This window comes from Lactuca sativa, chromosome 4 (assembly GCF_002870075.4).
Source record: "Lactuca sativa cultivar Salinas chromosome 4, Lsat_Salinas_v11, whole genome shotgun sequence".
Lineage (NCBI taxonomy): Eukaryota > Viridiplantae > Streptophyta > Magnoliopsida > Asterales > Asteraceae > Lactuca > Lactuca sativa.
Window position 1 is genome coordinate 41,062,842 of NC_056626.2, and position 72,089 is coordinate 41,134,930.

Below are 72,089 nucleotides of genomic sequence, written 5' to 3' on the forward strand. Positions count from 1 at the left end.
CCAATCACTATCACAAGTGTAAGAATATCAAATTCTTGCCACTTATAGAATATGCTAGATTCTAACATTTTATGCAATGATCCTTTCGTAAAGTCATAGCTCACAATCATCAAGACTTGGCCAATCTCTATCAGAAACAATTCTATAGATATGATGTCTCTCACTCAAAGTACTTTCCTTTGAACATCCTTTTGCATAAAATTTTCTAATCTAGACATAGACTCTCAATATCCAACTCCCAATATGGAAACATTTCCATATTTTCCATACGACAACTCATTCGTAATAGAATCTTATCTATTCATAATAATGTCGATATGGTCCATCCAATACTATACTTCCAACTACTCACAAGCGACCAATCCTCGGCGAACTTTGGATCGCCCTTTGATAGTTGTTTAATTATCTTAGTCAAAACCGATTCTTGTCCTTTTTCCCTCTAAATGCACTAGACATTTGGAAAATTTTAGAATGGTCAAATATAATAGCATTGGCAATCAATCCTATACCCGAAGTGTATAGGACTCGATGCATAATGTCTTACATAAAGATATGATACTTTATCAATCTTCTGCCATAATATTTTATGTGTCTCGTTCTTACAATTCGAACTATGAAGAGGGATACCATAATCATAATCGAAATTTAAGAACACACTATGTATCTTCGACAAAATTTGTTAACATTCCACAACCTAAGCCTTTAGATTTGAAATGAAGCATAATATTCTCTCCCTTAATTATAGCAAAACAACTTTTTAACGCTTATGACTTTGCAAAGTGTAACTCTTGTTTTCTATAATTAATATTGCTAACTTGCAATACTTGCTTTAATAATCATACAAGCACAACATTTATGCTCCCACTATCATGATGATTATTATTATATAAGCATAACATTAATGCTCCCACTAGCTTTGACATGATAATCCTTTATCTAAGCTTCTTAAACTTATACACCTTTGCCTTTAGATAGCTCATATGTGTGTCTAAACAATTCAGATTAATTGCCAAATCTCACAATTCGAAGCATGGAAAGGGATATCGTAACCATAATCGAATTCGAGAATGCAATTTTCACAATCACTATCTTCTTAAAATCTCTCTTAGTGAAAGCATTTCCTCACAGTCATTTTCATGAAGGAGGGAATCTTATGACACTTAGATTTTAATGGTGTATGTGTTCCTATCCATGCGAATTTGTCAAAACCAATGTTTGCGACAAATCCAAACTCATATGGACCGAACCTTCTCAATCTTGATTTCTTGCCTTATGGTAACGCGACTGCCCACCATGTCTTCCAAGTAGTTAAGCAGCTCATCCTTTCTTATCAATGTACTTTTCATTGATCAAATTGCTTGCCTTTTATGCGTTTAAATGAGAACTCATAGAACTTACATGCATAATTAAATTAATTGGAACGGCACAGAAACAAGATAGTGTCAACACGATAGGTTGTAAACCTCAAGTCGTGTGCTAGTGATGATCGATAAGGTTTATTCTTGAATAGTTCTTGAAACTTTTCAAGACCATTAAGACTCCCACTGACTCCTTCACATATAAGATTCTCTTGTCAATAAACATTTCTTGACTAACAAATATTCAAGAGTTAGTGTAGCTTTTATCAAAACAAAACACTTCATAAAATTGGTCCTAGTTGGTCTTTGTCTTATCCAAGACATCACAACTTTATACATTTGATGAATGTTATAAACCTTCTTAAGATTTGTCACTCAATGTCACAATCTTAACTTTAAGACTTGTTTTGGAACGAAGTATGATTGGCCTTTTAATTTAACCATTTCTTCAATTCTTGATTCCTCTTCTCAGACACACAATTGTACCAAGACTTACTTAGAGGATCAATTGATATATGGTTCTTAATCATTAAGACCTATCATAAAACATGATAAAAGGTACTCTCCCTTCTTCTTAGAATAGAGAAACTTTTATCTTTCTGCCTACTTGATTCTTCTTATTCATTCTGCCATTGATTTAAACTCTTTCAATCAATTCAAAATTATACTTAATCTTATAAGTATAATCATATTCACTAAGCCTTTAGTAAATCATGACGAATATCTTTATTACTCTTGCGGTGGACTTGATCAACACACAACTTTGTGTATTCGATCTCCTAGTCCTTCACTTGACACTTTGTCAACGAATTAGTCCAATTTCTAAATATGAAATTTCTCATTCATCATGCAACCAAATTGCATGATTCCAAGTTTCTGTCCAATTGAAACTTGGGCGATGAGAAACTCTCCCTATTTGGTAAATTCTTGACATTTCTACAAATAACATAATTAAGAATCAAATCCATTATTACTAATAATAGAAACATTCAATCATCAATTTTTCATACACACCAATGCAAGGATAAATAAATAAACAAAATCAAATTTTATTCTATTGCGGAAAAATTTGTCCTTACAATGCAATTCATTGAAAAACTATGTTAATACATATTTCTATTCTAACTCTAAGTAGTAGCTCAAGATTCTAATCTTCAAGTAATGCGATCGAAATCCATTTCTTCACGATTAGATTCCGCTCACTTCTTCCCTTAAGCTTCCTCTCTTATCTTCGATCCTACAAGACATCGAAATGTAATCTTATCACATCATGTATTAAGAATCTAGAATAGGAACTTAAAAGAGTTAGTTAATGGATTTTACCTAAAGCAGAGCCATACGTTTTGACTCTCCCATCACTTAGATCTCTTAGGTAAATAGGGCAGCTTCGTCTCCAAGGCCCCTTCTCCTGGCAATAAAAGTAAATTGACTTCTTTGGAACAGCACACGGAACTACTTCTGACTTTGCCTCTCTCTTATGATCAAACTTTTCGATCATAGCATGCCTTTCGTTGCCATTGCCTATATCCATAGAGGTCTAGAAGACAGATCCACCAATCAACTTTGCTTTTCCAGTGCGCCAAATCATTGCTGATTCAGCATCAATAAGCATATAGGTGAGATCAATGAGGGTTACGTCGTGGTTCATCATATAATACTCTCTTACGAACTCACTATATGAGTCAGGAAGTGACTGAAGAACCCAGTCAACAGCCAGCTCCTCACAGACAACGGATCCCAACATTCTTAACCTATCAATGTGTGACTTCATCTCTAGGACGTGTGCACACACCGACTTTCCTTCTTCATGTTTACTTGCCAAAAGGGCTTGAGTGAATTTGAACTTTTCAAGCCTTCGCACTTGTGGGTTAGGGAGAATAATTGGAGGAGGTGGAGGAAGTGAAGCATGATCTCTTGTTCCTCGATCGAATCGTGGAATATCATCTTCATGTGGAAAGCTTGTTCCACGGGATTTGGGAATACCATAGTTGTCATACTTTGACATCTACAAAACGGGAGAAAACAAATTCAAGTTAGTTGATTGATTGAGTCCTTAATAAATCACCCAAATGAGATACTAAGGCTAGCACCCAACACAATATTCCACAACTTGGGAGAGGGATGCTGTAACCCAAATTGTAGAACATTTGAAGGTAAGTGAATGACGATTCACTAATTTTCCACCATGAAAAACGAAAAACAGATTAAGTTTTAAATGCTTTGAAAACTCCTAGATCCTTTGAGATTCATTGAACTTTTCAATGGCATGTTTAAATCGCGATATGCCCCTCGATTTGTGACTGGGATGCCGAGGATCACAAAACAGGGTGTGAATAACCATGCAAACTTACATGGTGCCCCCACATGTTACAGTCACCTATTCGATGTGCCGGTTAACCACACACGCTCCACCGAACTATGACAAACATTGAGTCACCCTTTGCTTAGACCCATTTAGTGTGCCGGTTCACCACACATGCTCCACTAACGTCTTTGCAAGGGTACAAAGTGTAATTTCATGGAATTGCATCAATTCACTTTTGCCTAGAGTAACTAAGATTGGGAATTTTATAAAAGCATTTAGTTACTTTTGTATTATACTTATAATGGAAGGTTTTTGTCCTATCCTACCCGTTCGGCTAACGACCCTCCACTAGTCAAGAGTGCGGTGGGTAAGAGTGGATACCCATTTAATCGCCACTTTATAGGCAATTTCCTTAAACACCCCTAATAGACCAGCTTCGTGAATGAGGCCTACTAACGGTAAGACTGACTGTTTACTCAAACATATATATATAATATTAGACTTTTAATGTTATATATAGTATGGGGTGTATTTTACACTTTTAAAAATATTAGTTGGTCAAATTTAACAATTATACTTTTAATTTAATTAAATTTTGAACCAAAACTTTATGGATTTATTAAACCTCCTTTAATTATACACTTTAATTAATAAATAAAAACATAAGGGTGTGATTTGAACTTTTCAAAACAATACTAGGGTTTTAGAATTTAACATTTCTAAATTAAACTTTTAATCAACTTTTAAATTCCAAAACTTGAGGGCAAGTTTTGAAACATTTCAAAACATTAGGGTTTTAACTATTTAAATTTCAAAACCAAAACTTTTAAGTTCTAATTTAAACTATAAAACTTACACGGGCATAATTAAAACTTTTTCACAACACAAGGATCAAATAACAAATAATAGAAATCAAACAATTAATTTTGTCATTATCTATATTTGACCTAATCCCATAAGATAATTACCAAATAATTTAAATAATCCATGTTTATCATATAAGGAAACTATTATTCAAAAGATTTGAAATTATCTTTTGTTTTATGAAGGATAATCATCCAAATATAATAAAAATCGGATATTATCATAAAAATACGTTTTTGGTATTAATCCTTCAGCAAAACAGCAAGAAATCCCGATATTCCCTCTGTCTGACCCCTGGACTCGCCGAGTCAGGTCGGGCAGAGGCCAAAAAATCAATTTTCAGTGAATAATACAACATAGCATCACATACAACAGAAACCAATCAAGGCTCTGATACCACTGATTGGTTTTAGCCATAAGAACAATCCTATGTGCTCATACAAACCCCAATGCTTGGATCTAGGTTTCTCTATTATACATGCAATGTATCCAAGACTTACAATCTTAGATCTAACATATTATAAACTGAAATTAGGGTTTAGAGAATTACCTTTGATTGTTATGTAGCAATAGCAATCTCAATTCCTCCTTGTAATAACTTTAGAAAGCTTAGAGTCACAATTGTCACTCCTCTAATGGCTCACATACACCAATAGCAAGAGGATGAAGAACAAGGAGAGAGGAGGCTGCCCAAAAATGTCTAGAAACCCTAGAGGAACTCTTAGCCACATTTTTAGGGCTTAAGGGTACTATATATACATGTAGGCTATTAGGGTTTTCAACTAGGAAACCCTAAACTGACTGCTTAAGCCCTAAGCAGTCCATGGATTCTTTTAGTATATCCCTTGGACGATTTCTAATGGGCTTCCCCATAGAATTCGTCCAACCTATATATTATTAAGTAATCCATAGCCCAATTGCAACTATCTTATAATTACAGTTCCAGTCCCTTAAGTTTAATTAATCTCTTTTAGCCACAAAATCAATTATCAATTAATTCTTGACAAATATTAATTAAACAATATGATTTCTCCTTTAATATATTATTCTCATCATATATTAATAAATCATAATTAATCCATTTTCTCCATAATTCATCCTATCAAGTTGCTTTGGTGAAGGCAACCCAAAAGGACCATGCACCATCGGGTCAAGTACATACCAAAACAGTTATGGACTTAGACACTAATCCAACAGGTTCAACCTAGAATGTTGACTTTGACCAGGACTTTGACTTTGACTAAATTTGACTTAGTTTGAATTCTAGAGTTCAGTTTGGGATTAACTGTTATATTGATATTAGTAGCTCAGGGAGCTAGAGGAGCAGCGGTTCGGGGAGGTTGTTAGTTAGCAGCCATAATTGTAGCAGTCAAAAGGGCATCAGTCAGAACTTCAGCAGTGTGAGGTGAGTTTCCCTTTATGTGAATGGGTCTAAGGCCAGAATGTCGGCCCATGTAGTTATGAGTAGGAAGACCCGGGAGTTAGCCCTAGGCACGGTATGCTAGTATGATAATCCGGACGGAGGTTCGATGTGGGGCGGGAGCCCTAGAATGTTTGCATGATCGATTATACATGTTGTTAATGTGATACTTGTATATGCCTGGTAGGGGGTGAGTGTGGGCGAGGTCCCGTATCTCACCACTAGCAGAGTATGGACAGAGTTCCGTATCTCATTAGTAGCAGAGTAGAGGCGAGGCCCGAGATAGGAATGGAGTGAGTGTGGGCGGGGGCCCGTATCTCACTTACAGCAGGAGCTTGGACGGGGTTCCATGACTCACTAGTAACAGGATATGGGAGAGGCCCAAGACAGGCGAGGCCTTAGAACAGGAATACAGTAGGGTATGTTCAGTTATATGTTATATGCTAGTTTGTATTATGTGATTAGCGGGCGGGGCCCAGAGACAGGCGAGGCCTAAGAGAAACAGATATGTATCCAAGCGGAGATCGAAGCCAGGCGGGCCTCGAGTGGCAGGGTCGTTGTAGCGGGCTAGGCCCGAAGTAGCTAGTGTGGCCTAGTATATATGCAGTATGTGATTATGTAGGGTATGTGGTAGGTTGGGGAACTCACTAAGCTTCATGCGTACGGTTTTCAGTTTTGGTTTCAGGTACTTCTTGTAGCGGAGGGAAGAGCTCGGAATGATCGCATCGCACACACCATTGTTAACTTAGACTGGGACGTTATACTCTGATAATAATGTTTTAGAACAATGAGACTTATGTGTTTGAAATAATGATTTAATGACTTGTAGTTTTATTACTTAAATTAAAAAGAAATTTTTTTGATTGTATTTTTGGGATGTTAAAAGTTGGTATCAGAGCAAATTGCAGGGCAGTTCGCCGTAGTAGACTTCGAGGACGAAGTCTAGTTTAAGTGGGGGAGAGTTGTAACATCCCTAAATTAGCAACATCAAGAAAGGAAAGGAAACCATTAGTCAAAGGGGTCAAGTCGTCGAGTGCATGGATGAACTCGACGAGTCGGAGCGGGTCCCGTGTCGAGGATTTAATGACCGACCCGACGAGTCTGGTCTGGGTTGGGAAGCCCTAATTTCGGGAACCAACTCCCAACCAAAACCCTAGGGGTTGTGACTTCCTTGATCCGCATATGGGTCCTATGCTTTCAGTAGTACGGGCCCATACTACCTTCCACACCTACCCATATTTGTCTCAAGTATCACCACAACACCCCGACAATACAAATATACAGGCATAACGAGTGCTCAATCCTCACTCCTAGAGGGGTACAAAATATCTCATAACTGACCTACCGGTCTCACCCAACCCATTCACCTATGAAACTTCGACAAACCCTGCAACACTAGTGTATGCTAGTCATACATAACGCTGGACCTAATAGATTTTCGAATATCCAATGCTACCCTAAGCTCCAAATCAAACAAGAACAAACCATAAGGCAAAATCAAACATTCTCAGGCTATAAGATCTTAGTTATGTATAACTGCGATGCATACATTAAATAACTACCGTAATGATGTCAATTCCATATAAAGAGAACCCTAGGCTAGCAGGCATCATGTAATCGGGAAATTCTATCATGCAATTCCTGAAGATCCCTAGCCTAGTACTAGCATGATGTTCTAACATATCACATAATCAATTACTTGTATGGTATTTTGGGGTTTACTTACTGGCTCCGGCTAATCGTACCCTCTGCATCCTCCTTCACTTATTTTGAAAACCATTTGAAAGTATTTCCTTGATTTGAGACTGGATTCACATGAATGTTCCTCCAATTCACTCGAACCAAGGCTATGATACCAACTTGTAACACCCATAAAATTTGCGCCAATTTAAAATATTTTAATCCATTCAAAAACCATTAAGTTATTACAACTTGTTTTCAAAACAGTTTAAACATCAGAGTATCCCTAGAACCAAATCACAAAATCATGAAATATGAGGAGCGGTATGATTATGTCTTTGCCTTGCCACAATCTCCTGATGTACCTAAAACAATAAACTGAAACTGTAAGCCCGAAAGCTTAGTGAGTTCCCCCAAAATACTCGTATACACATAACCATACACATACAACAATGAACAGCATACTATGGGCCCAATCAACCATCTGGTTGGAATACCCATGTCCCTCAACCTTCGGTTTGGAATGCCAACATACCATGAGTCCAATCATCCTACCAGGATGGAATACTATCGGCCCACAACCATCGGGTTGGAATGCCCGGACACCTACACATACAACGACAACTACTATGGGTCCAATCATCCCTCAGGATGGAATACCCCAGGCCCTCAACCATCGGGTTGGAATACCAACCTACTATGAGTCCAATCATCCTATCGGGATGGAATACTCCTGGACCACAACCATCAGGTTGGAATGCCCTACTTACTACCAGTCCACTCATCCTACCGGGATGGAATACTCCTGGCCCACAACCATCGGGTTGGAATGCCCACACTCCTACATCTATTCTAACTACTATGGGTCCAATCATCCATCAGGATGGAATACCCTGGGCCCTCAACCATCGGGTTGGAATACGCATCTACTATGAGTCGAATCATCCTACCGAGATGGAATACTCCTGGCCCACAACCATCAGGTTGGATTGCCCACATACTATCAATCAGACATGTGTACCAATATCAGATAACCATATAACAGTCTAAACCAACATACTAGGCTCCTATCATCCTCAAGATGGAATACCCCACAACTAGCAAACAATCATGTGCCCATATAATAGGTAATCTCCTACTAGCATACAGACAGTCAGACCTACTATATGTCACGAAGCATAGCCACTTCCACTCTACCAAAATACTGATCTAACTAATCATACCAGCATAACAACCATCCTATCTACTAGGATACAAAACAACCAAATCACAATGTTACTATCTCAAATACAAATCAAAGGGTCGACCTTGCGCTTGCCGAGCTGGAGAGATAGAATCAAAACTCCCGATCACCACCACGAACAGCAAGACCTATTACTCCAATGAAACCATAACCATCAGAACCCATATTACCAACATACCCTCGAAAGTCAACTGGTCAACTCTTGGTTAAAGTCTCAGTCCTGGTCAAAGTCAACCTCCCTGGTTGACCCTACTCGCCGAGTCAACCTAGTGACTCGCCGAGTTCACTTAACTCAGAAACCCACCATACACGACTCTACTCGCCGAGTTCCTAACCGACTCGCCGAGTCACTACGCGACTCAGTGCCTGAAACCCCAGACCAACTCGCCGAGTCATCTCCCAGACTCACCGAGTTCACTCGAAACTTAATCGAACCAAACCCCGACCCGACTCGTCGAGTCATCTCCCAGACTCGCCGAGTTCATTCGGGTATTCCCATAATCGAAAGATACAAAGATACTCCTTTGCTCCAAACAATAGATCTGGGTCCCTAGAGTGCATTAGCAACATAAAGTTGCTACCTGTACGTGCTTTCATGTCCCATAATTCAAAAACCAAGCTAGAAAGGAACTTAACTCATGGGGGATGACTTTTGCATAGAAATTCAAAGGGCTTTCTGCATATTGGATCTAAATAGAACTCAGATATGGAGTTTCAACTCCAGATCTAACTCATGCACCAAAATCTCATCATGGTATCCCCAAATAAACCCTAAAACTCCATCGATCTAGAAAGGAGAAGGCCAAGATAAGGATTCATTACCTCCAAAACGACCTCCTACTGAAGAATAATTTGAATCTCCACAAATCCCCTTGATCCAAGCTTCTTGATCTTCACGATCTATTCACAAAATCACTTATCTAAGCTCTAAATTGCTTCCAAGGACTCTCACTCACGATTTAGGGTTTCTGGATCTCAAAAGGGTAGTAAGGGGCGGAGGGGTGAACAATAGATCCTTTAAATAGGGTGAAAACCCTAAATCTTAGGTTTTTCTCTTCCCATCACTGACTCGTCGAGTCCAACCGCCGACTCGGCGATTCAGACCACTTAATCACATGCTCTTCAGACGCTCCGACTCGACGAGTAATAGCTCCAACTCGCCGATTCCACCCTCCTACTAACACTTTACACCCCTGAACTCTTGCTTCTGAAATTGGGATGTTACAATTCTCCCTACTTAAATTAGGCTTCGTCCTCGAAGCCGGCTGCAACACATGATTCCAAATATCATTGCTACAATGCAATCTCCCGCCTTGAACCGACCCCCGGTCTCTATAGACATTACTTATAGCATCTCTTATGAAACAACTTCTTCCAATGCCGAACCTTGTCAATTGATCCAAGCCGGCCACCAGCTTCTTTCTCCTGATAACTACTCCTATCAACCAAGTATCACATGATGATGCTACCATATTCCCGTCTTGTACCTACTTCTGCAGCTTACGAAAACTAGATACCATAATAAACCACTAGACTCTACCATAGCATTAAGCTATCTTTCTCTTGCCAAAACTGACGACAATCCGGGTACTCGCAATATTGGAAACTCATCCAGTTCTCCTCCTGAATCTAATCCCTTTTTTGTGCTAAGATAACACATCCTTCAGCATCCAAACAACTCTGATGGAAAACTAGCTAAATCGCATAACACTCATACCTGGCCCAATTAGCCTCGGGCTGGAATTCCAGGTACCTCTATGACGGGTCCAATCATCCCTTGGATGGTATACCCTTGTATCCTCACACATGTTTGGCCCAATCAACCCTTAGATTGGAATACCAAACATATCCGGTCCAATCAATCATAGGGTCCAGTCATCCTCATGATGGAATACCCTAGATTGGAATACCACTACAACATAACCCATATCTTCCAACCATACTTGAAACCCAAGGAACTATCCTTGTATCCCCCCTCAAACTCCTCTAGTTCGAACAACTCATCCAAACCTCAACATTACGTCTATCCCAAACATGCTATAGCAGGGAACATAACTATCATAATCTCTACGTCCACGACCTATGGCTGGAATACCCTTACGTGGTTCTTAGCATAGATCTAGGTTGCTTCCAAATCTGTCGACCCTGCTACTTCTACTTCCGCTGATCAAAACTGTATCCTGGAGATACCCATCTCCGCCACCTCCAATGAGGCTTGACCACAACCTTGCAACATCAAACATTGCCACAACATCAAGACTTCTCTCTTTACTAACTACTGAAGGAACATGCTACTATTCTGGCACACATATACTCAGGTCCAGAACACACAACTGAATAACCTATAAGGAGTCCTCATTACACGTGCTCAACATATTCATCACTTGAAGACAGACCCACTGATCGTTGTTTGGAATGGCAGAATACTCCACACCCGCACATAGATCTACCATCCATACTAGGTCTTCAGCAATTGGTCGCTACAACGCGTCCCTCTAGAAACCGACATCCAACTGCATAAGGCAGCAACTTATCAATACAATACCTCATCTGAGAATTTCCAATTCTCCCCCACTTAGAACATTAACCACTGATGACTTCTGAATCCTTGAATCACAGCTGCTCATCCTGATATGGCGATTTTCTATCCTATATCTTTCTCTTGAAAGCACCACAGGATCCTACCATCTATGATTCCTTAACCAGAATCACTTATGCACAAAGAAAAGAAACCAACAATGCAATCATAAACAGAAGATAGGGAAAATACATACTGGCTGATACCTCTGGCGCTGATCCGGCCTCCCCGGTCATAAGCTGATAAGCACGCCCTGGAGCCTTCGGAGGCTCTGCCCAACCCTGACTCCCGTTAGTGAGCCTCAAAGTGGCTGGTGATGGGGCCTGCACTGGCCTGGCAGCCGAGAGGGGACAGTGGGCCTTCATATGGCCCACCTGATCACAATGATAACAAAGTCAGACTCTAGCAGCTGGAGCCTGCTGCCTGCAGTCCCTGGCTATGTGGCCTTCCTTGCCACACTTGTGGAACCCAAAAGAAGACCAAAAAAATCCATCATGTACCTTGCCGCACTTCCTACAAGTGCGACTCCTCTGACTCCCCTGTCGATAATCAGCGGCCCTCATCCGTTTCGGCGCAGGCTGCGACTGCACCGGGGCCTGCCTCTGCTCCCTCAGCTGGAGCTAAATCTCTAACTCACGTCGCCTGGCGGCCTCCTGCAACTCCAACAAGGTACTACATCTCTGCGTAGATACTAACTATCTGATATCCGTCTTGAGCATACTCAGATACAAGGACATCTGAGCCTGCTCTGAAGCAAAATCAGGGCAAAACATCGCCCTCTCTGTGAACATCCTGGTGATCTCCGTCACCGACTCTGAATCCTGCTTCAGCTCCATTAACTCCTGAGCCAACCTCTCTCTCTCTCTCTCTCTCTCTCTCTCTCTCAACCCATGGAACATAAGAATACTGAACATCTCCCGGAACTGATCCCAAGTAACCACATCCCGCTGCGCGTCCGAATAAGATCCCGTAGTCAACCTCCACCAATCCTTCGCCCCGATCCTCAAAAGGTTTAGAGCACACCTCACCCTCTGATTCGCAGGGCATGAACACGTGAAGAAACAACCCTCCACATCCAACAACCATCTCATAGCAATGATCGGATCCTCAACTCCATCGAAAGTAGGGGGCTTCGTATTATCGAAGTCCCAATACTGAAAACCCCGACCGGCTCCTCCTCATTCCGTTGCTACAGCCGTTGCAGCTGTCGTGGAAGTCGTCTCTGCAAGAGCTGCATAGCGCTCATCAAAGTAATTATCCATGGCGGTTTTGATCGACCCAAACATCTCCGACAACTTAGCCCAGATCATAGCAGCAACCTCATCATACAGGATCTCACGAATCCTGGCATCCAACTCATCCGTACTCATCTGACCAATGACCTCGGATGGTACTGTCCCATCCAGACCACCCTCTCCGATCCTGATCCTGAACCGGATCCTGCCCCGAAACGCCTCGTAACCACCATACTGAAAATACACCACAAGAGTATCAGATGCTCCTCATAACAACTCGGGAACCAACTCCCAACCAAAACCCTAGGGGTTGTGACTTCCTTGATCCGTGTATGGGTCCTGTGCTTTCAGTAGTATGGGACCATACTACCTTCCACACCTACCCATATTTGTCTCAAGTATTGCCACAACATCCCGACAATAGAAATATACAGGCATAATGAGCGCTCAATCCTCACTCCTAGAGGGGTACAAAATATCTCATAACTGACCTACCGATCTCACCCAACCCATTCACCTATGAAACTTCCACCAACCCTGCAACACTAGTGTATGCTAGTCATACATAACGCTGGACCTTATAGACTTTCGAATATCCAATGCTACCCTAAGCTCCCAATCAAACAAGAACAAAACATAAGGCTAAATCAAACATTCTCAAGCTATAAGATCTTAGTTATGTATAACTGCGATGCATACACTAAATAACTACCGTAATGATGTCAATTCCATATAAAGAGAACCCTAGGCTAGCAGGCATCATGTAATCGGGCAATTCTATCATGCATTTCCTGAAGATCCCTAGCCTAGTACTAGCATGTTGTTCTAACATATCACATAATCACTTGTATGGTATTTTGGGGTCTACTTACTGGCTTCGGCTGATCGTACCCTCTGCATCCTCCTTCACTTATTTTGAAAACCATTTGAAAGTCCTTACTTGATTTGAGATTGGATTCACACGAATGTTCCTCCAATTCACTCAAACCAAGGCTATGATACCAACTTGTAGCACCCATAAAATTTGCGCCAATTTAAAATATTTTAATCCATTATAAAACCATTAAGTTATTACAACTTGATTTCAAAACAGTTTAAACATCAGAGTATCCCTAGAACCAAATCACAAAATCATGAAATATGAGGAGCGGTACGATCCTGTCTTTGCCTTGCCACGATCTCCTGATGTACCTAAAACAATAAACTGAAACTGTAAGCTTGAAAGCTTAGTGAGTTCCCCCAAAATACTCGTATACACATAACCATATACATACAACAATGAACAGCATACTATGGACCTAATCAACCATCCGGTTGGAATACCCATGTCCCTCAACCTTAGGGTTGGAATGCCAACATACCATGAGTCCAATCATCCTACCAGTATGGAATACTCTCGGCCCACAACCATCGGGTTGGAATGCCCGGACACCTACACATACAACGACAACTACTATGGGTCCAATCATCCCTCAGGATGGAATACCCCAGGTCCTTAACCATCGGGTGGGAAGACCAACCTACTATGAGTCCAATCATCCTATCGGGATGGAATACTCCCGGCCCACAACCATCGGGTTGGAATACCCTACCTACTATGAGTCCAATCATCCTACCGGGAGGGAATACTTCTGGCCCACAACCATCGGGTTGGAATGCCCACACTCCTACATCTATTCTAACTACTATGGGTCCAATCATCCATCAGGATGGAATACCCCGGGCCCTCAACCATCGGGTTGGAATACGCATCTACTATGAGTCGAATCATCCTACCGAGATGGAATACTCCTGGCCCACAACCATCAGGTTGGATTGCCCACATACTATCAATCAGACATGTGTACCAATATCAGATAACCATATAACAGTCTAAACCGACATACTAGGGTCCTATCATCCTCAAGATGGAATACCCCACAACTAGCAAACAATCATGTGCTCATATAATAGGTAATCTCCTACCAGCATACAGACAATCAGACCTACTTGATATGGACATATTTAGTTATAAAATTCATGCATTATCTTAATACTATATGTTTTTTTTGTCTCATTTAATGAACAAAAGGTGCTTAATTACTTTAGAATTTCATTTTTCAATAGCAATGACATGCTCGGGTGGAAAATGAAGCGGAACTAGCGATTGGAAGCTTGGATCTTGGATTTTGAAGAAAGAAGGATGTTGCTAGACAGCTTGAACCATCGTTAGTGTTTAGGCCATATCTCATGAACCGTAACTCCGATTGACGAGATTCAAATGTTCTGAAAGCTAGACACAATTTCGGACGACTTTCGTGTTTTGAGAAAATGTTGATTCCAAACGGACTCGACGAGTAGGCCATAAACTCGACGAGTCACATCGAACTTTCATGATTCTGGACGTGCTGACTTGCCATGCACGAGTTTTAAGTGACGGACTCACCAAGTCGGTCACTGGACTCGACGAGTCACCTTTGTTTTGTTAAAATCTATATAAAGGGGCTTTCAGATCGATACCCTGGCATGGAGAGAAACCCTTGGGGGTAAAGCTGCGATTAAAATACCTGCTATGGTGCTGGAAGCCATAAAATCAACCCTAGATCCAATTTTGAGAAGAATCAAGGCAAATTCAAGTCCATTCTTACTTATTCTTTAAGTTGAACTATGTTTGAGTTGTTTGATTTCATTTTTGATCTTAGTTTTACTGTAATCATGAGTTAAAACTATTATCTTCTGTTTAGGATAGATGACTTCATGATTATGGTATGATTTTATGGTTAGGATTAATTTTATTTGGTAATATTTTTTTGTTAAGCTTGTTAAAGAACCTTATATGTTAACAATAACTATTTTCTGTTAATAAATTAATAATTAAGTTGTATGAACATCTCTTAATTGCTAATCTCATATGATTTATGTGAACACATAGTTATATGCCTAGGAATAACGAACGTGAAACTAGGGTTTACTAGAAAATGGGTAAGTTAATGTGTGAGCTTGTGTAACGAACCATCAACAAGGAGTCAATTGAATTAGCATATTTGATTAGCTTATTACAAGTCTTATTTAACCTGAATTAATAAACTAGGAAATCTATTAGTTTAATCACTTGATCACTGCTTGAATTGATATGTTTTCTAAGGATTAGTAACAGCGAACGTGAACCTAATCACACTTATCGGTAGCCAATGCCAATTAATCCATTTCACTCGTCATAAAATCAACCATATGAATAAATGATTCAAACCTAAATAGAAGTCTCTTATATTATTAGATTTAGTTGATTTTTGTTTGCTTAGCTGTTAGTTGCTTAGTTTGAGTATTATTTAATTGTTTAAGTTTCTAGTCTTGCAAAACTAGAGAAAAACCCCCTTTCTATTACTTGTTTCATTTAGATAATATTAGCATTTATTTTAATTGTTTACCGTTCCCTGTGTTCGATACCCTACTTACCTGAACTAAACTGCTAATCGATAGGTACATTGCCTTTCGTGTGTTTGTCTTTGTGTCTTTGTGTTTAAGTTAGTACGATTTAAACTAGTTGGTTTTACACACATCACTACTATAGGTCACGAAGCATAACCGCTTCCACTCTACCAAAATACTGATCTAACAAATCATACCAGCACAACAACCATCCTATCTACTAGGATACAGAACAATCAGATCACAACGTAACTATCTCAAATACAAATCAAAGGGTCGGCCTTGGTGCCTTAGACCCTTGAGTATAGTGAGGATAACTCACCTTGCACTTGCTGAGCTGGAGAGATAGAATCAAAACTCCCGATCACCGCCACGAACACCACCATCTATTACTCCAATGAAACCATAACCATCAGAACCCAAATTACCAACATACCCTCGAAAGTCAACTAGTCAACTCTTGGTTAAAGTCTCAGTCCTGGTCAAAGTCAACCTTCCTGGTTGACCCTACTCGCCGAGTCAACCTAGTGACTCGACGAGTTCACTTAACTCAGAAACCCACCATACAAGAATCAACTCGCCGAGTCCCTAACCGACTCGCCGAATCACTACGCGACTCAGTGCCTGAAACCCCAGACCAACTCGCCGAGTTCACTCGGAACTTAATCGAACCAAACCCCGACCCGACTCGCCGAGTCATCTCCCAGACTCGCCGCGTTCATATGGGTATTCCCATAATCTAAAAATACATAGCTACTCCTTTGCTCCAAACAACAGATTTGGGTCCCTAGAGTGCATTAACAACATAAAGTTGCTACCTTTACGTGCTTTCATGTCCCATAATTCAAAAACCAAGCTAGAGAGGAACTTAACTCATGGGGGATGGCTTTTGCATAGCAATTCAAAGGGATTTCTGCATATTGGATCTAAATAGAACTCAGATATGGAGTTTCAACTCCAGATCTAACTCATGCACCAAAATCTCATCATGTTATCCCCAAACAAACCCTAAAACTCCATGAAAGATGGATCTAGAAAGGAGAAGGCAAAGATAACGATTCATTACCTCCAAAACGACCTCCCACTGAAGAATAATCTGAATCTCCACAAATCCCCATGATCCAAGCTTCTTGATCTTTAAGATCTTTTCACAAAATCACTTATCTAAGCTCCAAATTGCTTTCAAGGACTCTCACTCACGATTTAGGGTTTCTGGATCTCAAAAGGGTAGTAAGGGGTGGAGGGGTGAACAATAGATCCTTTAAATAGGGTGCAAACCCTAAATCTTAGGGTTTTCTCTTCCCAGCACTGACTCGTTGAGTCCAGCCGCCGACTCGACGAGTCAAACCACTTAATCATGTGCTCTTGACACGCTCCGACTCGACGAGTCATAGCTCCAACTCGCCGAGTCCACCCTCCTACTAACACTTTACACCCCTAAACTCTTGCTTCTGAACTTGGGATGTTACAGGTAGGTTTGGGAACTCACTAAGCTTCGTGCTTACGGTTTTCAATTTTGGTTTCAGGTACTTCCGGTAGTGGAGGGAAGAGCTCGGGATAATCGCATGGCACACACCATTGTTAACTCAGACTGGAACGTTATACTTTGATAATAATGTTTTAGAACAATGAGACTTATGTGTTTGAAATAATGATTTAATGACTTGTAGTTTTATTACTTAAATTAAAAAGAAATTTTTTTGACTGTATTTTTGGGATGTTAAACCAAGATACATAAACTAATTGATCGACATTGGTGCCTTTGACCCATGAGAACAGTGAGGAAACTCACCTCTTAGTCAGAACAAATAGCTGAATAGATTTCTGCTACGAATCTCAGCTCTATCCATCACTGATTCATCAAATAGTGTTCAATCTCAAATACAACTCAAAATACCCAAAATCCCCTTAGGTCAAACTTAGTCAAAACAGTTCAAAGTTAAAAAGTTCAACTTGGTCAACACAGCTGAATACGCTCAACGTAGTCAGCTTGTACGTTTGGCGTACACGAGACTTGACCAAAAACATGTTGGGTTGACCTAGTACACCCAACGTACCTGGCTTACGCTGAACGTATGCGACCAAGTCCGTTTCCTTCTTATTAAGAACTTAATCCATAAGCTCTTTTGCCAAATTTCCCGATCTAGTCCTAAACTTATGTCCTTAACCATAAAGTTTCCAACTTTATGATCTTGCATGGCTATTAAGTGTCCAACAATAAAAACCCTAACTTCTTAACTCATTAAGACACTCTTACTCATGCATAGAAGGAAACTAACAATCAAGATTACATTTTTATGATCTTATACACTTGAAAACATCTAGAAGGACAATCCATTTGGGTCTAGAGCATGTCATACCCAAGAACATCATTGATTTGGGAAAAAAGCACATAATAACATCATACAAGCTAGATCTAACCAAATAATCATCAAGGTATAAGCTTTATACCTTCTGGAGATGTATGAAGGTGCAAAATTTCCAAATCCAAGGTTGCTCCAAGCTTCCAAGTTGTTCTCCTTTCTTTCTCCTTCCTCTATGAACACCAAAACACACACTAATGGCTCAAAATTCTCTCAAATGGATTAGGGTTTGCAAAGGGGTCGAAATTTGGCTGGAGGCTGATAAAAGGAAGAAGACTTGGGGTGTAAGGATGTTTAAATTGGGTTTAAACCCTAATTTTTAGGGTTTGCACCCTGTCCATGTACACCCAGCGTACCAAATGTTCGCCTAGCGTGATCAACAAAACCCCTAAAATTACAAAAATGCCATTTTGGTCCAATTTGCCACAATTCTCATATCAAGGGCTAAAATGCAATTAATTCTCATTCTTAAGGGTAAAATGGAAATACCTCAATATCTAGATGTTACAGGAAGACTCCACTTAAATGTACGACACGCACATCATTTTTTACTTCTATTAACCTTAGTTATTATGATGTTTTTAGAAACAATTTTATTCTATGGCTTGATAGTGTTTGAAATGATTTATAAGTTTAATATTCTAGGAAAATGTTTTGAATAGTTGACTTAGTATTTATATAAGAAATTTTTGATTTGAAATTTGGGACGTCACAACTTGATCACAAGGCGATTAGGTTTGCTATCTATAGAACGTAAAACAAAAAAATGAGGAAAAACATGGTGAAAAATGGAATAAAATCACATCAAGAACAGAGTTTTAACAGAAAGATCCACATACCTAACATCAAAAACCGAGTTTCTGAGAATTGGGAAATTTTACAAGAAAATGAATCCCATTTGGATCTTTGAGGAGGATGGCTTGTCCTTCTTCTTGTTGCACCTTGTACTTGATTGCATCTATAGAATAGAAAAAAAAAAGACGAAGAAAAAAACATTGTTGGACCCCTCTGGGGAGTGAATTTCAGTTCAGACCCCCCCCCCCCCCCCCCCCCCCCAACACACACACACATACACATGTAGATGCCTTTTAAACCAACTTGGGAGTCAATTTCAGTTTCGATTTCACATATGCACGCACAAACTCCATGAACACACATCACACATACACTCTCTCTTGCAGACACATATACGAGTTCGTTGATTCATCGGACCCCGTTCGTTTTATTTTTATAGTCTATAAGGAATACACTATAAAAGACTTTGTGAAATTCATAACTTCTTCATACAAACTCCGTTATCGACGTTCTCTATATCGACAAATTCGTATTTATGTAGACATGAACTTTAGTTTACATTGTTTTGTCTAACGAGTAACCTATTTTCGTTTTGTATTCTGTGACACATACTGATATACTTTGTCGAAAGTGAAACTTTGAAAAATCATAACTTTTTTATACAAAGTCAAATTTAAACATTCTTTATACTCACAATATTTGTAATCACGACTACTACAATTTTCGTCAAGATTCTTTATACTAAATAATATTTTATTTATAAATGTTATTTTATTGTTGTTCGATAAATTTATAAAAAGATTTATACAAATATTATATACCCAAAATATTTGTCCAGGTAATACATATAGAATAAATATTTATATAATCCGTAACGCAGATAAAGAACAATTATCCTAATCGAGGATTTTAATTATTCAGTAATATGGATAATCATAACTATTATCCTTTAAACGTGTAACCCTAACTAGTAGGTGTTACAGATCTTTCATTAGAATGAAAAAAAAAAAGTAAAAGGTGATTATTTTTTTGGGTTTTGAGAAGATTTGTCTAAAAATGTATTATAGTTATTGTATTTTAAAACCCTATAAAAAGTATAATATTGGTATAAAATATATTTTAAAATGTAAAATGAAAAATGAAGGGAAGTGAAAGATGACCATTTTTCTAGGTTTTGAGAAAAGAGTGAAGAGAAAATGAAATGACATCACATTTTAAAAAAATGAAAGGTGGAAAAAAGATATATCTTCCGACCTTATTATGGACTCGATCCTCACTTCTACTGGACTAACCCATATTATATATAGTTGCATTTCATACCATATTTTTATTGTTGGTTTGACAATCTAACAATACACTTTATAAACACGCATTCTTTCGTTGTGAAAATTGGTTTGAAGATTTCTTCTACAAAAAGTACAGTAATTTTATAGGCATAATTGCAAAATTACTATTTAAATGTGATTTTTTTTAGCATATTGTGTTTGTGTTTTTGTAGGTTAAATCTATGATTTTTTTATAACTTTTTTCTTAAAACGATATTGTTTTATGCTGATCACAGGTCCAACGGTAATTTTATAAGTAACACCTATTGAATCAGTGGCTATTTGGAAAATCGTAATCTTTTAATTAAAATTTGTAAAAAAAAATTATGAGAATTAGCTTTTGCTCATATTTCTCATATTTAGCTTTTTAAACATGCTTATGTAATATATGATTATTTTAACATATGCTTATTTTAATAAATAACTTTTAATTATCGACACTTTAATCAGTGACGCTATTCAGACATAATTTTCAAAAACACATAAACACATTTTCAATTCAAAGGACCTAACAATAATAAGTTAAATAAATATATTAGTGTGCTAAAAATGAAAACCGAGATATAACTAGAGGAGTAAAAAGTAATTAGGGGTTAGCAGAAACCAAACCAAAACTCAAAAAAACAGAATAACTACATAAATTGAAGCTGAAAAACAAAACCGAAACAAAAACCGATGACAATATTTTAAATTATAAAAAGTCGAAAAGTTTTGGTGCGGTTCAGTTTTATATTGAATAACCGCATTAAGTTAACCGAAATAACCGCATAATTTAATATATTATTTAAATATTTATAATAATATTATTTAATTAATAAAAATATATTGGCCGAAAAAAACAAGATGTAAGCCTCTAATGTTTGATGTGTAAATGGTGGTTATTTAAGTGTTAGACATGTTGGTTGAATGAAATGAAACAAATATAACATAATAAAATGCAACTTGCAAGAATAAAATGAATCAAAATGGTAATTTACTTACAACAAAAATTTAAAAATAAATAAAAGTCAACAAAATTCTACAAATAAAAGAAAGTCAATTGAAAAATCTAGTTTGGACATGAAAAACCACACTAGTTTAACCGCAAAACTGCACCACCTCATTTTGTGGTTAAAAATCGAAACCGCGCCAAAATAATCGGTAACCCCAAAACGTAACCGAATTAAAACCGCAATTTTCAATTTTTGACTATAAATAACTGCAACTTGTGGTTGCAGTTTAGTTAAAAAAAAACGCACAAAACTGCATTGTAGGGGCGAGCAAAAACCACACCGCAACTAAAATTAACCAAAAAAACCGCATAAACCGCAACCGCAATAAAAACCGATGCTGAGGTTCTCTGTTTTTCAAAAACCGCAAATTTACGGTGCGGTGTGGTTATTAGTTTTCAAAAACCACAAAAAAAACCGCATTGCACCGCATATACTATATACAATTTTTTTTTATTAATTATTACTATATTAAATATTAAAAATAAGACAATTTTCATGGATGAAAGAAGGATAAAATTCTAGAAGACAAAAGTGTTAGTTTTTTCGTATGTTTAACTTTGAAAATGGTGAAATTTGACAATTTTAAAATATTTATGGTTAATTACTAGTTATTTAAAGTTTTTAAGATATTAGTTGTTTGTAATTTAAGTTAATTTTCTTATACCTTATGATTTTTTATTATTACAAGTAATATGTTTAAACTTTTAAAACTGTTTGAACTTTAAAGTGCGGTTAAAAACCACACCAAATCTATGCGATTAATAACCGAAACACACAAAAATAAACCGCACCGTAAAAATAACCGCACCAAGCGGTTTTGAAAATGGATTAACCGCATTTGCAGTTAGTGGTGAAGTTTTGGCCAATAACCGCACTGATCCGCAACGCGCTCACCCCTGTCGCACTGTGTTCACTCCACAAGTAATTAGTAATTAATTTTACAACCCATATAAATATTGTTGTTGTCTGGTAGTGGGTGGTTGTTAGGGTATCTACGAGGGAAGATGACTTGCCGGAGATATTGACCTACAACGTTGGTCACATCTTCACTCGCGGGCACCGATTACCATTAAAGTCATTTAACTCCCGAATAAAGATGCATTAATTTTTCAAAGATCATCATAAAACTACTAGACTTTGGTAAAAAAAAAAAAGTTAGAAAAAACATTTGTTTTATGAAGATCTTATTAATATTTCGTTTAAAAGTACTAAAAAAACACACTTTAAAAAATACAATAGATTTAGCTTAATCACGATTTGATATTAAAGGTTTGTCAAAAATCATAAAAATGGTACGTTTCATTTTAAGTAGATCTAACAATTTGTGTCTGCGTGTCATGTATTCGTGTCAGACACGAATTTACACGACATGGATTATAAAACGTGTTTGGGGTATCAAACACGAACATGACACGTAAAAAATTCGTGTGACACGTGACACGACGCGAATACACACGTTTTTTAGCCGTGTTACATGAAAAAACATGAATAGACACGTTTTTAATGGCGTGTTTGTACGTGTAAATATATATGTATATACGTGTTTGTAGGTGTCATGTGTCAACACAAATTTGTATCGTGTCTTATACATGTCTTAACAGGTAAATTCATTGACACGTGTAAGACACGAAACACAAATTTAAAATACGTGTCAGACACGAATAAACACGAAACACGAATTTCTAAAACACATACGAAAAATTTGTATCGTGTTCTTGTCGTATTAATCGTGCCATGTATCAAATTGTAAGGTCTGATTTTAAGAAACCAACCATATCTTTGAAAATTATAACGACAATGTATTTCGTAAAACCATCGTAAATTCTAAAAAAGTTTTTTGTTAGACGTTGTTTGAAGTAACTTTTGAATTTTGAATTTGTTGTTTTAACTAAAAGCTTGAAATTATTACTACCGAACAAATTGTAAAATGTATAAAAGAGTTCCCATTAATAAACTAGGAATGGTTGAAGTCGATGCGACACGACAAAAATATATTACACGAAATAAATGGGACGAATCAAATTTTAAATTCTTGTTCGTGTCCTATTCATGTCATCTATAAGAAACACGAAGTTGTGTTGTGTCGTGTTTATGTCCGTGTTCAAAATTCAACACGATAATACGATAATAGCAAAAACCATCGTGTTCGTATCCCTATTCTAATAAAATAATAGTTTTAATATCTTTTTGACATGTGTCATCATATTAGGCCTCCTAATTAATACATATTTTTTTTTTACTATGTGTCACCCTATTAAACCTCTTAATTAATGCATGTCACTTGTCAACCACTCAACCTATTAATTCTCTATTTCAAATTTTAAAATTTTCACTTTAATTATAGTAAATTAATAACAATGCAATAAAAATTATAATAAAATTAATACAAATTATAAGGTGATATAATTTCTCATATTTATTTAAATTAACGATTATAATTGATTAATAATTTTGTGTTCTAACTATTAAAGTTTAATTAATTTTGTAGCCGTGGTTTCATGGGTTATAAACTAGTAATGTATATTTAGTAGTATTATATGTTTTATGTTATTTTTTTGTTGTGTTTCTTGTTTTTGTCATGTTTAAATTATCATTTTTACAAGAATTTGTAGTATTAGATTATGCAAATGGTAAATTTTATTGTGTTTTTCTTCTTTTTATTGAGTCATGTTTGTTTTAACGAACAAATCCACAGTGTTGTGACGTGTCATAACAACAGTGTCATATTCGGGTTAAGAAAAAGTAATTCATGTTATGTCAGGCAAAAAAAACACGAAACGACAAATGTCAGCCTAATATAAACTTCTTTATTCTATCGGGACTTTTATGTAAAGGGAAAATGACTTAGAAGGGTAACTACCTCTTATCCGTGTTTACATATTGGCAACTTCTTCTTTTTTGTACATAATAAAGCAACTAACTTGTTTTAACTGTTTAAATTACACAAATATTACCGGTTAATACCTGTTTTAACCGGTAACTCAAAGGAAAAATGACTTAGGAGGGTAACTACCTCTTATCCGTGTTCACATATTGACAACTTCTTATTTTTTGTACATAAGAAAGCAACTAACTTGTTTTAACTGTGTAACATCCCAAAAATAATGAACAAAAGTTTCGTTTTTAATTTAATACTAAAACCATAATTGCCAAACCATTAATTTAATACTTCGCCATCGGACCCCGTCCGACATCAGGCCCCGTCTGACATTGAGCCCCGCTCGGTATACAAATCTGTCTCTCTTAGGCCCCGCCCACTAAACACATGCAATCATATAACATGCTAACACATAAAGAAACGTACTCCACCATATCCCTGTCCTAAGAAACACACCTTGCTAATAATGAGATACGGAACTTCGTCCGTACTTAACTAGTTCCAGCAAGGGCTTCAACAGTGCAAGGTGAGTCTCCTCACTGTGTGAATGGGTCTAAGGCCACAATGTCAGCCAATGTAGTCTATGAGTAGGAAGACACGGGGGTTAGCCCTAGGCATTGTATGCTAGTATGTTATTCCAGACCAAGGTCCGATGTTGGGCGGGTGCCCGAGGAATGTTTGCATGTTAGATTATACTTGTTGTCTGTGTGATACTTGTATGTGCCTGGTAAGGAGGTGAGTGTGGGCGAGGTCCCATATTTCATCACTAGCTGAGTACGGACGATGTTCCGTATCTCATTATTAGCAGAGTATGTTTCTTAGAACATGGATATAGTAAGGTATGTTTTTTTATGTGTCAACATGTTATATGATTGTATGTGTTTAGCGGGCGGTGCCCGGAGACAGGCGAGGCCTAAAAGAGACAGACTTGTATACCGAGCGAGGCTCGATTCCAGGCAGGGCCTGATGCTGGGCGGGGCCTGATGTCAAAGTATTAAATTAATGGTTGACAATTATGATTTTAGTATTAAATTAAAAACAAAATTTTTGGTCATTATTTTTGGAATGTTACACAGTTAAAACAAATTAGTTGTTTTCTTATGTATAAAAAATAAAAAGTTGCCAACATGTGAACACGGATAAGAGGTAGTTACCCTCCTAAGTCATTTTCCCTTTGAGTTACCGATTAAAACAGGTATTAGCCGGTAATATTAGTGTAATTTAAACAATTAAAACAAGTTAGGTGTTTTATTATGTACAAAAAAGAAAAAATTGCCAATATGAGAATACGAATAAAAGGTAGTTACCTTCCTAAATCATTTTCCCTTATGTAAATTGAAGTTTTGCAAAACGAAAAAAAATTCATGCTTTGATAATATAGTAGTATTCTGAAAATGACATTCGACTAATAACCAAGGGACTATTTTAGTAATTACTCTCAAGTTCACATATAAAGTTGCCAGTGGTGATAGGTGGTTGTGAGGGCAAACCATTAATATCTATGGCCGACAATTTACCGGAGAAATCGAACAACAACGTCGGTAACATCTTCACTCAACTTGTCTCCGCCGTGAAATCGAAATCGGTGCCGGACAAAGACGCTGAGCAAATCTACGAATGGCTGTATGCGGCCGCACCTTATCTCATAGTTGCCGCCATCTTCTGGATCATCGGCGTGTGCTGCTGCCGCTGCTTGTGCGGAAGAAGACGGTCGGCTGGGAGAATGAACGCACCCGGGAGACGTCCGACGAGGTTGCCTAGGGCTGCTTTTGAGCGTAACCCTAGAGGCTATTTCCGAGACCTTCGTGGCAGGCCTAACGATTTTTCGTATAATTAATTATGAACATTGTTTCAAGTTTCAAGTTTAGCACAATATTAGGCTAACGTTTTCTGTTTGGAGGTTCTAGACTCATCGTTGTCATTGAGTACGTATTTTTTCTGTCCTTTCACAAGTTTCAAGTTTAGCACAGTTTTTATTTTATTTTATTTTTTATTGTTGTTGTAATTGTGTTCCAAAACAAGTTAATGATTGATGTTTTTTTTAATAGCTTTTCACTAAATTGCCGATACAAAATGGTAAGGTTATGGTTATTTTGCTAAAGTGATAAAAAATAACCACTTCCATTTATAGTAGTGTAAAACACGATCTACTTGGCTACTACTTAGACAAGTATTTGGAATGCTATTTTTTTCAAAATAAGTTAAATTTGGAGAAAAATTGGTCCAATTAAAAAAAAAGAAAGAGAAATTAAATTACCTCCTATATTTTATACTTAAAATTATTCTTATCCAATGAAATATTGACAAATCATCATTCAATTTAATTTTATTTGATACATTCCTAATATGGTCTTAATGCGTTAGTTAAAAAAATATGGAATGATGACACTTGTCATAATTTAATTGGGTAGGAACATTTGTAGACATAAAAAGTAGAAAACAATTTAATTTCTCAAAAAAAAAAAAAAAAAACAGTCAAACTCGGAAAGTTTGCCTTTTTTTAAATAAAATCTATATATTCATTTATGATATTTATCTATTTTTGTTATAAAATTTATTGAACGTATGATATTTGTTATAGTATAATTTTGCCAAAATTAATTATTTTTTAAATTTACAAAATACGAGTACTCTTAATCTAGACCATATACTCGCTAATCGACCAAGATAGAAACGACTAGTGACTTTTAAAATACTCTTCTTTGCTACCCGACCCATAGCTTTCTATTTTCATTTAAAATGTACTTTTTTATTCTTGACAAAACTGCAATTTAGTCCTTGTAGTTTGTAAAAAACTTTGGATAGGGTCCAAAAAGTTTTCGACTTGCATGGAAGATCCAAAATCAAGGTTTTTCTGTGTTTTTAGACATCGCAGGTAAGGAACGAACTAAACAGTCAATCCTCTTGATTGATCGAACAGGAAAACAATAATAAGGTTCAGAATCGGACTTACAGGGGTCACAAGGGGTGACGAGGTTGGTTGGAGATGTGATCAACGGAAGCAGTGGCTAGTGACGACAGTGGTTCACAGCAACGACGATATGGTGGAAGGGGCTGCTCCGACGGCTTCTGTTGCTTCGTTTCTAATAAGCTCGACGAGAAGGAGGGCAGGAAGAGGATGGTGGTGAACGGAAACCACCAAAATAAGGTGGTGGGGGCTGTTGGTTGGTAATCCAAGGAAGAAGGGGGGTGGAGTTGGGTGGTTCCCGGTGGCACAACCCCAAGAACGACAGGGAGGCTGTGGTGGTGGTGTTTATGGGTGCTTGGGTGGTACCTAGTTGACTTTCACAAGGAGAGAGAGAGAGAGAGAGAGAGAGAGAGAGAGAGAGAGAGAGAGAGAGAGAGAGAGAGAGAGAGAGAGAGAGAGAGAGAGAGAGAGAGAGAGAGAGAGAGAGAGAGAGAGAGAGAGAGAGAGAGAGTTATTTTCTTTTCTTTTTTTAAATTAAAATAGTATCTAAAAAATGAAAAAAAATAAAAAAGAAAGTAAAAGGGTATAACCGTCTTTTCAAGTTTTTTTGGACCAAAAACATAGAAAAACCTTGATTTTGGACCTTCCATCCAAGTCGAAAACTTTTTGGACCCTATCCAAAATTTTTTGCAAACCACAAGGACAAAACTTTGCAGTTTTGTCTTTATTCTTTCATGTTTGTTTTTAGCTTTTCATCTATGCATTTTAATTCACATTTTCTTGAATCTAAATTTGAATTTTGAATGGATTTTACTTTATTAAAAGACATTCCACTAAATCATTTTCTTTCAACTCTTTTTGACCAATTTGTAGAGTTTCCCTTTCATCTTAATTTATTGACGTTGATGCTTTTCTGGGCATTTGACATTTACGTTACTTTTAGAAACTGAAGTGTTCGCAAAAGGTTATCTTATACATATCATGTATAAGAGGTTTATACTTGAACTTTATACATGACCTTATGGAGGAAGATCTTGCTATATTTGTAAATTCGTGGTACATTATGTTAATTCTATATGAATTTCTATGCACCAACTTATCGACTTAGTAATAGTAGTAAACAAATTATATTTTAATGTTCTAGGATGATTGGAAAATAGAGCACATAAGTGTCGAATAAGGGTATATAACCTTGAAGTTCTTTTTGGGTACTTTGGGTGCCTATTGAAAATGAGCAAAATGAACATTTTGTAGGTTAATTAGTAGTGTTGATTACATTGGTAAAACATGAGAAGCTCTACATACATAGATGTGATAATATAATTAGCAAGGTTGATATATGTTCAAATTTAGAGTTATTGCTACTATCATCTTCAACTTCGATTTCGACCTAACCACCGACATTATCATTTGTTTCGAGCCTTAGAAGATAACAACATCATCTATTATTCCATGAGATTCATCTACTGTATTTTCATGTAAATATGGAGCAAGAAAACTCTATGAAAAGATGGTGGTTCAATTCCATGTTATTTAAGGAGTTCGAACACAAATGTAAGCTAAGTAAATCAATGCAAGTTTAGCGGTTAAATGACCGTCATCAAAATTAAGAAGCCATGATTCATCCAAAATTTAACCAAACAATATGTTTTATTAGCAGATTCATTAAGAGTCTTTATTTGATTCATATTATAATCATACAGTCTCTGTCAAATAACCCCTAACTTCAAAGTTTGTCAAACATCGACTAAAAGTCTTTATTTGATTCAGATTATAATCATACAGTCTCTGTCAAACAACGCCTAGCTTCAAAGTTTGTCAAATATCGACTCATGAGGGTTTCACAAAATGATATAACAATATTGGGTTACAACCATTATTTTAAATTAAATCCAACAATCACCTTTTTATAGTATATCTAGAGGGGTAAAATACTAAAATGGTCAAAATGGCTAGACTTCCATTTATGAACTATCGAAGAACCTAACCCAACCATTTATGGAATCAACAGACTTCTACCCACTACCCATCTAATACAACTCTTTATGGATCCGAACCAAAAAATTGAAACTGAAATTAAAAATAAAAAATAAAAAATAAAAAAAATAAATAAAAAAGATCCAAGCAAACGAAAAGGAAACAAAACCAAACTAGCCTAAAGTATACCGGACTGGAGACTGGGTCCAAGACCGCTTTTGTGCGGTCTACATGTACGATTTACCCCCAAAAATGTGTTTAGGTCTGATTCATGTGACGCCAAGGAGGTTCACCCAAATACGAGCACCATGGACGACTTGCCGGAGAAGTTGACTATCACCGTTGACGATATCTTAAATCAAATCGTCTCCGCCGTCACCAACTTCTTCCAGTATCTGACCGGTGCATTCAACAAGGATTTCCCACCAGACACTCCTCGCCCCTGGTTCGACGTCGCCGCACCCTATCTCATAGCCGCCGCCGCCTTCATCACGTGCCTGTGCGTCTCCCACTGCTTGTTCTGGTGCATCTCCGCCGTTCTCATCCGCTGCTTCAACGCCCTGTGCTCACTCGGTCGGTGTTTGTGCTGCTTAAGAAGATCAGATTCGGATGAATATATGATGATGATAGCACCAGGTAGATCTCCATTGATGTTACCAAGGGCTGCTTTTGAAGCTAACCCTAGAGGTTACTTCCGTGACCTTCGTGGCCAGCCTAATAATTTTTCTTATTCAGTATAGTTACATATTCTACGTTTGTGATGGATAATGGATTTGGGATTCCCTTTTTCATCTGGTGTTCATAGGTTCGATTTATGATTTCAACGAAAAATCATTAGATTTAAGTCAAGTTGTTTGTTCCTAAAATTCCAGGCTTAACAACAAAAACCTAGTTGTGGTTGTAATTTGGAGTATTTTTAGTACAAATGATTGAAATCTCATAATTTATTGTTATCTTGCTTCATCCATCCAAAGTCACATTTCTTCATCAATCAAACCTTGTGAAACCCTTTTGGAACAAAATTCTTACCAATTTGTTACACAGAATGCGTGTTTGATCATATGCTTATGGAATGAATTATAACAAGAATTTGAATTTGCTTCAAATGATGCCAACAATGTTATTCTATATGGGCAATAATTGAATCAATGTAGAGAGTGATCGTGAATATGTTAAAACAGATGGTGTCATGCACCATGGATCATAAGTCTTTGTCCTTATTCCAAACACTAAAATCCCTTATAAATAATGCATCAAATCTTTTTCCAAAAAAAAAAAAAACAGCTAAATCTTCAAAACCATGGCTCTAGTTCTGGTTCTTATAATCATCATATCAAGTCTATTTCTCCTTCGATCTCTCTTTACATATTTGAATAACACATGGTGGACTCCGATTACAATACAAAAGATGATGAAATCACAAGGAATCAAAGGTCTTCCATTTACATTTCCTCATGGAAACACCAAAGTAATCACAGCCATGAGAAACCAATCCATGAGCCAATCCATGGATACATCACATGATATATTTCCACGAATTCAGCCACATGTCTACTCCTGGATCAAAACCTATGGTAAAATTTTCTATAAAAACATAAACCAATGTTACTTATATACACGATTATACATTTTTTTTGTACTTTCTAGGGATGAATTTTATAAATTGGCATGGTTCTCAAGCACAACTTTTTGTTAATGAACCGGAGCTTATAAAGGAAATATTAAATAACCGAGAAGGAGCTTACCCTAAAATGGACATGGAAGGGTATGCAAAGAAGTTATTAGGTGAAGCTCTTATAACTAACGAAGGTGAAAAATGGGCAAAAGTTCGAAAACTTGCTAACCATACTTTCCATGCCGAGAGCTTGAAGGTGATCATCATCAATTTTCAAAGTCTTAATTTTTAGCGACGGATTCGTCTGTTGCTAATGCTTGGTTTTTTAGTAGTGATTTTAGGATGAATATGATATGTTTCACAGAATATGATTCCTGAGATGAGTAGAAGCATTGGGGAAATGGTAGAGAAATGGAAGGACTATGAAGGTAAAGAAATCGATGTGCATAAAGAATTTGGACTAGTAACAACTGAAGTGATATCCAGAACTGCTTTTGGAAGCAGTTATGTTGAAGGGAAGCATATATTTGAGATGGTTGCGAAACTAACAGAAATAACTGTTAGAAACATCTATAAATTACGCTTTCCAGGTATTAGGTATGGAAATTGAATCTCAATTCGGTCACTAATCCGTTGCTAATGTCCATAGTTTAGCAACGGATCGCTAAATCTGTCGCTAAGTGTTTTGGAATGATTTGCATATGGTTTTTTAGTTGGATAATGAAGACGAATGATGAAATTGAAGCTGAAAAACTTGAAAAGGCGATAAAGAGATCGATTCTAGACATTGTAGAGAAAAGAAAAGCGGATGCAGACGAAGATGCTGGTAATTTTGGAAGTGATTATCTTGGACAACTTGTGAAAATTGCTAACGATTTTAATGAAAAGAAGAAGATCACAATAGAACAAATGATCGATGAAATCAAAGCGATATATGGTGCTGGACATCTAACAACCACAAACTTGCTTTCATGGACTGTTTTCCTTTTAGCAACCAATCAAGAATGGCAAGAAAAAGTAAGAGAAGAAGTCCTCGAGTTATTTGGTCGCGAAACCCCAACTTCAGATGGCATCGCAAGACTTAAAACTGTAAGAAAATTGTTTCATTTCTGTCTAAATTTGACACATAATGAAATTAAATACAACAAAGTGATCAAGTTTCATAAAAGGAAATCATTTATTGATTTCGCGGTGTCTAAAAGTTCACAATCAACGAAGCTAAATTTACTAAATATAAATATTGCCGGATTTTAGAAATTTAAAATGAACACACTAAGTAGATATATAATCACATGTTTTTTTTTTTGAAAAACAAAATCACATGAAGCTCCGACTCGTTGAGAACTTTCTGTTCATATAAAATGGTTTTCGAAACTCCTAACTAATAAAAAACTATGCATGTTTGAGGTTTTGTCTATTTCTACAATTTTGTCATCCCCATTTATCAATAAATGCTTTTGCTAGATCCTCAAATATGCTTCACATCAAAATTAAACCGATTTTTTAAATTGTAAATTGTAAATTTCTTGAAAATGCAGATGAACATGGTGATCAATGAGTCACTTAGGCTATACCCTCCTGTGATTACAATGACAAGAAAAGTAGAGAGGGAGATCAAACTCGGAAACCTTACTCTTCCTGCTAAAATAAATATTTTCGTTTCAATTCTTGCACTTCATCACAATGAAGAGATATGGGGCAAAGATGTTCATTGTTTTTTACCCGACAGATTCGCTAATGGTGTCGCGAAAGCTACCAAGAACAATGTTGCAGCATTTTTGCCTTTTGGGATGGGGCCTAGAACTTGTGTTGGTTTAAATTTTACTACAAATGAAGCAAAAATTGCACTTTCGATGATCTTGCAGCGTTATAGGTTGAGTCTTTCGAGTAATTATGTTCATTTTCCAGCTGATGTGTTTATACTCACCCCAAAGAAAGGTGTTCAAGTTATTCCTCATAAGGTTTGAATAATGATTGGATTTTGTTTGTGTTATTATGTGTTTTGATTGTTATGTTTGTAAGATGTAATTGTGTTTATTGTTTATTAATAAGAAATTGTTATAAGGATCGGTGATGAAGATATTGTTAAATCCATTTCCTGCATACTTCGAACTCTATAAATTATAAAAGATAGCCAAATGATTCAACTTTTTTTTTCTTTTAATAAATTATTATAAGAGTATATTTGTCCTTTAACATCACTATGACTCATGAGTGCACTATTATATACTATTGTAGTACTATTGATATGACATTGGTATTTTATAGTTATCTCTTAATCAAATCGTAAACCGATATTCATGGATGATGAAAGGATGTGTTTTTTGGTAACGAGTGCGATCATGGATGGACCACTCAATAAACATCATATATCTAAAAGCAATGATTAGTTTGATCGTACCTTTTTTATGAATAAATATGCAATCATTATCATAATGTGACTCAAATATTTTAGATTTTGGTGGACCAAATTTTGTGTGTAATAATTGAATATGTGGTCCATGCGGTTTACATGGCCTTGGCTTAACAATACTTGGTTTTTCTATTAATATGCGGGTTGGGATTTCAGTCTCGTTAAACATATGGACGTATGACTTTACCATAAGTCACTTTTAAGTATAAATTTTGTTGGCTTAGGGTTAAATGCTTATTTACGCCTTGATATGCCAACAATGTTATATACAATATTTTTTTTTACCTTTTCTCTCAAAGCTCATCCCGCTTTCATATGAGAGTATAATCTAATGATGATTATATTGTTCAGACATCAGGGTAAGGGTGTAAACAAGCCAAAATGATCCTAAAACCTAATCATGCTCGATCTCTGTTTGTTAAAATTTATAAAACACAAGCTCTGAGTCTTTCAAATGAGACTCGAGCTCGCCTTATTAATAATCTACAAACTCGAGCTCGACCCGATTTGTCAATCAAGCCTAAACATGATGCCTATTTTGTCAAACAAAACTTAACAAATCATAGCTTAGCTCACTTTAATTTAAAAAGACAAAATTATATAAATAATCCATGTACTTGATCAAAAGTTGCATTTTTAATTTTTGATGTGAATGGTGTCGGTAGTTTCCAAGAGATGTATGGATGGTTGTTGTAATTTCATGTTATCACATATTCAATCTAAAAATACTATTTTACCCTAGTTCAACTTTTATTACTTATTTTTAAGTTATATTAATAAGAAAATTAAATAATCTAATCACTATATATATATATATATATATATATATATATATATATATATATATATATATATATATATATATATATATATATATATATATATATATATATATATATCGCACTAAAACTTTTGAATTCTAGACCAACATTTTGGATTTCGAACTAAAATTTCGGAGTTCAAATAAATAAATAAATAATCTGAAATTTCAAAAACAAGTCAAAAATCCGATGAATAATTCTGGAATTTTGAGAAAAAAAATTATTTTTTTACTTAAATCTAATAAACACTTGAGCACAGGTAGTAATTGTGAAGTATAATCGATATTAGGATATAAAATCAGACATTTGATTGAAATACAGTGACATTAAACACTTCCAAATTGATATTCGGACATAGATGGATAGGTTTCTTTGAAAAAACAATTTGGAAAAAAAAATGGAAGTAATTGATTGGTCTGAGGTTATCGACAAAAAAGATTTGTCTAAGCCACTTCGTTTCTTTTTGTCCAAGTTGCTTCTTTTTTTGTCTAACTCACTTCCTTTTTTGTTTGTCAGTTTCAGGAATATCCCCATTCATAGGTCCGAGATCTACATCTATGAATTGAAAGGTCCGAATGAAAAACAAGACAAAAATTCTCTACAATGACACTGTAGACCAATGGAAGGGATGTAGCGCAGCTTGGTAGTGCGTTTGTTTTGGGTACAAAATGTCACGGGTTCAAATCCTGTCATCCCTACCTATTACTGCTCCTTTGAGCAGTAACGAGGGATTTTTTGAGATCAATTCACATTGGACATATCATATAGAATCTTTCATTGTTATGATACTATTTGATATAATCAATGTTAGGGAGGAAAAAAAATGGAACATATGACTTCACATTTGGATATATAAAAATGTAATCACATAATATTCTTAGAACCTTCAAAACACTTTTCATAATAACACAAAACACAAACTTCTTACAGAACTTTATTGTTTTCACTTGACAATACCAAGAGCAAGATTATGTCATCAGCATATCTATATCTATATCTATACCTGTTAACCACCACAGCAGGACCCACAGGCCGGAAGCGAGTCTACAGAGAGAAAGATAATATCAATAATGTCAGAATTAATAAATAAATCATGTCATAGAAAAAAAAAATTGAAAAAAGTAAATAACATACTGTGGTCTATGCCTCTAACATTGTCTAGTCCACGTGGCGGCCCACGTTGGCCACCACCACCACCGTATGGGCCGCCACCGGGGCCACCACCATCCCATTTCTTCCCGGAGCCGGATTGTTTCTTATACCCATCAGATTTCTCCATCTACAATTACAAATGCATTGCATATTGAGTGAGAAGTTTTATTAGCAATTTAGCATTTCATATGGTGATGAATTTCAAGAATCAAGATTACCGAAAACATAGTAGCAAAGAAAACAGAAATGAAATTGATGATTGCCCAAAAGAAATCAGTGATTGTTCTCAGACGCCATAAGGATCGATTGGATTTCACTACGCCTGAAGAATCAAACAAAAAGTAACTGTAAGTTCAAATTCAACCCGTATATAATACTTGTATGTTGAAACATAATCTAATGTGAATCAAGCATATTGATTTAGAAAATGTAATAAACAGGAGATAAATTTCGTACAATGGATCTAGCAGCTGTAATTAGGATAAACACGAATGACGATCGACAGGTATAATCCAAATTTAATTGAATGAGAACTTGGGAGAAATTAATCAGCATCGTGTCCCAAATAGTAAACAATTTACTATTGACAAACCCTAATTTCTCCGAACTTTTAAGATTTCTATCAGACTATCAAATCCAATGACCTTTCAGAAAATTCAGGATCGTAATGTAATTTTAACCTAGGTACGAATATGATAAAGAGGACCTAACAAAGGATGTAACTTCGTACTTTACCAATTTACGAAATCAAATGCTCCAGAAGAGCATTAATCCAATCCTTATAAAGTAGAATTAGGATCAGAGACTAAGGGTTCCCAATTTCGAGTCAACCTAATTATTCATAATACCAGATCGGGGAAATTTGATTTTAAACAAATTATCAACAATTGAGGAAGATTTCCGCCACGAAAAAACAAGAAATTCAAAGATCATCAATTCAAATATTCATAGATAGACAAAACATAATCTGATAAAGCAATTATGAAAACTGATGTCTTAGCGGACGCACCTCTTTCGACGTAAGCCATTGAAGATTTTACCCAATTCGAGAGTCTTCTTCCTCGGTCTTCTCACGCACAATGGTTTGTGCGTCAAGTTTTGGGAGGAGATTATTTTAAAAGTCCGGATAAAAATTAAAATCTTACGTGGCTAATTTTTATTGGCTTTAGGTAAGACCTGGGTGTGGGGGGTGTGGGTAACTACTAAATGACAATGTTTTAAAAACCTTGTGGACCGGTACCAGGATAGGGAACGATTTAATTATGATTGGGTTTATATTTATTTTTGAACCGGATTGAACTGACTGATTTTAGAAAAAAAAAATCGGTTGAACCGTTCAAAATAAATCGATTGAACCGGTGAATAAAACATATGAAAAAAAAAACAATTTACATAATAAACTTTGGTTATTTTTTTTTTTTCATATCTATTTAGTTTTATATAAATAAAAACATATGATAAATATTATAAAGTTTTTTAATATTTTATATTCATCTAAAATTATATTTGGTTTTGGTATTATACTTTTTCTTTGACGTATATAGATTGATGTAAAACTAACTTATGGTTATATGTTATTTTAATGTATTTGAATTCATTTAAAACTTATTTTTATATGTATTTTTAATGTTTGAATTTGTAAACATCAAATTCATGATATATATATATATATATATATATATATATATATATATATATATATATATATATATATATATATATATATATATATATATATAGGAAAAAACAAGAAAAATATAGAAACCGGTTGATCCGGTGGTCGAACTAAAAAATCGGTTTTTTAATCATTGGTAAATGAGTGTTATCACATTCAAAAAATATCATCTCATATCTTAGGTCAAAATGGTATTATAAAATCAAATGGAGGAAACGTGCAACTTGTTATAACATCTTTAATTTTCCATGTCATCATTTTTTGTTTATTTGTTATTTTTTTGGTATTTTTTACTTTTTTCAATTTCTTTATTTTTGATTGTTTTTTTCTAATATATATTTTTTAATCACATTGGATTAATAAAAAAACGAAACATGCAATTTAATTAACTCTTAGATTAACCATAACATTAAAAAACTTAAAAAAAATTACACAAAAAAAAACAATGTTGAAAGCAAAAAAAAAAAAACAAAAAACAAACAAAAAAAACAAAACAAAACAAAAACGAAAACAAAACAAAAAACAAAACAAAAAAAAATGTTCTAAAAACTAAAAACCGATCAACTAGTCATCCAAATATTGTCTTTCGGTTTTGTACTTGATTTTCTGGAGCCCTAGCACTTCTTGTGGTCCTATATTTGCTTCACTAGCCTGGAGAATTGTTAAATCCTTCGCCATCTAATCTTTCTCTGCTTGCTTACGAAGAAACTCCAAGTGCTCAAGTTGCACATCAACCTTTTGTTGGGTGATCAGATTGTGTTGGTCGAACTTTGTTTTCATTTCCGCCAACTCTTGTGCCATTCTATCAATTTCGTCTGCACGACGTTGAGCACGTTTCGCTTTGTCGCGTCCGACCGGTCAAAATTGGGGGGGAGGGGGGGGGGGGGGGAGATCTCTTTGATGTCGTTGGGGATATCATCTGTGCCTGCGTTGAGGTCAACGTTCGTTCGTGCGTTGGAAACGTCAAACGAACTAGAATTGCGAGACCTCTTTGATTGTGCCTCCTCTGATGTTAACGTCTTATTCCATTTTGGATCTAGCCTAACAATCTCCTATATTTTTTCAAACTCGAAAGCATGCTCCATTTCCACTTGATATTGTTCCCTCGTGGCTTTGTAAACATCAAAATCATTCGCACCACTTTGCCTTTGCGATTCTAGTCTCATGAAAATCCATTAAACTTGGTGCACCGACGACTGATCAGTGTCCACTTGCTGCTAAGCATATCGATATTAATGCGATATGTCTCTTTCTTCATAAGCGTGTGGAATTTGCCGAGCACGACTTCCTAAAACCAAACTCTTCTCATATCATTTCCTACAGTTGGATTCTTTAAAGTCCAACACCACACCATCGCCAAAGCATACTCCTCCTCCGGTGTCCACCACCATAGTGGATGATCTTCTTCCATATCCGCAACTGCCTTCCCTTTCCTTTTCCCTTTTCCTTTCACTTTCGCTTTTCGACTGCTTCCCGCTTGTGTTTCAGGAACAATTTCTGGTGGTGGTTGTGTGGTTGTTTGATGCATGGAAGTGAAAGCATTGAAAAGGTTTTGTTGAAAATTTAGGTTTTGCTGCATGTAAGGGGGTGTAGGAAATTGCATTGGGGGTGAGTTTGAGGTGAACATGTTCATATAACTTCTGTATTGTGCGAAACCCATCGGGATGGATGTGTTTGTGTTTGGAGACGGGATGTTCAAGTTTTTCTCCATATTTGGTTGAAAGGAAAAGTGATTTTTTTTCCTGAACGTTGAAAATAGAATGAAGATGAGAAAAGATTGTGTGGTTAAAATCTTATGTTTGTATGTGTATTTATATGTAAAATAAAAAAAAAATTAATTTTTTTAACGTATTAACCATTCTCCAACAGTCAAAAAATGGACCGTTATACTCGTTATGAAACGTTATGGGGAAAACGAAGGGTAACAACTTGGCTCACAACGGACGTAAACGAAATGGGTGGGGCGGTGTTTCGTCGTTACCATGGCGTTGAGGAGATGCCACGTCAGAAAAACGTTGTGGGCGTTGCCCACACTGTTTAGTCCAAGCGTATGATGTTTGTGTAAAAAGAGTGTTTTCTAATTTTTAAAAATGGTCCCTATTAGATGATTGTGCTAATAAGTTATTGTTTTTTAATGAACCATACAGATAGATAAAAGATAGAAGATGGATATGATATGATAAACTTTCAATTACACTTATCTATCTGTCCGAACAAACCCTGAATGTCCAAATCTAAGAAGGGCGTCCACATTCACAAGAGTTTGCATCATCAAATATCTTCTTTTGTAGACGTTGAGTTGGACATCAACGATTGAGAGGAAGAAGAAAAAGTAGCCAATACAAGAGATCACAGACGCTGTTCGTTTTTCTTTTCTCCAAGCCCTAAATCGATATATAACTGGCAATTCTAATATGTTTATTCCATGTCATTAAATATAAAGACATGTCATTTGCCAAATAATTGTATACCTAATGAATCTAGTTGCCTCTAATGAGAATTGAACAAAAACGTAAGTTCGTTGAGTTTTTAGACAAAACGTTAAGTTCATTGAGATTTTTTTTAACACACAAAACATGATTGAGGTTTTTTGAACTGTTTCGGAATTTCGTTGTTCTTACAAGTCATTTTCCCAATATTTAATTTCACATCATAAGCCATGTCATTCGTTGACTTTCATTAGTTGGTTGACCCTAATGATAATTACACAAAAGTGTAAGTTAGTTGAGTTTTTTTGACAAAAAGTTAAGCTCGTTTGATCTTATTGAACAGACAAAATATAATTGAGATTTTTTTAAACGGTTTGGAATATTTGTTGGGCTTATAAGTTTTTCCCGGTTACTCCATACAAAATAGTGAAATACCATCAAAGAACAAGCAATCAAAAGTATAAACACATTTGCACATTCAATTTCAATCATGCGAAAATTAAAATCCCTCATGGGCAAGTTCTTCTTGACATTTGACCCACGACAACCTTTCTTAAAACAACAAATAAAGTCACACATTCACATCTTAATTGTCGATTTTGAGTTTTCAGTTAAATGGCATCAAGAAAGATCTGAACTCCATGCTGGGGTCTAACCATAAAAAGTTGAACAGGAGAGTGAACGTAATTTGATGACAATTTAAACCTAAATCTCTGCAAAATCATCACAAGTGCAATCTTGGCTTCCACCAGTGCGAAATTTAATCCTACACAAGTCCTTGGTCCAAACCCAAATGGCAAGAATGCTGCTGGTGTGTTCTTAGTTGCTTTAGCTATGCCCCCTTCAAACCTATCTGGCTTAAACATATGAACATCGTCTCCCCATATTCTAGGGTCATGGTGAATCGCTAATGGCGAAATATAAAGCTCCATGTTCGCTGGAAGGGTCATCTCCCCTAATCTAACTTCTTTCGCCACTTTTCTCTTTATAGCGGGAACTGGTGGGTATAGTCTTAAAGATTCTTCAACGATCATGTTCATCTAATTAACAACATATAAAAGAAAGATGGTTGATATATTTTACTGAACATTTGTGTTAAATAGAAAGAAAAAATGAAGGGTTTTGTTTTATAATTACTGTTTTGAGTCTTGTGATTGAATCTTGATTAGGATTTGTTTCTCCAAAGAACTCGAAAACTTCTTTCCGAGCTTTTTCTTGCCAATCTTGATGCATTGATAGAAGAAGAATAGTCCATCCAAGTAAAGATGTGGTTGTTTCATGTCCAGCAAAATAAAATGTTTTACACTCGTCCACCATATCATCTAAAGAGATCCGTTTAAGATCATCTTTATCACGAGAAGCTTCAAGTAGTTCTCCAAGAAAATCGCTTCTGATTGTTTTCAAGTTTCTTTCTTGATCTCGTTTCTGTATGATCTCAACGATGCAATCTTTGATTCCTTGTTCAAGTTTCTCTGATTCTATGTCATCATTGGTCTTGATCAAGTTGCTTCAAGAACAAATCAAGTAGTTTTACATGTTTAATTATCTCTAAAGATTCATTTGATCATAAGCTTTTGTAAAGATCGATTAACCTGATGCCAGGAAGCCGGATTTTATGCACATTTCTTGAAACAATCAGTGTTAACTTCATCAACATATCAAAGATTTTCTTCCCTTCTAAATAACTGCTTCCGAAAGCAGTCTTGGAAATGACTTCGGATGTTAATATTCTGAATTCTTGGAACACTTCGATTTCTTTCCCGTTGTACTCTTTCCACCTTTCAAGCATTGTTTCAGTGCTAGAAATCATCGCTGGAATCATGCTCTACATACTCCAAACTTCCATTAGTACACATGCATGTTTCTACTGGAAAAACTCATCTTTTCATGGAGAATATGGAAGTAAATGAGCAGTTAGTTACCTTTAAGCTTTCGGCATGGAAGACACCATTAGCGAGCTTTCGAAGCTTAGACCATTTATCACCTTTGGTTGAAGAGAGACCATCTCCTAACAGCTTCTTTGCATGGCCTTCCAGTTCGATTTTTGGGTAAACATCATCTTTATTGTATAATATTTCTTTGATAAGTTCAGCTTCTGTAACCACCAATTGAGCTTGAGGACCATACCAATTCAAGAAATTCCTTCCTAAAATTAAACAAAAATTTCCAAACAAAACACGACAAACTAATTAATTAGCAACAAGATGATGAAAGTTTAATACATGAATCATGAATGGATATGAAGTTACCATATAAGTTCACCCATGAATGAACATGAGGTAGAATTCTGGGGAAGATTTCGTGGGATAAATGATCCATGGGTCGACCCATGGATATTAATCGCATGTTCGAGATCTCTTTGGTGTTTCCATGGAAGAACATGTAAGAAGGGCCTTTGATTCCTTGAGATCTCATGGCATGTTGTATACGGATAGGCATCCACCACACTTTGTGAAGAAACTTAACAATCATCATTATAACGTACAGAAACAGAAAACTGGCTGGAAAACCTACTAGATATCCGATCAGTGGACCCATTTTAACCCGTCAACCAGGTGCAGAAATCAGAATTCTTTTAGCAGTGATGAGCAACTTATAACAGAGCATAATAATGCTGTTATATATGCACCACCGTAAAACTGAATAATTTTCACATAGTTGATGTTTAGTGATCGACCAAAACTAGTCGCCATATGATAAGATGTTCAAAAGTTACGTGTTTAAATCTCTTGGTGATTTTGTGAATGGAATTTGAGGACGAATATTTATTTATATGATATTTCATTTTTGTATATTGATTTGTCTATTTGTTTTTGACAAGAAATTTATTTTATTTTTAATGGCACTTTTATATATATATCATATCTACTCTTGCTTATTGTTTTGGCGAGGGAATCTTCAAATTTTCTAAGAATTTATGAATATGAAATAGTCATTACTCATTATTGTACTTTTCTTGACAATCACACCATTATTGAGCGTGGTCCATGCACCCAATGACACAAATTAAGTGTTGGTTTTGTTATTTGCTTAAACACATATTCATTATTATATTTCTAAATCTTTATGTTGCACCTTTATGAATTTTACTAGATTTTTCTAAAGATAATATGGTCAAACTGTTATTTTTAATGCATGTTGATTTAAATATTTGGAAAACTTAAAACATGGAAGTTGTAATCATTTCCTGTTTAAATCAGTTCATTCAGATAAATTATGAATTTTATATGATTTTCTTAAAATAATGTCCTTTGTTCTTTTGAAAACAATTTTTTTATATTGGAAAATCCACAACATGAGAATTCAAGATTTATGTGTTATCTTTCCACAATAACTTGAATCGAATCAATTGAACAAAAATTTATAAAATAGTATCATAATCGTTTGTGTTTTCAACAAAAATATATATAGATTTCTTGTTTGCAAACTTAGAATCAAATAATATTTTTTTGAATCGAAGAAATCCAATAAAAAGGATAGAATTCCAAACAACAAAAACCAATTACATAATAGCGTTTTTTGGGTTTTGTAACCAACCAACCCAATTTATAGAGGATCTACGTCTATTATAAGACAAAATATGACTAGAACACAATAGAATCAAATAACAAAGGATTCTTTAAAACATGAGTTCCAAACAAAGAATCATTATGGAATCACGATAACCTCCTTCTTTAAACAACTTGAAGCAAACAAATATAACCAATCATCATAAGACGTCAACAACGAGATCTTGAAATCCCACCACCTAAACACCTGCAAAATCAATGACATGACTATAGAACACGAAAAGAACAAGTGAGAAACTGTCACAACTAACAAATTTGGGTTAGGAAGTTGGCCCTTGTACAAGAAAAACTCATTGTGTAATCTTGTAACATTTCATTTAGTGAAATTCAAACGTCAATGATACTAAGTTCATACTTGCGTACATTGTCATTCAAGTCGATGCAACCACGTGAAGACCCAAAAACTCGATCCAATAAGCCAAATCCAATCATTTTTGGGCCTTAGTCCAAGAATTGTCGGTCCAAACCCCCTTTTTGGACCAAGAATTCTCCTTTGGGCCTTTTTGGGCCGATATCTCTTCAATGGGTCTTGTGAAACCGAAAACCTTATTTTTTCGCATTAATGGACCGCAATTCGTTGATGGACCTACTATTTGGGCCGAAAACTCTCTTTTGGGTCCTAATGGGCCAAAAAGTTTTATTAAATAATATTTTGGGCCAAAAACACCCGCATGGGCCTTAGTGGGCCGAATATTTATATTTTTTTAGGCCTTCAAACCAAAAACTATTTATTAAGCCTTAATGGGCCGAAAACCCTTATTGGGCCAAACCAAAAGTCGAGCTACTTTTCTTGGGCCACCCCTTGGGCCGAGGACTTCTCTTGGGTGGGTTGGCCCATCTATACATAAAAAAAGAGAAATAGATTAAGTTAAATGTGACACCTCACTTTTGTATCACATACAACCAAGTAATTGCATTTCATACATTTAGGCAACATGTGTTAACCAACAACTATTAACCCTCTAATCTCTCTCTTCTCTCCTCTCTAAAAATCGTCCAAGGCTCTCTCTCCATTGAAACACTCACTTCATTTGCTCTCTATCTCTCTTGTTTTTCTTAAGGAACTCTCATATTTTCCTCCTAAAATTTTGTGGGTTAGGTGTGTTCTTCCAAGAAGTTTTCTTCAAGCATTGTACTTTTGGTACGATCCTATCAAACTTATGACGTTTTTTACATAATCTACTAAGATCATTCCTTATACAACACCATCTTCGTATTATGCTTCCTAGAACCCCCTCACTTCGAAGATCTCATCAAAAACTCAAACTAGGTTCAAAGACTCTTCTTCTTCTTCATCTACATCTCAAAAACCTCAAGGTGAGCTTCATACCCCACTATTTTTCATGTTTTCATACTCTTTAGGGGGGGGGGGGGAATACAAGTCATAATTTCGGTTAACCATTGGATAATTGCATGGACCATTGTGTTGTGTGTTTAACTTTTGGGTTTTTACTTGAACATGAAGTTTATCACATAGATCTTCATAAAATTATGAGAAAAGTGTTTGTTAACATATATATTGTATGGATACTTGTAGATCTGGGATTATACACTTAAAGATAACAAAAATGAATGTTGTGTTCAAACATGTATAACCTAAACTCAAAAAGCAGCTTTCAACAGAAAAGTTTTGGTCTAGTTACGGACTATTTCGATCATCTTAAACTCAATATTTTTCAAAACCGTTTAATATGCAAACAGATCATGTTTATACCTTTCAAATGACTACTCTCACGCGTTCGTACGATTTTTCTATAATTTTTGGCGATTTTTACAATACTTCCTATCATTTTAGAAATAATCTTAGACCAGTCTGTGAAAATGAACAATTTCACACTGGTTTGAGGGCATTAAAAATTATGGGAAAAATTATGAACAAAGTAGACTCAATTTCCAAACTCCCAGAATTTACGGATCCAAATTTAGACTTACGATAATTTTTCTATAATTTTTCTAAAAAAAGGAACAAAAAATCCAAAAACCAGAAAATTGTTTTAACTTACGAAAAGTGCTTATACTTGTGTTTAGATGTAAGTTTTAAAGGTTGTAACCTTTTGAAAACACCTAGACATGATAATTTAATGTAATTATATAATTTATTATATAAATATTTTCAATTACACCAGATACACTGAAGTCGTTTTACAAGAAAGAGAAATCATAGTTTACGTAAATCTGTTAAGGCTCTTGTGAGACTCTCCTTTCGTCGTACCTACCTAGTGTACGCGACAAGTCATGTTAGTTATAACCAGAGTCTCTTGGAGGGAGAGCTAGAATTTGTGTATAGATCTATACGGGGATGACACCCCACACCTGAGCTGCTCACTATTGTTAGAAAGGCCAGTCGTCTAGGGTGAAAAATATCTTACCTTAAACAAGCGACGCCTGGAAACGTCATGACAGGCATATCAGTCATATCAAGCATGGTTGTAGCGACTCACATAGGGAATAACAACACCATTTGATTTATGGGAAGCTTTACTTCGTTAGTTTTGTTAAAAGAAATGCCAAACTATGTTTCATATACTTTGTAAACTAATTTTACCACTTGGGTCTTAGGGTTTTAAGACCACAACACCTTTATATACAGGAAATATAGGATTTTCTGGATTTATTCATCATTACTCTACAAGGAAGAGACACACAGAGAATAACCACATTATTGGAATTTACGAAGAATTTAAACTTAACTAGTTTTCACAAAACACCAAGCTATGCTTCGTATACTTTGAAATCTGATTTCACCACTCCGGTCTTAGGGCTTTAAGACCACAACACTTTTATATACAAAAAATATAAGATTTTCTGGGGATGCACTCTTTTCAAATACAAATAAAGGATAATAAAGGACGTGCATGCAATTATACACGGTTTTGGAACGAAACTCACAAACTACTTTTTATTGAAAATATTGGATTTTTTTTGGAGTTTTACACTTATTGTAAGAAAATATATTACAAAGTTTTTCCTACAAACATGCTTATGAACTCACCAACATTCTATGTTGACGCTTTTTAAAATGACATGTATTCTCAGGGACTCAGTGAACAGGCACTCGAGCCTCAGATTTGGATTACTTTACTACCTTTTGAGCAATCATGCTTTATGTTATTTTTGTGTAATTGATAGACAAATACAATTTGTAAAACAATGAATGTTGGTATATTGTAATGTATGATGTTTGGTTGCTATGTTTCATTCATATTTAATCGTTATGATACTGTACATGAAGTCATCCGCCCCTAGACGTTTCCATTGTTCTGGTTTGGGGGTGTGACAGAAACAGACTCCACACCATTATCACATAAATGACACATGATAGAAGGAATCTCCATATCCCTCCTAGATAAATTAGCACAAGTCAAAAGGCTCTCAATCACCAATATCCAAACAAATTAGAATCAAATAATGTTTTTCTATTTGAAGAGGTATTTCCATATAATCCAATAATAATAGATCAAGTACATCAAAACAATGCATAGAGTTTTTTGATGAATACTAATACATTCAAGAGTAAGTTGAAAAACCTAATTTAGTTTTGGAATAATGTGTTTGATAAATAGTTGGAGATTTTCTCAAAAGATCATTATGTATTTAGCTCTAAGAACTAAAAGTGACCCCATCATTAGAACTAAGTGAGCTTCCAACAAGAAACCCATCACTATGGTTCATCGGATTTTCAATTATATATACTATTAATTGTTAAAAAGTTGGTGAACAGGAAACTTTTGGGATTTTGATTTTTGCCACAAATTTCTCTGGGTTTTAAACATTTGCCACTAATTTTTTTAAATGTTACACTTACTTCCCTTATTATCTTCCACCGCCTTGCCTCATCTTTATCTTTATGTTTCCACCGCCACACCAATCAGATGCAAGATACCCTTCTCCAACCTTCTTCTACCTTCTTCTAATTTATTTCTTCGTCTTTGTTTTCTGCATTTAATCGATTGGGAGTTTCTTTCATCCAGTTGAGGAGTTCGACAGGGAAATCAACAACGCATATCGACACTGATGATGGTGGTGGTTGCCGGTGGCGGTGGCTAGAGGCACACTTGAAATCGACGTCCTGTCTTTGGCTCAGATATATCCCCAAAATCGTCCGAGATCGATTGTTCCCTCGCTGCCACCGCTTGACGAGATCTGCACCTCGCGACAAACCATCATCGGTGTTGCGGCCACCGTCCAAGATAAATAGACATGTACGCTTCCAGCTGCCTTCATCGTTTCACTCTCTCTCACCAGAACACGAAGCCACCGATAGTACCTCCGGCGGTCTCTCTGTTTGCTTTATCTATCAACTCTCTCTCTCTCTCTCTCTCTCTCTCTCTCGATCAAACGCGATTCACAACGTCGTAATCTCTCATATCTCTCTGCTCAGTCCGGCGTATGAAGTCAGGTAGCCATCCAACCACCTCCACCGATATTCCTGTTAGCTCTTTTGGTCCCTCTGCTTACTCAAACGCAAACCCATAGAGGTAATTTTCAACATACAGTTTTTATTTCTGATTTCGTCCAAAGGTGTATTCCATTGCAATCGGCCTATCGGCCATGACAAAAACCAACAACAATGTCAGTCGGTGTTAGGTTTCCGCGTTATAATAAAAAGGTAGATATTCTACCTTGTAGGTGACCATAAATTTTGAAAATTAGATTTTATTTATTTTTTACTAACTTGTTGTTGTCTAGATAAATGATTTTAATTAAAACAACTGGTTTATTTTTATTTTTAATTTCAATTGAATCCACGAACAACAAGGGTTTTCTTTTTAAAATGCTAGATCATGGTTGTATTTGTATGAGGTAGACAAACGTTGCTTATGGAGTGTTTGGATTTGTGTTTTTCACAAATATAAACTTTACGTATGAATATGCCATCAATTTGTGCAAACCAACCGAATGTAATCACTAATACCTTTACCTGTGAATTCCATTCAAGTGAAAGAAGTAAGGTTTGGTTAATTTTGTGGGATGATTTCCGCCAAGTTGTTGTTAAGGTATTGTAACGACCGAAAAATACAACCAATTTTAAATTTTTCAAAAACAACTCGATTCCATTAAATCATTACAAAAAGGTTTTCAATACAAAACATTTAGCGTATTCCCAGAATCACATTACTAAAAAATCATGAGGAGCGGTACGATCACGCCTTCGCCTTGCCACGGTCTCCTGAAGAACCTGAAAAAAACATAAAACCACAACTGTAAGCCCGAAAGCTTAGTGAGATATCCCCAAAATACCAACCACTTATACCATACACGCATAACATGCTACAACATATCTGATCACAGAACAGCCATGCACTTCGGGTCTACTGTGTGACTGGTCCGCCGTACCGGCCTACAGTCCACCTGGTCCACCCTCTGAGTCTAGCCATAAACCTCGAGTCTACAGTGTGATTGGTCCGCCCGCACCAGACCTTCAATCCACCTGGTCCACTCTCCGAATCTAACCACATACATCGAGTCTGCAGTGTGATTGGTCCGCCCGCACCGGGCCTTCAATCCACCTGGTCCACTCTCTGAGTCTACAGTATGACTGGTCCGCCCGCACCGGGCCTTCAGTCGGCCTGGTCCACCCTCCGAGCCTCGGCACGTCTGGTCCGCCCTCTTGGGGCCTACAGCCTATCCGGACCGCTCGCTGGGCCTTCAGAACAACCGGTCCGCCCTGGGTATCTTGGCCTACAGCATAAAGCAGGACCCGCCTCAACCCAACTCCAGTCCAAACAACCATGTGCACATATACATACAATCATATAGCAATTCACAGTCAACAAGCAGATCAAACAGATCACATAACATATCATCATCCTAACCAGGATACCGACCTAACAGGTCACTAGCATAACATCTCCCTATCTCTCAAGATACCGATCTCAATCAGGTCTCTAACATATACCATCCTAGCTCTCAGGATGCAAACATATCAAAGCAGTAACATAACAACAACTACCCGGATCTCAATCCGATAAGGGCCGACCTTGGTGCCTTAGACCCTGTTGATATAGTGAGGATAACTCACCTCGAAACTGCCGGCTGAAAGGATAAGATCCTGCTGCTCCAAACTCCGACACGAACTCCTCCACTGAACACCAAAACACTCAACTCAATAAATACCCTTAATTACCAAAATACCCCCGGAAGACAATTGGTCAACCCTAGGACAAGGTCAAAGTCAACCCCTGACTGACTCTACTCGCCGAGTCAACCCGATGACTCGCTGAGTCCCCAAGCTCAGGACTTCCCTCAATCCGCGACCTAACTCGCCGAGTCACCCCGAGACTCGCCGAGTCCAACAAATCTGAGTCCACTCGCACACAACTCACCGAGTCATCCCTTGACTCACCGATTCTCGACTCGACCATAAAATATTGGGACTCTTCGACAAGACTCGCCGAGTCCAAGAACAGACTCGCCGAGTCTAAGGCTATCTTCAACCTACTCGTCGAGTTGTTCATACAACTCGCCGAGTTCCAGGCCATCTTCATCCAACTCGCCGAGTTGTTCTTCCAACTCGTCGAGTTCCAACTCATCTTCAAGCAACTCGTCGAGTCCACCCATGCGACTCGCCGAGTACCACCGGTCTGAATCCATACAGAAGCACTCCAGGCCATGCAATTGATCTAAAACATAGATCTAGCCTTCTACAACCCATCCATCACGTAAAGTGGCAAACTTTACGTGAATCCAAAGAGATCTAAGCCTTTAACACTTTAGGGCTAGGTTTTGGGACATGATAGCTTCACTACACACTCAAACACAGGGACTTTCAGGCATTCCAACCCTTCTCCATTCCAGATCTGAGGTAGCAACCTCAGATCTAACCTCTAAACTCCAAAACACCAAAAGATAAGCTCCCCACAAACCACATAATGATGAATCCATAAGAATAACAGCCCAAGGACGAGATATTACCTCAAAAGAACGCCCCAACTGCAATGGAACTCGAATCCAAGCAAAGCCCCTTGCTCCAAGCCTCCTACCCTTCAAGATTTCCTCAACAATTGCTTCTCCAAGCTTCCCAATGCAATATGATCACTCACACACGAAGGCTAAGGGTTTCTGGACTTGAGGATGAGTAAAGAGGCTGGGGGAATGAATGTTATGTTCTTTATATAGGGCTCAACCCCGAGAATTAGGGTTTTCTCCACTCAGCGCCTACTCGCCGAGTCCACCTTACTGACTCGCCGAATCGGCCACTTAACACGCGACCAAGTCGCGACTCTACTCGCCGAGTCCACCCATGGACTCGCCGAGTTCCCCTTCCAATTTTACTCTTTTAGCCCTTCAACTATACTCTTTGCTATTCCGGGATGTTACAGGTATGATAATGAAAGTTGCTTTTACTGATATGATGATTGGCTACTCTTTTGCAAATACTCATGTACAAAAATAACTATCCACACGTAAAATTGATTGAAATTATTATCATACAGGTATGGCTGACTTATAGTTGAAACTGATTGTGTACTTTCTGGAATTACCGACAAAGAAGCCCTTCAGGGTTCTGGGTTAGCATTACGGTCTAGTTCTGCTTAATTAGTATTGTTAATTTGTAAGTTTCATTGGATTTTATTTTGTAAGTTGGATGTGCAGCTAATCAGATAGCTACCATACTTTCATCAACTTAGACCTAACCCAAGTAAATTACCTTTGGATATAGATTTCATTTCATTTTTATTTGTGTTTATGGTTGTTTATATCTAATGTTATCTATGCTTTCTACCTCCCGACTCTGGCACACAATGGCCATGCTTTACTGAACATCATGTGAAATGTTCTTAAAATAGCTGCTACTTTGGCCAACCAATATCTCAAATATGTAAGTTTAGATTTAATTTTCACTTTCATTACATGTATTCATTCGAGAAGAAAATCAAAAACATGTTTTTTTATATTATTATTATTTTTACCATAAGTTTTGTTGCTTGAGCTTCTGCTTTTGCTTTTTGGAGATTTACCCAAGCTTCAATCTTTGCTTCTTCTGTTTCATATCCAACACAAAAGGTGTATGACATCTTGCTTGATGCATTTGCGATATCTGGAATGGTGGACCAGACCAAGATTGTGTTCAAGAGTATGCGAAGAAACATGTGAGGGTAATTACGTCTTTTTTGTCATAAACAAGAGATACAGACTAAGGCCTTGTTTGATACTCGTCTGACTGAGTCAAGTTAGACATTTTTGGCTGACTCGGTCAGCTGTAGCTGTTTGATAACCCCTCCGACTAAGAAATTGAGGTCTGACCCTATAAGAGAAAAGGAATCGGCTGACTGAGAAAGGAAGTCGTCAAATTCCACTTGTTCCCTTGCGTGTGTATCCCTGTACGTGTAGGAAGAATCGACCCAACACCACCCCTTTTGCATCTCGTTCGTAATAGGCTCAAAAAATTGATCATCCAACACCCCCTTTGCTCTCTTAAAATCAATTACAGAATCGATGGACTGCCTCTTTCCACTTCGGTTCGAATTTAAATGCAGGTATGTTTCCCCTTCTCTTTTGCGTTTATATCTCCAACAGTAATAAGAAATTAACCATTTGAAATCACTTCCATTCATCTTCTCGCAATCAATCAACCATCTGAAATCATATCAAAATCCATATGCTCCTATGTTCTCATTTTTCTTTTGTATCTGTTGGTTGAGTAAGGAAGAAAGAAAAAAGACATTGATTTTCTCTTGGGGGTAATTTCCTCTCTTTATGCTACTTCTCTCCTAATCTCTCTAATTTTTCTGTAGGAGTGGTGCTATGTACATTTAAAACATTCGATGGATACACTTGGATTTTTCTACTACAATAGAAAGTTGTGCTATACTCAAGTCTAGATGCTCCCCCTGTTACTATTAAGCCCCTGAGATACATCATTATTTGTTAATGGCAAGGATGTGTTGTTAGTAGTTTAAAGTGGCTACAGTTGATGTTTCTTTCACAAGGTTGCTGGTAATTCTCTTGCTTTGGACAATTTTGCCCTTACACAAGTTTTATCCAGAAAGGCCTTTTGCTCCCCTGTTTAGTATAGAGTTTGGTTATATTAGTTTGATGTGGTCATGATGTTGAATATGGTTTTTATTTGTCTTTTTGTTTTTTTGTACTCCTTTGAGTGATTGCTCAATGAAACCAATCCACCAAATAGAATATGTATGTGTTTTGATGTGGTCACAGAATGAATCATATGATAAAATTTTGTTTATTTCAGCTATTTTTTAGTTTACATATAAGTTACAGTTAAAAATTTTGAATAATGGTATTTGTTCCTTAATTGTAAGCTAAACACTCACAACCAACAAGCTTAAATATTTGATTGTCATAATTCTAGTTTGCCTGCTGATGTTCCCTTTATTCAAAACTTGGGGTCCTGTCAAAGCAGATTATAAGACATCCGGGTGTTATTCTAGATCCTGAACCAAATAAGCAATGCTCTCTATGTTTGAAAATAATTTGGATTAGGTTTATGCTTCAGTTTTCACTTCCATAAGTTCTACTTCTGATATAGAAAACAATCTTCTAATTCTACATTGTAAAATTTCACATTTCTTGGTTAATTGGCGGTCAAATGATAATGCTTCATTTTTCACTTCCAAGGATGGCATCAGAGCTTTGGAATCAGCCATTCCATTTTTTGGTGATTCCATTTGTAAGAGTATAATTTCTTGATTCTTATCAACATGGTTTCAAGGGCATTTCAGCTATGAGGATTATGAGGACATTTACGTCTTTTACATAGATGAGAGATCGAGAGATCAAAAATTGCAGTTATGTTCCAGCTCCAGTCCCAGGCAGTACACCTGGTTCTATCATGTCCTGTCTTGCATAATAAACAAGGCCTTAAAGCATTAGTAGACATAAAGATTTGTAAGTGAGTTCATAATCTTTCTTTAAATGAATAGATTGATTAGATATTTTTTATTATGCTGGAAGTTTTATTATTATTATTATTATTATTATTATTATTATTATTATTATTATTATTATTATTATTATAAAGAGTACAAGGGTAAAATGGTCATTTTGCATCAATCAGCACATTCAGTCAGATGTACAATCAAACAGCATGATTTCTTACTTAGTCAGAATTTATTACTCAAACAGATCTTTCCAGCTCAACACTTTTGTAAGGTCCTTAAACGGATCTTATCAGCGATCAAGCAAACAAAACAATCGATTATAATAAAAATGAAGTAGGAACAAAATTAAAAACAAGCTTGCACACACTTCTATTAACGAAAAACGTTTGGTACAACTTGTTTACAACAACCGTGAACTCTATGGCATCAACAACCATAAATGACCTACATAACCCCTATATATAGTGGACATGGGCCGACTCTGGGTTTACGGCCGTAAACTCACATCATGGCCGTAAACTAACATCCAAACTACCAAATACGCATACAGACTCAAAAGAACCTATTACAATGAAAGCCTAGACCAAACCATTAATTAGACCCTTCAATCTCTCCCTTGGTTTAGTGCTAGCTTGAGATTAGTCTTTGTCGACCACCATCACATCCGACTTCCCCATCGCTCCGTTCCACATTCGTTTGTCAATAATCTCCACAACCATAGTTGTAAACTCTTTGGCAGATGGCTCAAAGATGTCTTCTACAACCATAATCTGATGATGACTCAGCTGATGTATATCCCACTTTCCAAACTGAAGTAGGTCTCGTTTATCGTACAAGCGGATGCATCCCTTCTCAAGCTTCATGACAGCAGACGTTGTGGTTTCATCAAACACCCAGTACTCCATGGTTCGCAGAGATACATCTGGATGATCTTGAAGAATAGGAATTTGCTTCACTTGTTTAGTAGCTGGGCACATGACAGCTCTAAGAGGTTGATTGGTCTTTGGATCAATTACACTCGGGTATATTGTAATGATTGACTCTGTAGTCTTCATGGAAGGAAAACCCTTATGCACTTGATCTTCCAGGAAATGCTTGAACTGCGTAGCCTGGACATTTTGAGAGACATTTGAAAAAGGGGCCTTTGATAGCTCTGAGAGATCAACCCTGGTCTAGGAATTGAAATCATGAGCATCTTTATATAGCTTAGTTTTACCACTTTTCCGTTTCACGATCCACATATTCAAAGTATCGTGAAATCCCCAAGAAACGATCCCTGACCTATCACCACATATATTCGTAAAACGATTCTCTTCAAGCTCTGTGAAGGTGATAGTAGGTTGATCCGCAGGAGCATTCTGTTCTGAGCTCCTCTTAAACAAGTATTGACCCTTTTCAGCAGATTTGGCCAGTTTGGCACGTTTTAAGGCCACAACACTCGGAGCTTGTGTTGGCTCCTTTTCAAACCTATCAACAACGCGAGATGTCGGAGCGGATGTCACAATGGGATAAGCCTGGATGTGCAGATTAATTCTCGACTCATCAGCAAATGTTTTGAACTTGTCACAAAGTTCCTCCTCTAACTTCTTCTTCAAATCAAAGTAACTTGAAGTGAGAAGATTAAAGTGCTCTTGTAAGTCAGAGATCTGCTTAGTCTTCAAAGCTTTATCCTCTTGAAGATCAGAAACTTGAATTTTCAGATTTGCATTCTCGCTCAAAAGATCTTCGACTTGAATGTTGAGCTCTATATTCTTCTGATCAAGCACATTGACTCTCTTTCGAAGCTCATCAACAACATAATCATCTTCTCCTGAATGACCTTCTCTAAAAGCAACTTCTTTAGCTTTAGAAGAAGGTACAACAGTTTGTTCCTGGGCAAGATACATAGCTAGCCGCACAGAGGCATCATCAAGATCTGCCCTAGGAGGAGAGAATCCTGCTGGAGTAGAGGAGCTACCAACCGCAAAGGTGGTGCTAGGAAATCCACAAAAAGTTTCGGTTGAGATGATAGCAGGGGTAGTTGTTGGCGTAATCGGCAGGCTATGAGATAAGTCAGAATCCAGAGGCCCAAATCTAGGATCACGTCTTCTTCTCTTTAACGGAGGCTGTAAGTTCTGGACCGTTGTATCATCACCCTGAAGTGGTTCAATTGTTGGTGAAACAACATCAAGGGGAGGAATCCCTGACACTGTCACCATTGAAGCTGTAGTATCAACCACCTGATCTGTAATAATAGGTGTTGACTCGAGAACGTCTTCAAAGTCCCTTATCTCCATTGCTGGATGAGCAACATCATTGATATTGTCAAGCAATGTGTTGAGGTTGACATTCGACAAAAAACTCTTCGTTGCTTCCAAAGTTGGTTGGAATCTCATCTCTATCAAAACTTGTAAGTTCAAGGTCTTCATACTGATCAGTCTCACTTGCATTCTTGGAAGACCCTTTATTGTAGTCACTTTCGACTTGGACTGATCGCAGGTCATGCTCCTCAGCTACAGACACATTGGGAGCAACTGTCTCTTCCCCTTCCTGTTCTAATACAGTGATGACATCTCCTTCCGAGATCACCCTTTCTGATGAAGTAGGCTTCGAAGATATTTTATCAAAAGATCCGTGAGATTCAGACACCTAATTCGGCTCAGCAAATCGTTCGAATTTTACGAGCAGATATAGTCCTTGAAAGACAACTTTTCCTTTGCGATTTTGTTTGATGAGCCCAATAGTGTGTGGGCCCAAGGACTTCATATCAAGTGTTTCTCCATACTTGACCAGATTAGGAAACTGTCTGTTGATGAAGAGCTGAATGAATCTGGGATACATCAAGAAGGTATCCCGTGTGATGGCATTTATGTTGACCACAAACTCGTCCAGGATAAACCTCGAAAAGTTAAAGCCAGTCCCTGAGCAAGAGAAACAATAGCTCCAGTGTTTCTCAGGGATATTTCATCCGCACCAGACCTCCTACCGGAGATGCAACTCACGAACACATGGGCTAGGAATCTCCAATAGGGTGGCAGAAGCTTCTTTACTATAGGAGGAGAGTCACTTTCATACCCCATCTTCTTTAGAATTTTCTGAGCATCTTCAATTCCAATTTCATTGGGAAAACTCGGTAGGTCATTAGTCAGCAATGTCTCTCTAATGAACTGCTCATCGATCACAACTTTGCATCCTGTAATGATTGCATCTACAGTCACTGCCCCATCATCATCTCTTCTCATTTTGGCAGTCTGCCAGAACTCCCTTATAATGTTCTGATAAACAACGGTGTTCATGGTGATGGCGGAGGCCAAACAACATTCTTTCAGTCCATGAATCATTGACTTGAATTCTCCATGTGCCACTGGAGGATCTGCCAGTACAATTGCCAGATTGTGCATGTCTGCGAACTTTAAGCCTGCCATTTGATCTGCACTAAAATATACCAAGTGAGAAAAGAAAAATATTTGAGCAAATAATATTTTAATTAATTTAAAATTAGCCCAAAAATGAATTAATTTGTCTAACATTTAAGTTCAAAGTCAACCAGGAGTTTGCAGTCAACTAGGAGTTTACGGCCGTAAACTCGTGACCGTAAGCTCAGGGCCGCAAACAGAGTTTACGACCGTAAGCTCCCTGGCCGTAAGCTTGGGCTGTAAGCTCCGACGAACCCTTTTTCGTCGATTTCAAGCTCAAAACTCATCGATTTCGTGAAGTGAATGCATATCTATGGACGGAATCATACTACCTTTGAAGTGATCCGAGCAATTTCACAGAAAAAACAAATTTTTTTTGAAGAAGAGAGAAAAACAGAGAGAGTTTGCGGCCAGAATCTGAAAAATGAGAGGGTTTCCGGCTGTAAACCCTTTATATACCCTTGACTTTTTACCTGCTATCCACACAGTGTAAGACACAATCCAATATTTCAAAAAATTTCAAAAATAAAACTTTTGAGGATTTAAAAAATTAAAATAAGACTAAAAATAAAAATAAAAATAAAAATAAAAAAATTTTAACAATAAAAAACTTTGACAATTTTTGACAATATAATAGAAATTGAAATTGACATACACAAAATAAAATTAAAATAAAACAAAACAAAATTAAAATAATTTCCAAAATTTAAAATTTAAAATTTTGATAATTACAAAATAAAATAAAATGAAATAAAAAAAATTAAAATTAAAATAAGATAGACTAAACTTATCTAAACAAACACTGAGCATAATTTTGTGACTTAGGGATCAAATTTGTTATACAGCCTTGGTCTACTTATTGGTACCTTTACCTCATGTCTATGTCTGATCGATCGCCGGTATTGTGGTCCACCTAAACACGAAATATTTTGATGAAATTTTGGACAAGCTAATAAGGACAAGATCCTTTTGACTCTATATTCTTAAATAAATTTCCTAGAGACCATTTATCTGACGACGACCAGGGATATTGTTGTCCACCTAAATTGAGCACCGAGATCTACAGACAATCTGTAAGTGTTCAATTTTAATTGTACTAGAACATGTTTCCCGCTTCTTGATATGCTCCAGTAATTAAGAATTTCCAGAATACTCCTTACATCGGGTGAGCAGACAATTATTAAGAGAGAAGATCGATTTAGAATGCATATGCTATACACCCAGGTCGGATCTCTTCCAATCACGCAGAGGATGAAACATATGACTAACTGAAGTTCTAGAGGGATTGAGAAAAGAATGATGCATATACTATGTACCAGGTCAGATTGTGAGTCACGCGTAGGAGATAATATATGGCTAACAGATAGAAAGAATTGCATAGAAAGAAGATGCAGAGAGATAGAATTGCATATGTTACAGTCCAGGTCGGATCTCTCGATCACGCAGAGGAGGAAACATATGACTAACAGACAGAAAGAAAGAAAATAACCTTCTACAGACCTAATTTATCGTAATTCCCCAATCACCCCATCAATACCGGAATTAAGGACAGAATCCGCACATCGAGGAAAAGTTAATCTACAGTTCTAGATACGGGTTCTTTTAATGTGACCAGTAGATTCTCATGTATATCTCCCTGCTCAACCTACCCGAACGTCGTATTATCAAACTAAACGGATCTAACTAGTTCAAGATTTGTTAAGTCCTTGAATGCCTTAAGTTCAAATCTTCCTAGTCAGGTCCATTTAGAATCTTTCGTGCCTACCAGCGCATCGAACACAGAGCGTAGACAATTTAATTTTGGTACGTTACGCAGATTCAGATTGCCCGTTATCACTTGATAATATCACTTCCCACCACATCACCTATAAGCAAGATTATCAGCAACATCTTTTTGATTTTCTAATTTTTAATTGTTTTTGGATTTTTGAATTTTGAATTTTTTGTTTGGTTTTTGTTTATTTCCCCCCTAAATTTGTGCATGGATGAGAATGAAATCACGAAAATACGCAAATGTAAACTAAGCTAACCAAAGATAAAATGGAAAATGAGAATTAAGAAAAATAAAATTAAAAAATAACTTAAAATAAGAAAAAAAAAAGAAAAAAAAATTAATCCTCAAAACGAATCATTTTCAAAAATCCCACATGCACATCAAATCGAGCTTTGTTAAAAGGCTTGGTGAACAGATCCGCCACATTATTAGTAGTGGAAACCTGTTCCATCCGGATGAGTAAACGTTCAAAACAGTCTTTGATAAAATGAATTTTAATATCAATGTGCTTGGTTTTTGAATGTTGGATAGGATTTTTAGCAATTTGAATCGCAGCCTCATTATCACACTAGATGGGGGTTTGTAGATAATTCAAACCGTAATCCAACAGCTGATGTTGGATCCAAATGACTTGAGAGCAACATGCAGATGCAGCAACGTATTCCGCTTCTATTGTTGAAGTTTAGACAGTGTGTTGCTTCTTGCACTGCCATGACACCAACCGATCTCCAAGATATTGACACCCTCCTGAAGTAGATTTCCTGTCAAGCTCACAGCCTCCATAATTACTATCAGCAAAAGCATATAAATCAAATTCAGAATTTTTTGGATACCAAAGACCCAATTTTGGGCTGCCTTTTATATACCGAAAAATTCTTTTCACAGCAATAAGATGTGTAAATTTAGGATTAGCCTGATAACGTGCGCATTGACAAACTGCAAACATAATGTCTGGATGGCTTGCAGTAAGATACATCAGCGATCCGATCATCGATCTGTAGTGTGTCTGATCTACGGATGCGCCATTAGTATTTGGAGTCTGTAGAGGTCTTTCGGCCATCGGTGTCGATGCAGACTTAGCGTCTTGAAACCCGAACTTCTCAAGAATATCCTCCACATATTTGGCTTGATGTAGCAGGATTCCGGTTGAATTTTGTTTGACCTGAAGCCCCAGAAACATGGTCATTTCTCCCAACGAACTCATCTTGAACCGATTTTTCATAACGCCTTCAAACTCCTTGCATAGCTGCGGACTGGTAGACCCGAAGATAATGTCGTCAACGTAGATTTGAGCCAGAATCTGATCATTACCAACATGCTTAATAAACAAAGTTTGATCAATAGTGCCGCGAGAGTATCCATGCTCAAGCAAGTGCTTTATAAGAGTCGCATGCCACGCTCGAGGAGCTTGATGTAACCCATACAATGCCTTGTCCATCTTGTAGACATGATTAGGAAACTTCAAGTCAACGAACCTAGGGGGCTGATCAACGTAGATTTCTTCCTTCACCTTACCATATAAGAAGGCTATCTTGACGTCCATTTGATAAACCGTGAAGTTCATGTAGGAGGCATATGCAAGGAATATACGAATAACCTCCAAGAGAGCTATTGGAGCATAAACCTCAGTATAATCAAGACCCTCGACTTGTCGAAACACGCGAACCACCAGTCTAGCTTTATTTCGCACTATAACCCCTGAATCATCCTGCTTGTTTCGATAGACCCAACGTGTGTCAAGAGACTTTTTGCCCTTTGGTAACTCAACCAATTTCCAAACCCCGAGTTTTTCAAACTGATTTAACTCTTCGTGCATAACATCTACCCAGCTGGGCTCATTCAGAGCCATTTCAACATTCTTGGGCTCTATTTGAGAGATAAAGCAAGAATAGAGACATGTATTGACATCTCCACTCTGACTTCTGGTTTTAACTCCATCGCCCAGCTGACCAATGATGTTCTCGATGTGATGATCGCGTTGAATTCTTGAGGGTATCTCCTCGCTGATATCATTGGATGAAACGGGAAGAGTGTGAATGTTGAAAAATCCATCATTTGCTGATTGATTAACATTAGATGAATCTGCTACACACTCATTAGCAATTTCTTCAGGAAAGAGTAGTTCCATAAAAGTTGAAGTGACAACGGAAGCATCTCTAGACATGAACTCTCTTTCAAATGGAGTGAGCGGTGTAGCCTCAGCATCAGGAGTAACATTTTGAACTGTAGATTTTGGACTATCAGGTGGTATAGATGACTCCCCCTCAGGTGAAGCAGAGGACTCCCCCTCAGATGGTGAAGAGGGTACTGTTGGGGGTCTGTAGACAACTTCTTCGTCTTCGTATTCAGACACAATCTTTGAACCAAAGGAAGACCCATATGAACTATCCGAAGACACATTTATAGACTTGAAAAGAGATGTGTAATCAAATAACCAGTCTGGACCCACTCGAGCATCCGTTTCATTCTCCTCCAACCAGCGCACATCATAGGATTCCACAATCTGATTCGTCTTCTTATTGTAGACCCTATATGCGGTGCGTGCAGCATACCCTACGAAGTAGCAATCATCGGCTTTGGCATTAAACTTTGGGTTGGAATCTAGGTGAAGAAGGGTGCAAGGGCTGCCAAATACACGGAAATGACTGACCGATGGCTTGTGACCATATAGAATCTCATACGGAGTCTTCATCTGAGCTTTGTTGATCAACACACGATTCTGAACGTAGCAAGTAGTGTTAATCGCCTCGGCCCAAAAGAAAACTGGTGACTTGGAGTCACACAACATCGTCCTGGCAACGTCTTTTAAGGTTCTATTTCTTCTTTCAGCAACACCATTTTGTTGTGGTGTGTGAGCAGAGCTGTATTGATACATAATCCCCTTTTCTGTGTAAAAATGATCTAGAATAGAGTTCTTGAACTCTGTTCCGTTGTCGGTATGAAGCGCCTTCACCCGATTGTTGGTTTGGTTCTCAATTAGCACTATGAACTTCTTTATCAGTTCTGCAACCCCAACTTTGTTGAATAAGAAAAAGACCCACGTAAAACGAGAGAAATCATCAATCACAACCAGACAGTACGAACTTATGTTGATGCTTAGGACGTTGATTGGACCGAACAAGTCCATATGTAATAATTAGAGCACCTGACTGATTGAGTTAACCTGTTTTGGCAGGTGTGCTTTTCTATGATGTTTACCTTGGGCACATGATACACACTTTTCAAACGTTATAAAATCTATGACAGGTAAACCACGAACCATCTCATTCTTTGCAAGACGATTTAGGTTTTTAGAGTTAGCATGACCGAGTCTTCGGTGCCACAACATTGCATTTTGTTCTGAGACCTTTGAAAAGAGGCACGTAACTTGTTCTGGAAGGTTTCTATTCATATCAATAATGTAAGCATTTCCATACCTATTAGATTTGACAAGAATCCATTCTTCCGGGATGACAATGCCTAGCTTGAGAATCATACATTTTTTGTCAGTGAAATGTGTAGAGTAGCCTTTGTCGCATATCTGAGACACACTCAACAAACTATGCTTTAACTCGGGAGCAAAGTTGACATTCTCGAAACTTAACAAACCATTTGTAACGGTTCCTCTCTGAGTGATCTTGCCACCTTCTCCACCCGCAAAGGAAACATATCCCCCATTAAAAGATTGAATGTTGTTCAGTTGGGAGATATCTCTTGTCATATGCCGGGAGCAGCCGTTGTCGACGAACCAAGGTCTGACGACATTCCCCCGCAACTGTCCCTACAAAATGTGCGGGATCATTCAGATTTGGGAACCCAGGTCATCACTTTCTTGGGTTGACCCATTGCCTTTTCAGATTTATAATTATTTACTAATTTTCCAGAGGATACTGATGATGGATTGGAACTTATTTTGGGCAGCCATTGGTAATTAGGTTTTCTAATAGTCACCGATGGTTTTGAAATAGGATTTTTATCAGTTTTCATTGAGCACTTGGGTTTTCTACTTGAATTGGTTGAAGACCCATAGCTGCTCCTTGACGAAACCGATCTTGGCTGAACCATGTTTGGTTTTGGCAAACTGTTCAGGACTTTGTTATTAAAGACCTTTTAGTTATTTTGAAAAACTGCCCGTTTTCTACTACGATCATCCTTCCAATCATCATTCCGAGAACGAGCTCTAGAGGACTTTCTAGTTAAATACCTTCCTCTAAATTCGTTCTCTCCTCTTTGTGATGTATAATGTACAAACATTCTATTAGGACAATTCCTAGCTATATGACCACCAATACCAGAATTGAAACAAATCTGTTTGTTATTGTTAAAATCTATACTGCCCTTTTCAGATTTATTTTCCATACCAACACCCTTTCTTTTCTCACATGAACATGAACAAGATGTAGGTTGTGAGATAAGTGAGGGTGTATCAGATGGATACATTTGTGGAAATGGTGGATTTTTATTAGTATCATTGCAAACATAAGAATTATCAACCATCTCATCAAACACTTTAAAATCATTCAAACCAGTATCAGAAGGTGCAGAAAAATCACAAAAAACATTGTCACTTTCAACATCATAAAAAATAAAGTCTTTATTTAAAACTAAAACTTCAGGTTCAGACTCAGTTTTGTTATCAGAAACAAATCCTTCAACTTCGTGTTTTGACTGATCTAAGGATTGATCTGCAGGAGAATTAGAAATGTTAGTACTTTCAACATTAATAAATCCTCCCGAAACAAAACCAGATGGCTTGCCATAAACCTTGAATGGTTCATTAGCAATCTCCTCCTTGGACAAAGGTTGAAACTAATATGAATGGTTGAAAGGAGGAGGCACTTTATCATACCCTAGACCCTTTGACTGATTATGTTTAAATTGCATGCAATGGTCTATCATGTTGGCAACTACTTCACTTGATACATCAAATTTTCTAAAATCAAAATCAGCACTTTCAAATTTGCCCTTTAATGTGTGAAGTTCTGTAATTAACTCAGCGTTCTGTCTCTTTATGTAGTCATAATTTTCACATTTATTACTGTAGTCTTCCTGAAGTCTCCTAAAGTCCTTTATTTTAGTTTCTAACTGGGCCTTAAGGGGTTTTTATCCTTTTCTAAGTTTATAACCCTCATATCTAAGGTGCTCTACATCTTTACGTAATGTTTCTATTTCTTCATGAAGAATTTTAACATAATCAATACAAGCTTGAGAGCAGGAAGGCAAACTTACCTCATTTTTCTTCGGTTTAGAAGTAGAAGATACCATCAGCGCAAACTAAAGCTCCATCATCCTTTCTTCAGCTGCAACACTCTCCATGGAAGATTCATCTTTAACTTAGGCCAGGTGAGCATTTTCAGGTTTTGAAATATTCAGGGCTTGCATCTGGTCCTCCCAGTCAAATGACTGAGCAACCATAGCATTCTCACTGTTGACCTGAGCACCTCCGCGATTGTTTCCCATCACAACCATTGTCTTGTCGTTGTTTAATATTCGATCCGGCATTGGTCACTCACGAGCAAAATGACCCGACTCATGACAATTGAAACAACGTAGCTTTCCTTTGTTGAACCCTACCTTCTTATCGGCACTCATACCCCAGTTGTTCTTCCCGGTCATCTTAGCAAACTGCTTCGCCCTGAACACTGCCATGGAAATTTGCCATGTAATATCCATTTCTTCCACGTCTTCTGGATGAATCTGATCCAGATCAACAAACGACAATTGTGGAGGAAGATCTCCAACTACAAGAGAATTGTAGCAGTTAACAAGTCATGTGGCGAGAGCAAGATTTTCATCACACTCCTTAGCACTTGAGGAAGAAGCTCCATTAGAGGAAGAAGCAACTTGAGAAGCAGCAAATGATTTGTTCTGGGGAAAAGGCATGGATGATGCAGCAGGAAGTGAAGTAGCTGATGAAGTGGAAAAGGATTGAGTATGAGCTTGCTGAGCAGCAAAAGGTTGACATGTAGAGGGAAAGGTGAGAGATGAAAGAGCATTGTTAGATGAAATTCCAAGATTTGCAGTTGAATACGAATTCACATGATCTATCTCCCGCTGTTTATTATCAATATCACAAGCCTTCATGATCGGCATCATTTCAGCAAGAGTAAGGCGATTTAGGTCTTTGGTCTTCTTGATAATAGCTACATTCATGTCCCATGACTTTGGAAGAGCATTCAGTAGCTTCTTGTTTATTTCAGACTTTGTCAAAAAGATTCCAGCTATATTCATCTCAGTGGTGAGAGTTGTGAATCGTTGTAGCTGTGCCTCCAGGGTCTCACCAGGAATGTAATTGAACATGTTGAATTTTTGGCGCAACATTTCCTGGAGACTCTCCTTCATGTCTTCATTCCCTTCATATACCTTAATTATGGCTTCCCACAAAGCCTTTGTTGAAGTATACTCCCTAAAACCTTGAGCTATATCCGGAGACAGACCATGGTTAGAGTGGCCAAATCCCTTTGTCAACTACTTGCCCTACAACAGTTGTGGTTATTCTGACGGGATTCTTGATGATGCTTCTCCAAATCTTGAAGTCCTTCATTTTAATGTACTTTTCTTTCCGGTATTTCCACTCAGGAAAACCATCTTAGACAGCAGTCTTGGAATGCGTGTAGTGGTGCCCATGACAGAATCCAGCTCATGATGATGTGTTTGATTTTGAGAATCCATTGATTATTAATTTTAAAAACACATATTTTATTTTAAAGATAAAAGAAATTGAGTCTCTGGTCAACACGAGAGTTTACGGTCAAAGATGGGTTTGCGGCCGTAAACTTGGTTTACGGTCGAGAGTTTGCGGTCCAAATGATTACGGTTTCTGATTACGATTTTTGAAGCTAAGCTTGCGGTTATTTAATATACTTGATTTACGGTCTAAGAACTCAGTTTACGGTCCAAGAAGGTTCTTGAGCTTGCGGCCGTAAACTGGGTTTGCTGCCGTAAACTCTTGGCAGTAAACTTTCAGTAGGTCACGAAAATGTGTTTTTGGCTTAGATTCAATCCCCTTTTGCAATAGAAGCACCAATCCCTATCCCAACAGTGATGAGTAAGGCCGAAAACTCGATTGCAAGATGCTTTGACACTGGTTTTGCTCCGATACCAATAGTAAGGTCCTTAAACGGATCTTACGATTGCAAGATGCTTGACACTGGTTTTGCTCTGATACCAATTGTAAGATGCTTTGACACTGGTTTTGCTCTGACACCAACAAGCTTAAATATTCGATTGTCATAATTCTAGTTTGCCTGCTGATGTTCCCTTTGTTCAAAACTTGGGGTTCTGTCAAAGCAGATTGTAAGACATCCGGGTGTTATTCTAGATCCTGAACCAAATAAGCGATGCTCTCTCTATTTGAAAACAATTTGGATTAGGTTTATGATTCACTTTTCACTTCCATAAGTTCTACTTCTGATACAGAAAACAATTTTCTAATTCTACATTGTAAAATTTCACATTTCTTGGTTAATTGGTGGTCAACTGATAATGCTTCATTTTTCACTTCCAAGGATGGCATCAGAGCTTTGGAATCAGCCATTCCATCTTTTGGTGATTCCGTTTGTAAGGGTATAATTTCTTAATTCTTATCAACATGGTTTCAAGGGCATTTCAGTTATGAGGATTATGAGAACATTGACGTCTTTTTCATAGACGAGAAATCGAGAGATCAAAAACTACAATTTTGTTCCAGCCCTAGTCCCAGGCAGTACACCTGGTTCTATCATGTCCTGTCTTGCATAACAAACAAGGCCTTAAAGCATTAGTAGACATAAAGATTTGTTTGTGAGTTCATAATCTTTCTTTAAATGAATAGATTGATTAGATATTTTTTATTATGCTGGAAGTTTTATTATTATTATTATTATTATTATTATTATTATTATTATTATTATTATTATTATTATTATTATTATTATAAAGAGTACAAGGGTAAAATGGTCATTTTGCATCAATCAGCGCATTCAGTTAGATGTACAATCAAACAGCATGATTTCTTACTCAGTCAGAATTTATCACTCAGACAGATCTTTCCAGCTCAGCACTTTTGTAAGGTCCTTAAACGGATCTTAGCAATGATCAAGCAAACAAAACAATCGATTATAATAAGAATGAAGTAGGAACAGAATTACAAACAAGCTTGCACACGCTTCTATTAACGAAAAACGTCTGGTACAACTTGTTTACAACAACCGTCAACTCTATAGCATCAACAACCATAAATGACCTACATAACCCCTCTATAGTGGACATGGGCCGACTCTAGGTTTACGGCCGTAAACTCACATCATGGCCGTAAACTAACATCCAAAGTACCAAATACGCATACAGACTCAAAAGAACCTATTACAATGAAAGCCTAGACCAAACCATTAATTAGACCCTTCAACTTTCTCAGTCAGCAACTATCAGACGGCACCTAAATTTCTGTTTTCATTTGCAGATGTACATTAGATTTTTGCTCACACACAAATATGTTGTGGACATCTCACATATGTGAACGCATCTGACATGGAACGAGCTGAGAAGTTCTTTAGAAGGATAAGGGAAGATGAACTTCAACCGAAATTGTTTGTACATTTCAGACTCTTAAGGTAAATATTTTCTGATTTTCCTGGTCGAAGGAATTGGATTGGTAATTATGTTAAATGGTTAGATTACTCCATGGGGATGGCATAGTGGTGACCTTCACCAACCCTACCACTAACTCTGCTCAATCCTGCTTTCTATCCGACCACCATCTAACCACTAAACCAGCCGACTGTCTTTGCTGTCACACCACATCAGCAAGTCCAAAATTTGTTGTGTGTGTTTTTCTTCCCTGCAAATGAAATTGGTTGTCGATAGATGGATAAAGAGAGATTGGTATGAATACTCTCCGTCACCGCCACTTCGTCGACACCTCAATATTTGGGTGTTGTCGTTGGTTCTCGATACGCTGTCTCCGGCGAGGTCTGCAATTTTCGGATGGTGTCGATACTTCCTCTGGATTTTGATTCTCTCCATAAACCTCCGTTTCATGTCTCCTCAATCAAAGCACAGGTGTTTCTAACTTCAACATGGTTATTCTCTATACATTTTTATATGATTATTAATCTAAGCTGCATCTTCAATTTAATTTTTTTTCTGAAGGAATTCAAATATTTGCAACTACTGTGAATCAGGTAGGACGGAGAGTGTATTCTAAGTGTTCGATGAAATGCTTCACATAGGTTTTTCTCCTACTGCGAAGACATTTTATATCATGGTAAGTGGGATTTGTGATGGAGAGGATTGAGATTGGATTGGATAATGATATTTTCAGTGTTTAATCATTGGTTGTTGTAAGAAGGAAAATGCACTCATGAATGAAGCACCCAAATGATGGACAATATTGACTTTCTACTGTGTATCATTCTTTTTATTCTTTGTTCTTATATATAACTATCAAATATTTAACATCAACAAACTATTTTTAATATATCTACCTGATGTGGTCTACGACTTGGGCACCGGTGTTGAAATGTTTTCACCATAGCACATCAATTTTGCAAGTTGATGATCGATAACTATTCAATAATATATAGTAACCAAAATTGATCAATTTTAAAAACATGCTTCTCATTATTGATCAGGATATGTCTGTGGTTGCTCCAAAAGCAAGAAGATAACTAATTCATTCTCCAGTTGGTTTCAACAGTTTATTCATCAATGCAATGGAAGGTGTGGTTTAAGTTTTGAATTTCCAATATTGCCCCTTTATTATATATTAGAACCAAATCTAATATTAGTTCTATTTGTGTGGATGGTTGTTGCATAGCTTCTTTCTGTTATACATTTTATACAATGTATATGAAAAAATGCGAGTTGCTCCTCTTAACACATTAAATCCACACAGAATCATGATGAAGGCAAGATGGAAAAAAGTTGTTTCAATTCAACCGTGTTTTTTGTCCAACTGGTACTCAAGGTAATAATACAATTCAAACATTTTTCCATAATTCTAGAACCTTCTGTTGACTAATGTTTTGACTTTTATCAGAGGATGTTTTTGCTGACAAGAGAAAAGAAACGAACACAACGCCAACGGACACGCATGATTCTCATCTAGTTAGAAATAAAATTCCATGACACACTTGAAGTACACGGTTGAATTATAAATATGTTCATTATTTTGATTTGAATGTCCTTATTTTAAGAATAAAAGTCGTAAGAATGATATATGAAAAAACCAAAAAAAAATGGTTTTGGTTTTAATAAAAACCAAATCATTCTCACCTCAATTAAAATATATGTTCCAAAATCAAAAATTATGTTGTTTATGAAAATAACATGATTTATTTACAAAAAAAATATGTATTTTGAAACATTTTTTTAATATAAATGGTTTTTTAAAAAACTATTAAAGATATGAGTGGTTTTTCTGAAAAAGTAAAATAAAAATAAACAATAGTTTTCATAGAAAATAGTGAACATATAATGGGTTTTACTTTTTTTTTCAAATGCCCGAAAATTAGATATTTTCGTTGTTCTTCCAAAATTAATTTTGTGAATATCCCTAATTTAAACTATTTTAAGCAAATACTTTAATGCACATATATCCAAAAGATTGTTATACTTTTTCCTTTTAAACCCTCCATATTAGAAGATATATGCGTGTTTATAAGATTCTGAAAGATTCTTACTGGATTAGAGAGGTAACTTTTTAACAATTTGTTTGTAAAATTCACTTTACTTTTGAATAAGACCATTGTGCAATTGAAGATTAACGGGGTTTAAAGTTATATGATTCACAAGTTTAACTGGGTACTTTTATTTTTTTTCTTAAATTCTAAAACTACTTTTAATTCCATGACTTCAACCTTTAACCTAAAAAACAATATCTACCGCACCGTTCTAATTTTGAAAAGATTAGATAAGTGGTAACAAGTTACGGGGTTTGAGAAGTCACAGGCTCACAGCCTCCTGCCCATCAATACAGGTCCATGAAGCTAAATATTGGGCTTGTGTACTTCATCAGGAAAATGCCGAACATGATGTAATATAAGCTTATAAACGTATAAATATAGATTTAGGGTCCGGATAATACGAACTCAAAAATTGTTAGGAACCGCAAGAACTATTTTTGGTCAATCATTTCGTCAAGGCACAAACGTCAAACACATTTATTTATTTATTCTTTTTTAAACCTCTTTACTACACACTTGAAGATAGTAGGGATTTTGTTTTTGTTTTTTTTTTAAACTAAATATCAGTTTGAATTTTTTATGTTGAACAATTATAAAAATTTTAATAAGAAGAATATTAAGGATCATAATATTTTCCGTTCATATTTTTTTTGAATTATATTATTTTTGAATCATAAAATTTTGAATTTTAGTATTTTGAATCATAACGATAGTATTCATCATACATTTTTGGATCATAATACATTGAACTAAATAAATTTTTTTGTTAAATACAACATTTTGGATCATTATATTTTTTGAATCATTTTTGAATCATAAAAAATATAATAACTAAGGATCATTAATTATTTAAATCAAAATATTTTTAGACCATAAGAATTTAAGGATCATAAACATATTGAATCATAAATATTTTGAATCATCCCTATTTATATCATATTATGTTCAACATTTTTTTTAAAAAACTTTTAATCTTTTAAAATCAAGTTTGGTATTTAAAACACCTTATTTTTAAAAAAAAATCTTTTTACATAGTCATTAAAATAATAAGTAGAAGTATTCCTTAAATTTTTATAATTTTTGGAGAATTTTTTTTCTAAGTTTTTTTTTATAAATATATAAAAAAAAATCAAATTTTCATGATTGTTTTCGTTTTGTAGAGAATTAAATTTTAGGAACTTTTGTTTTTACAAATTTTTTTTTTCAAAAAAAAAAATTATGACCGAAGAACTAAGTGGGTGGAAAAAAAGAAGTCCACCGGCCAATAAGAGTTGGACACTTGTCATGCTAGGGGTGGGGGCACGTGTTAGCTCCTGGAGAGGCCACATGGTTGAATTTTCATTTTCTTTTTTCTTTTTTTAAAATCTTTTTGTTTTTGTCACTTGTACCCCGAAACAATTAACCACCCCATAAATTATCAAAATCTCACAATTAATTACGTAAATGTCATATCATCTCGCGAGATTTTGACGATAAATAAAATCAAATCCTGACCATTTATTTTTTCAATTTTAAGGCCAAAAATTATCCTCGCCGTTCTTACTATTTTTTTGAGTTCCTGCTTGATCCTACTTCAAATGCATTGTATTATATTTAATATTAGGTGTGTAACCCATGTATTATATGAGTTTATTTAAAAGAAAATTTAAATATGAAATTCTAAACATTTGAAGTTTGAATTTATAAACAAAATGAGAAAAATATTGAATTATTAAAATTAAAGTATTTTTTTCTTTTTTGAATTTAAACAAATAATTTAGATAAATAAATAAAGGAAACTAATGAGGCTTTACTTTAGTAATTATGAAATTAGAAGGAAAATTCGTTAATGAAATTAATATGCGTTTATTATTATGTTTAAATATTATGTGGAACTTAATAAAATAAAAATTAATAAAATGACCTGTTGAAAAAAAATAAAATGAAAATAATAAGAAAAAGTCATGTAGCATAATGCATTAGAAGATGACAAATGACAAAATTATTTTCATTTATTAGGGATGATTTAACCTAAGAATAGAAAACACATGATAGTTTTAGTGGGCAAACAAATCGTTCATGATTGTCGCTTTGAGGACTTTACACATGAAATCAGTTTGAAAACCAATTTTCAAGCCTATAAAAGCTGATTTCGTGTAGTAAAAAAATACTGTTTTCATCCATTATTTCTTGAACTTGTTGTTTATATATATAAAAAGGTTTTAGATATTTCCTAACACCGGTTTTCACCTTTGTACTATCTTGTATGTTAGCAAAATATTTTTCTAAAAATTGAAAGTTGAAAAATATCGTTTTGAACCTCTTGAACGGTCTCGAATGCCTAGAAAGTATCTTAGCTAATGGCATAACCATTATTTTTACATATTTGCACTTTTCTGGCCAACCATTAAAGTTTCGTTAAATTCCGATGTCGGAAACAAGTTTTGTAAAATACAAAAAAACTAGTGAAAAAAATATATTTTTTCAAACCAATCCTAATTAGTTCCTATAAGTTTGGATATTTTTGTTTGTATACTGAATTGAAACCGATCATGTTTTAAATTTTGTTGCCTAAAATCGATCCATTTTTGAAAAAAAAATTAGGCACCTCAACAAGATATAGTTAGAATGGTTTTGGTTTTTTTATAGAAATAGCCGGCCATAAATATAAAAGAAAACCTCTAGCAAGAAATTAGAGCAAAGAATCGATTACAAAGACTAACCCAACTTAAAAGAATTTAATATTTCTATTAGAATAACATAAAAAAGAAAACTCTCTAATAGAATAAAAAACTATGTTTTTCTTCGATTGACTAGGTCCAAACAACAAATCATTCCTATATCTCCAAATTACCATATCGAAGTGCATACAAATGCATCAATAATAACCTACTTCTTCTAGTTCATGACCATATTATCGATTAAAGAAAACAACCCTTGCACCAAATCAAATCCTAAGTGTTGAATATCCATCCACTTGAACACCTCATTCCAAGTTCTAGTTGTGACTTCACACTTATGAAAAAATGATCTAATTTGATTACTTCTAACAAGAAAACGGGACACAAAATGGAAGGACATCAATTCCTCTAGAGCCAAGATTAACTCTAGTAGGAATTTTATCCAAAAGAACTCGCCATATCAAAATATTGACATTTATAGGAATAAAGGAAATCCACCTTGTAATCCTTCTCAATGTCGGTAAGATAACATCATTAATCCATCTTTTCGTATTGCAAATCGTGAAGTAACCATTTTCAGAAATATTCCACCACCACCTATCCTTCTAAATCGATAAAGAAACATCTCCAAGGTTATTCATTAAAACCATGAGTTGTCTAAGTTCTTCACATCCACGGATATAATGATGCAATTGATAATTCCATCTATCCTTGATCCTTCCATCAACAATTGAACAATCTCTATTCAAATCAAACTCATATAATCTAT

The 72,089-nt window shown here is 36.3% G+C and overlaps 3 protein-coding genes across 3 annotated transcripts; 1 reads left to right on the forward strand and 2 right to left on the reverse strand.

The window, feature by feature from the left end:
• Window positions 1-30,430: 30,430 nt before the first annotated feature.
• On the forward strand, window positions 30,431-33,022 carry LOC111917812 (cytochrome P450 CYP749A22). The gene is made up of 5 exons (XM_023913455.3): window positions 30,431-30,903; window positions 30,977-31,200; window positions 31,309-31,541; window positions 31,658-32,033; window positions 32,483-33,022. Exons 1-5 carry the CDS (start codon window positions 30,630-30,632, stop codon window positions 32,909-32,911), a joined length of 1,536 nt encoding a protein of 511 aa, XP_023769223.1. The 5' UTR covers window positions 30,431-30,629; the 3' UTR covers window positions 32,912-33,022.
• A 1,978-nt stretch (window positions 33,023-35,000) lies between these two features.
• Window positions 35,001-36,498, reverse strand: LOC111917811 (uncharacterized). Its single transcript, XM_023913454.3, has 4 exons — window positions 36,340-36,498; window positions 35,549-35,652; window positions 35,313-35,457; window positions 35,001-35,222 (listed from the first exon to the last, which is right to left on the reverse strand). The coding sequence occupies exons 1-4, from the start codon at window positions 36,356-36,358 to the stop codon at window positions 35,185-35,187; spliced, it is 306 nt and encodes a 101-aa protein (XP_023769222.1). The 5' UTR covers window positions 36,359-36,498; the 3' UTR covers window positions 35,001-35,184.
• A 3,379-nt stretch (window positions 36,499-39,877) lies between these two features.
• LOC111917810 (cytochrome P450 CYP749A22) lies at window positions 39,878-42,183 on the reverse strand. Its single transcript, XM_023913453.3, has 5 exons — window positions 41,684-42,183; window positions 41,357-41,580; window positions 41,027-41,259; window positions 40,572-40,941; window positions 39,878-40,474 (listed from the first exon to the last, which is right to left on the reverse strand). Exons 1-5 carry the CDS (start codon window positions 41,970-41,972, stop codon window positions 40,046-40,048), a joined length of 1,545 nt encoding a protein of 514 aa, XP_023769221.1. The 5' UTR covers window positions 41,973-42,183; the 3' UTR covers window positions 39,878-40,045.
• Window positions 42,184-72,089: the final 29,906 nt, after the last annotated feature.

Bases quoted from the DNA above. Each gene is read 5' to 3' on its own strand.
- LOC111917812 (XM_023913455.3), top strand. From the start codon at position 30,630: ATGGCTCTAGTTCTGGTTCTTATAATCATCATATCAAGTCTATTTCTC. The intron at 31,542-31,657 runs GTATGGAAATTG...ATGGTTTTTTAG, and splicing joins TTACGCTTTCCAGGTATTAG to TTGGATAATGAAGACGAATG. The intron at 32,034-32,482 runs GTAAGAAAATTG...TTGAAAATGCAG, and splicing joins GCATCGCAAGACTTAAAACT to ATGAACATGGTGATCAATGA.
- LOC111917811 (XM_023913454.3), bottom strand. The intron at 35,458-35,548 runs GTAATCTTGATT...TTGTAATTGTAG, and splicing joins TCTTTGCTACTATGTTTTCG to ATGGAGAAATCTGATGGGTA. The intron at 35,223-35,312 runs GTATGTTATTTA...TTCTCTCTGTAG, and splicing joins TGTTAGAGGCATAGACCACA to ACTCGCTTCCGGCCTGTGGG.
- LOC111917810 (XM_023913453.3), bottom strand. From the start codon at position 41,972: ATGGGTCCACTGATCGGATATCTAGTAGGTTTTCCAGCCAGTTTTCTG. The intron at 40,942-41,026 runs GTTAATCGATCT...TTGTTCTTGAAG, and splicing joins ATCCGGCTTCCTGGCATCAG to CAACTTGATCAAGACCAATG. The intron at 40,475-40,571 runs GTAATTATAAAA...GTTGTTAATTAG, and splicing joins CAATCACAAGACTCAAAACA to ATGAACATGATCGTTGAAGA.